The 70,583-nt window shown below is 51.9% G+C and overlaps 3 protein-coding genes across 3 annotated transcripts; 1 reads left to right on the forward strand and 2 right to left on the reverse strand.

The window, feature by feature from the left end:
• Positions 1–10,694: 10,694 nt before the first annotated feature.
• LOC136001049 (olfactory receptor 14J1-like) lies at positions 10,695–11,234 on the reverse strand (the record flags this gene model as incomplete). The annotated part of the gene is made up of 1 exon (XM_065655096.1): positions 10,695–11,234. A coding segment is annotated over one exon (540 nt), but the record flags the coding sequence as incomplete, so codon positions are not given.
• A 14,144-nt stretch (positions 11,235–25,378) lies between these two features.
• LOC136001050 (olfactory receptor 14A16-like) lies at positions 25,379–48,478 on the forward strand. The gene is made up of 3 exons (XM_065655097.1): positions 25,379–25,450; positions 39,779–39,836; positions 47,520–48,478. Exons 1-3 carry the CDS (start codon positions 25,379–25,381, stop codon positions 48,476–48,478), a joined length of 1,089 nt encoding a protein of 362 aa, XP_065511169.1.
• Positions 48,479–52,095: 3,617 nt separating this feature from the next.
• LOC136001167 (olfactory receptor 6E1-like) lies at positions 52,096–53,079 on the reverse strand. Its single transcript, XM_065655256.1, has one exon. The coding sequence runs from the start codon at positions 53,077–53,079 to the stop codon at positions 52,096–52,098; it is 984 nt and encodes a 327-aa protein (XP_065511328.1).
• Positions 53,080–70,583: the final 17,504 nt, after the last annotated feature.

Raw genomic sequence — 70,583 nt, forward strand, 5'->3', positions numbered from 1 at the left:
ACAGCACTCAACCATTGGCCATTTTGAAAAGTGCACACGATGTGTGAGAGCTGCCAGTGGTCAGGGAGTCCCCCCAGTCTCCATGAGCTTTCAAAGATGGTGGAGAGTGGCCTCACTGTGACATTGTCCTGCTGTCTCAGCTCCTGGGATGCTGCCCCTCCTGTCCCATAGACTGGTCAGGATTGTGTTAGTTCCAGTGACCCTGACTTGATCCCCATCCACTGCTGCTTGTTCTCCAGATTCCTGCCTCCAGTGACAGAGGCCTGGGAGACCTTGCTGGTGAAGATGGAGGACCAGAGACACAGAGAATATCACTTCTTTCCCTTATTGTATTCATCAGTAACTACAAGTTGTTTGTTTCTCCTTTAACTGTTCCTGCAGTAGTAATAGCTCATTATAGGGCCCTTGAATTGCCTTACAGGTCTAGACTGAGTTTTGATCTGGACTGTTGCTGTGCTTGGAGGCTTCTGTGCTTGCAGACCAGATGAACTAACTTCTGCCACCCTGCCTTGGCAGTTTATTCCATCCGTGTCACAGCTCTGTCTGCAACACTGACAGCTCCAGCTCAGCCAGTCAGGTCCCTGGCTGAGGCCATTGCCTCACATCTGGGCTGAACCACCCCAGCTGTGGCACCAGGAAACCTCTGACCTGCCCCATGGAAACCTGGTACCAACTGTCCAAGACTCCATGCGTGCAAAGGCTTTGCTTCAGAGCACTGACATGACATGGCCAAAGATTGCTGAATGTCTCTCTAGACCTAGGAGTACAAACCCAGAATATAATGCCTAAATTCATTCTGGGGAACATGTTCCTCCCCCAGCTTGGAAAAATTAGATCCTTTGCTGTAACATTCCTGGTGTCCTGCCTAATAATGGGACAAGAAAAGGTGATTCCCATACCAATTTATTTTTTAATACAAAGAACACAATGCTGGCAAGAAGTGTCACTGCTGAAGAGAGAGAATCAACATCACTGATTACTTGAGGTTGTTTCAAAGGATGTGCCCCTGGAGCCCCAGGGACAGCTGGAGGGAGCCCAGAGGGGACAGAGGAAGGGACATCGTGGGCTGCTCCTGTGCTGCTGAGCTGGGCTGGGCTCCTGGGACAGAGGGAGCTCATGGCAAGCGGCAGCGCTGCAGAGAGACAGCTCTGCCCAGGAGCAGCTCCTCTGCAAAGCGCAGCAGGGCTGAGGGCTCTGCCTGCAGCACCGAGGGCAGAGGAGCCAGGGTGACAGGGGAAACGCAGTCTGGGGTGGGAGGACAGATGAGAGCTCACTTGGAGAATAATCCTCACAGCCCTTAGCATGGTAAGTTTCTGGCTCCAGGGCAATGCAGTTGCAGTTCCTGGAAAGATCTAAAGCTGGTACCTCTTACAGTTTATGAGACTTTTCAGGAGGGCTCTCTCAGTGTCTCTAATATTGAGGAGGATGTTCCCCAGAGCAGGGCTTCCCTGCTGCACCATCGGAGGGACAGGACATGATGGCTTCTTTCTCCCAGGGATGGTTGTAGAGATGTGCATCTGCAGAGCAGGGTCCCTGCACCCCAGGGCTGTGCTGGGACAGGGACTCTGCCGCCTGCCAGGGTCAGCGCTCAGCCTGCCCGGGGAGATCCCCACAGTGCTGTGGGGAGAAGCTGTGGGGGAAGTAGTGACCCCTATCAGGGCAGGAAAGGTGCTTCTGCTGTGGAGAGGCTGCTGTGTGGGTCAAGGCTCTCACAGCTCCAGATCACCCACAGGAGTTTTCCAAGGGGATGCCCCAAGGACAAGATCAATGCAAGGATTAGCAGACAGATAAGGAGCTTTCCTGAGCCTGCCTTTCAGTTTCTTATCCCAAGGGGTGGGGTGTGCAGTAAAGGATAAAATGAAAATGAGCCCTCATGCTTAAAAAAGTCATTGAGACTCCTGAACTGCAAATTTGAGTGATGAGTATGTCTGCCAGAAGGCTGATAACATCCTTTCACCATCCCTCTGCCTATGGACAGCACTTGCATCACCTTTGCTGCACCCCTCAGCCTTTATCTGACTTGTCCTATTTCCCAACCTGCAAACAGGAAGATGCCCCCAGGCAGTGCCCTGTGAACAGGCAGGATCTGTAGGGCCAGCCTGAGGGCACAGAGCATGGGATGATCTGTGAGCACTGACAGGGAAGAGACATGGACAGGGAAACACCTCCCAGGAGGAAAATCTCCAGACAGCAGAGATGTGATAAGGGAAGAAGAAACCAAAACCAGAAATGTTGTGGGAGGGAAAATTCAGAAATCTTTGTATGATCCCCTGCAGTGCAGATCCCTCCTGTGAGCAGCCCCCTCGCCTCCTCTCCCACCCAGCAAAGCCTCTGCCCTCAGGGCCGGGGGCTCCAAGGCATGAAGCAGCTCCTGTGCCGCCAGAGCTCCAGTTCCCTCTGCAGAGCACAGGGGCTGAGAGCAGCTGCCCGGCAATGCTGGTGTGTGGGAGGTGGCTGCACAGCTGGGGAAGGGTGACGCTGTCTGAGTGCCCGGCTGCCTCTGCCCTGGCCTCTCTCACACCCACCCTCACCGCAGTTTCCTTCTTGCTCCACTGCTCTGGGTCACTGCTGTTGTGATCTAGTTCTTGTTGTCAGGCTCTCTGGCGATGGGAGTTTCAGCTGCAGAGTCACAGCCTGATCTTGTGGGTCCTTTCCTGCAGGTCCGTCCATGGGAACACGTGTCCCAGCTTTGCTCTGCCCTGTGGGGCTGTGGGCAATGCAGTGTGTGGGGCTGGGGAAAGAGCTGAGTCTCCCTGAATCAGATGCCATCATTAGGGCACTTGGACATATCCTTCAGGTGTCCTTCCGATCTGTGATCTTCCCTCCAGGATGTAAACCTGTCCTACAACTTCTTTGTGTTCTCTGAAAGCCCCATGGAGAAGCTCAGAGATGCTGTGACAGAGAAAATGCTGTTGGGTTTTTGAAATGAGCCGTGTGTATCCTGGGCAAACATGGGGTGCTGAGACATTAGGAAAGGGTGAGACATGGCATGGTTCCATCTGACAAAGCTGAACCCCAGGACTGTCCCCTGCCCCCCGTTCCATGACCCCTGCTGCAGAGCAGGGCTGACTCCTGGGCAGCCAGCGGGCACAGGCGCTGCTCCTCACGGCACCTCCAGCCAGCACCACCCAGGGCTCAGCCACGGAGCTGAAGAAAGGTCTGGAAAAGGACAAGGGGTGTGGAGCAGGGGAGGGTGTGTGAGAAAGGGCTTTGCTTTTGCTCAGAGAAGTCTCCCCTAACTTATCACTGTCTTTTGCTCCTGTGACAGTGCCCCATGCCCAGAGGCAGCAAATGTCCAACAGCAGCTCCATCACCCAGTTCCTCCTCCTGGCATTCACAGACACACGGGAGCTGCAGCTCTTGCACTTCTGGCTCTTCCTGGGCATCTACCTGGCTGCCCTCCTGGGCAACGGCCTCATCATCACCACCATAGCCTGTGACCAGCACCTCCACACCCCCATGTACTTCTTCCTGCTCAACCTCGCCCTCCTCGACCAGGGCTGCATCTCCACCATTGTCCCCAAGTCCATGGCCAATTCCCTCTGGGACACCAGGAACATCTCCTACATAGGATGTGCTGCCCAGGTCTCTCAGTTTGTCTTTTTCATTGCAGCAGAGTATTCTCTTCTCACCATCATGTCCTACGACCGCTACGTTGCCATCTGCAAACCCCTGCACTACGGGACCCTCCTGGGCAGCAGAGCTTGTGTCCACATGGCAGCAGCTGCCTGGGCCACTGGGTTTCTCAATGCTCTGCTGCACACGGCTAATACATTTTCACTGCCGCTGTGCAAGGGCAATGCCCTGGACCAGTTCTTCTGTGAAATCCCCCAGATCCTCAAGCTCTCCTGCTCAGGCACCTACTTCAGGGAAGCTGGGCTCCTCATGCTTAATGTCTGTTTAGCATTTGTATGTTTTGTGTTCATCGTGGTGTCCTATGTGCAGATCTTGAGGGCCGTGCTGAGGATCCCCTCTGAGCAGGGACGGCACAAAGCCTTTGCCACGTGCCTCCCTCACCTGGCCGTGGTCTCCCTGTTTGTCAGCACTGCCATGTTTGCCTACCTGAAGCCCCCCTCCATCTCCTCCCCATCCCTGGACCTGCTGGTGTCTGTTCTATACGCATTGGTGCCTCCAGCAGTGAACCCCCTCATCTACAGCATGAGGAACCAGCAGCTCAGGGGTGCCCTGAGGAAACTGATGGCTGGATAATTTTCAAAGGTCTCAAAGTTCCCATCTTCTGCATATCACTCCTGACATAACTCATGACAGGTCCAACCTGTCCTTTTTATATTTCGTAGTTGTAGATGATTTTTTGGAGTTAGGGGAAGGCTTGTTTGGTTTTGCTTTTTCAACTATGATAAAACTTCCCACAAAGAAATGTTATTATTCATCCCACTTCTAATTATCTGTCCACCTTTATAGTTCAAGTGAAAGACCTTGTAAATGAGAAGTTGTGCTCTCTGTGTATTTAAACAAAATAAATGACCCTGCAGTGAACAGTTTGTCTGAGATCTTTCCTCTGCAACCTTTGTGAAGGTCAATACAAGGTGTCTGTGGGCAAAGATGGAGGAAAACTGTCCCAGCAGAGCAGCTCTGCCAGGGAGCACCAGCCTTGTTCTTTCCAGAGTCCTTCTCTTTCCACTTCCCCACTCTCCTTCTCAGCCCTTGTGCTGCTGCAAGGCCTGAGGGCTCCCAGGGCTTGGTCACAGTTGAACTGTGTGTCGGTCCTGTGACCAGGACAGGCAATGGGCACTTGTGTGACAGAGCTGGCCTCAGAACAGCATCTCCAGCAGCAAGGGGATCTCCTTAGCACAGTGCCTGAAGGTTTAGATCTTCTTCCAGAGTTGTTTTAAAGAACAGGCCTAAGGAATAGACTCTCAAGGGGCTCATTGTTTGGCTTGTTTCTCTGTGGGCTCAGTGTGATGGGATCAGGGTCCCAGTGTGGCTTTCGAGGGACTTCAGGCTGGTTGTTCAGCAGTTGCTTGCTGGTGGCCAGCACCCACGCACATGGTGAATAAGGCAGGGTCCCTCTGAGCACCCTCCGTGGCCACCCAAGAGTTTGTGTGGGAGGCGGTCAGTGGCAGTGACCACCATCAGCTGGGGCTGCCTCCCAGTCTGGCCAGTACGGCCCCGCGGAGTCACCACAGCCCGGGTACCACAGCCCACTTGATCTACAGAGCAAAACCCCCAGCTCGGGGGCTGTGGGGAGCGTGGGGACAGGGTGCAGGAACGGCAGCCGGGCCAGTGCAGGTGTGCTCTCCCTAGGGAAAGGTTATGCGGAGAGGTGGGATGTCCCAGGAGAAGAGCAGGACACAGTGTGTGTGCAAGAGAGACATGGAAATAATCTGCCATGCTGCTGGGCACCAGCTTGGGGCCATTGACTCTTGCTGCCACCATTTTGATCATTGTCCTCTCAGCACAGCTGAGCGAGGTTGATTGTGCCCCTATGGAAGGACACCAAATGACTAGAACAGAAGTCCAGGTGTGCACTGAGGGGAGATGTGAGCATGCACGTCCTGTGTGGGGGCACATGTACCCTAATAAGTACAAATAATAAGTACAAATGCCATCAGCTGTTGCTATAGAGGCCATGGAGGCCTGTGGGACAGTGTATCAGGGTCAGTTCATGTTGAGAGTAACTTTCCCAAGAAACCACCTGAATGCAGCACTGGGATGTGATTCCTGGAACCGAGGCCAGTGTGACCTCCCTGGAGACCTGCTACAGCTCCAGCACCCAGACTCACTTGCTGCCCAGTTTTGTGGCTGACAACGGCACCATCTCTGCTCACAGATATGTTAGGACTATTTTCTGCAGCTCTTGCATATGCTGAGCATTTGCATTTCAGAACCATTTCTCCCCTTCCTGTTCACATGGGCATCCCATGAATGCATCACTGCTCTCTACCCCAGTGTAGACAGGCACAAGGCCTTCTCCACCAGCTCCTCTCACCAGTGCCACTGTTTTCTACAGCATCCTCATCCTTGACTGTGGGATGCCCAGAACAACCCTCCCAAGACAGTTTGATAAAGCCTTTTTTCTACACCATCCCCACATCCCTGCTCAATCCCCTCATCCACAGCTTAAGGACCAGAAAGGTTGGGCACTGAGCAAAATGCTCAGGAAAGCTTTGAGGTGCACAGAGAGCCCATCAACATATTGACGAGCTGCTCTCTTCTGAACAAGCCCAGAAGACCTGGACAGCATTTGCCGTGTCCCAGAAACTTGCCTGGAAGGTTGGGTTATGGAGAAAATTTTTGGTGTGGGAAGGGGCAGACAGGTGCTGGTGGAACTGGCTGGTGTGACTGTGAGACATCTCTCAAACACCTCAGAAAAATCATGGCTCTCAGGGAGGTTGCATGGTCCTCTGAGAAAGAAAACATCAAAAATGACTTACCATAGCATCATAGAATAATTGTGGTTGGAAGAGACCCTTAAAATCATTGAGTCCAACCATAACCTAAATCTGGCACTAAACCATGTCCCTAAGAGCCCCATCTATCTGTCTTTTAAACACCTCCAGGGATGGCGACTCGACCCCCTCTCTGGGCAGTCTGTTCTGTTGCTTCAAAACCCTTTCTGTGAAAAAATGTTTCCTAATATCCAATCTCAACCTTCCCTGGCGCAACTTGAGGCCAGCTCCTCTTGTCCTCTCACTTGGTACTTGGCAGAAGAGACCAACACCCTCCATGCTACAACCTCCTTTCAGAGAGCTGTAGAGAGTGATAAGGTCTCTCCTCAGCCTCCTTTTCTCCAGACTGAATTCCCCAAGGTCCCTCAGCTGCTCCTCATAAGACTTGTGCTCCAGCCCCTTCACCACCCTTGTCACCCTCCTCTGATCTCTCTCCAGCACCTCGATGTCTTCCTTGTCATGAGGGGCCTAAATTGACCACAGTACAAGGGGATGATCTCTTCTCTAGTCCTGCTGGCCACACTGTTCCTGATACAAGCCAGGATGCTGGTGGCCTTTTTGGCCACCTGGGCACACGCTGGCTCAGGTTCAGCTGCTGTCAATGAACACCAGCAGGTCCTTTTGTGCCAGGCAGCTTTCCAGTCACTCTTCCCCAAGCCTGTAGTGCTGCCTGGGTTGTTCTGACCCAAGTGCAGGACCCAGCACTTGGCCTTGTTAAGCCTCGTACAACTGGCCTCAGCCCAACGATCCAGCTCATCTAGATCCCTCTGTATGGCCTTCCCACCCTCCAGCAGATCAACACTCCAGAACAATTTGTCGTCATCTACGAACTTACTGAGGGTGCGCTCGATCACCTCATCGAGATCATTGATAAAGAGATTAAACACAACTGGCCCTGATACCAAGCCCTGGGGAACACCACTCATGACCGGCCACCCACTGGATTTGTCTCCATTCACCGCAACTCTTTGGGCCTGGCCAAAGCATCCTTGTATTCCTCTTAAGCCTCCCGTCACTCCTTCCAAAGGTTATAAATTCTCTTTTTATTCCTAAACTGCAGACACAATTGTCTGTTCAGCCAGGCCGGCCTACTTCCCCGCTGGTTCGCCGTCCGGCACACGGGGACAGCTGCTCCTGCACCTCTGAGATCACCTTCTTGAAGAGAGACCAGCTTCCTGGACACCTTTGTCCTTCAGAACTGCCTCCCAAGGGACTCTGCCAACCAGCCTTCTGAACAGGTCAAAGTCTGCCCTTCGGAAATCCAAAGTAGCAGTTCGGCTGACCACCCTCCTGCAGTCCAACTCCTGTCCCTGCACAGGACACCCCACAGGTCACCCCGTGTGTCTGAGGGCTTTGTCCAGTCTCTTCTTGATCACTGTCAGGTCGGGGCTGTGACACCTCCCTGGAGAGCCTGTTCAGTGTCCAGCACCTCTGGGTGAAGAACCTTTTCCTCACGTCCAACTGACCCTCCCCTGGCACATTGTCCTGCCATTCCCTTGGGTTCTGTCACTGGTCACCAGAGAGAAGAGCTCAGTACCTACCCTTCCTTCTCCCCTTGTGAGGAAGCTGTAGCCACCATGAGGCCTCCTTTTAGTGTTTTCTTCAGCTCTGATGCTCAGAAACCCCTTGGTTTGCTTTCTGCAGCAGAAAGGAGAAGCCATGACCTCCAGGCAATGGGAAGGGGGATCCTGTCCCTCACACACGGCTCAGGGCTCTTCCTGGGACCGTGGGATGTGGGTGTGCAAGGCCGAGGGAAGGACAACACTGGTACAGCACCTTCCAGCTTCCCCATGGGGCTGCAAGGAGGCAACGAGGCCCCAGTGCCGTGAGGACAACATGTCTTCTCCTGGGCCTCAGTGGCAGGGACAACTGCCATGGCCAAGGGGACAGAGACCCGGGTTCTGTTGGTCCCTTCCAGCCTCACCAGCGCCCTTTGCCATCTCCATCACAGGCTGTTCTGCACAGTCCTACACCTGCCCCTCTTTCCCTGCAGGCTGCACACACCCATCTGCTTCCCCACCTGCTCTCACCCCAGCATTTCTGTCCCTTCACTGATGTGTCTGCACCCTCACTGGCTGTTCTTTGGAACACAAACCATGGGCTGATCCAGCTCCCTCTGGGTGGCCTCTTGCACCACAGCACTGCCCTTCCAGTGACATTTCTTCCTCCTGATATCCAGTCTCCATCTTCCAAGTTGCACTTTCTGACTTTTTTTTCTCTCTTCTACTTCTTCCCGCTATCAAGGAAAGCTCGACCATCTCAGAAACTGCCCTTCAAGCTGGGAACCCAACCCATTAGGCTTCTTGTGGTGTTTCACCTCACCAGAAAGAAGTAACCTCACCATGATCTTCTAAATCCCAGGACTGCTGCTGGCCTTTCAGCTTCTCTGACAGACATGACCATGTTCCTGCTGCTGTCCCATCATGTACTCAGGTGGGATGGACATGACAACCCGTCTCCAAGGCCTGTTCCTGGGTAGTGCCTGTGGGTACTTTGGCAGAGGTTCTTTCCCAGCCACGTTCCTGCTGCTGGGCTGTCACCTCCAGAGACAGAACTGACCCCACAGTCCCCTTCACAGCCACACGCTGCTTACTGGATTATGAGTTTCTGAGACACAACTGACCTCATAATACCACACCCATCCATTCCCCTCCTTAGCACCCAGGACCTGACCAAGACTGAAGTGTGCTCTACACAGTCCTACACCTGCCTCTCTTTCTCACAGGCTATAGGCACCCATCTCACTTCCTCACCTTGTTCAAATTTGTCAAACATATTTCCTACTAACAATCTGAGTGAAAAGCATTCTGGTTTCTCTAGCACTTTTGAGAGCACAATCTGGAATCACGGGCAAGGTTGATGTACCAGACCGCAGCACTTGCAATGATCCTATCCAGGGAAGCTGAGATGAATCTCACTGGGCCAATGGGGTTTGTTCCTGGAGTCACACACAGAAATGTCAGGTTCTGTCAGGTGTCCACATCTGAGCTGGCATCATGGACTCCTTCTGCACCCAGGGATGCTCAGAGACAGGGTCTGTCCATTTTACAAAGAGAGGCACGAGTCACAGTGTCTCTCTGGCCTCCTGTTGCCACTCCCAAGGGATGGGAGGCACCTCAGCCCTGTGGTGTGTCACCCTGCTCTGCACTCATCTGAGATGTCCCATGTCATGAGGAATGGACATAGGGACCTCAGTTCAAGGATGCACATCCCAGTGCTGCATGCAGGTGATTTCCCATGGGGTGTTCCTCCCAACATGAGGTGACCTCAAGACCTTGTCTGTGCCATGGGCCTTCATGGAACCCCCTGGAATAACTGATGGAGTTTTTGCTCGCTTGGGTTCATGTCACCTCACGTACATGATGTGCGTGCTCACATCTCATCTGTACAATACAAACTCGGGCTGGTGAACTACTCATAGAGTGTCCCTCCATGGAGGGACAAAGAACCACTCTGAGCTGGGATTTGAGGCCAGGGTTGGAAAAGGTGTTTGTGAGGGGCCAGTCCATGACGATGCCCTGGGGCAGCTTCCACAGGGTGTCCAGTGCACAGGGGCACAGCCCAGCCCCTGCTCTGCTGGTCCTGCAGGTCTCTGGCAGGAGGCCTGGCTGTGAGAGGACACTGCTGTGTGCCCAGCCCTGCACACACACGCTGTGCAGCTGTGCCCTGGTGTTTTGATCTTCAGGCCACATTCTCGGAAGGTTCTTGAGAAAAAGTTTGAATGAAGACCTAAGCCTTTCACCTTTCTTTCTGGAAAGGCTGTTGTGAGGCCAGCTCTGTCACAGCAGTGCCCATGGCCTGTCCCTGCCTGCGCTCACAGGACTGACACACAGCAGGACGGTGACCAGGCTGCCAGAGCACTCAGGCCTTGCACCAACACAAGGGATGAGAAGGAGAGTGTGGGAGTGGAACGAGAACAGCTCTGGAAGGCCAAGCGCTGGTGCTCCCTGGCAGTGCTGCCAGGCTGGACTGTTTTCCCCTCCTCCCATGTACAAAGGAGCTGTCCCTGCAGCTCCAAACAGGTCTTGCAGGAAGGATATAATGAAAAACAAGTCACTACAGACACATTTATTTTGTTTAAAGGCAAAGAGAGCATGGCTCCTGATTTACACTAGTGGTTATGAAAGAAAAGCGGACAGAGAATTAGAAAGGGGATGACAACGTTATCACAACAGAAAAACAGCCAATAACAACATAAAATCCAGATGACAGGCTGGACCTTTAATTAGTTACATTAAAACTCCTATGCAGAAGCAGATGGGCAGTTTCTTGCTTCATAAAACACTAAGACATGAGTTTCCACAGGGCATCCTTGAGCTCCTGGTTCCTCATGCTGTAGATGAGGGGGTTCACTGCTGGAGGCACCAATGCGTATAGAACAGACACCACCAGGTCCAGGGATGGGGAGGAGATGGAGGGGGGCTTCAGGTAGGCAAACATGGCAGTGCTGACAAACAGGGAGACCACGGCCAGGTGAGGGAGGCACGTGGCAAAGGCTTTGTGCCGTCCCTGCTCAGAGGGGATCCTCAGCACGGCCCTGAAGATCTGCACATACGAGAAAAGAATGAAAATAAAACACCCAAATATTACTGAGAGACTAACCACAAGAAGCCCAAGTTCCCTGAGGTAGGAGTTTGAGCAGGACAGCTTGAGGATCTGGGGGATTTCACAGAAGAACTGCTCCAGGGCATTGCCCTTGCACAGCGGCAGTGAAAATGTATTGGCCATGTGCAGCAGAGCATTGAGAAACCCAGTGGCCCAGGCAGCTGCTGCCATGTGGACACAAGCTCTGCTGCCCAGGAGGGTCCCGTAGTGCAGGGGTTTGCAGATGGCAACGTAGCGGTCGTAGGACATGATGGTGAGAAGAGAATATTCTGCACCAAACAAGAAACATACAAAGAAGACCTGGGCAGCACATCCTGCAAAGGAAATGACCCTGGTATCCCACAGAGAGTTGACCATGGATTTGGGGACAGTGATGGAGATGGAGCCCAGGTCCAGGAGGGCGAGGTTGAGGAGGAAGAAGTACATGGGGGTGTGGAGGTGCTGGTCACAGGCTATGGTGGTGATGATGAGGCCGTTGCCCAGGAGGGCAGCCAGGTAGATGCCCAGGAAGAGCCAGAAGTGCAAGAGCTGCAGCTCCCGTGTGTCTGTGAATGCCAGGAGGAGGAACTGGGTGATGGAGCTGTGGTTGGACATTTGCTGTATCTAAGCATGGGCACTGTCATAGGAGGAAAAGATAGTGACAGTTTAGGGGAGACTTCTCTGAGCAAAACCAAAGTCATTTCCCACAGACCCTTCCACAAAGAGACTCTTTTCATTTTCCAGGAGAACGTCCTGGCTGGAGCCCTCGTCGGTGCTTGATGAGTGTGCAATGAAGAGCAGGGTCTCTGCCCAGGGGCTCTTGAGGGGTCAGCCTGACCCTGTGTGATGGGGTGGGGCAGGGGCCAGTCCTGGGGTTCAGCTTTGTCAGATGGAACCGCTCCTGCTGCAGAAGGGACTGTCAGCATCTCTACCCACAGGGCTGAGAAACTGAGTTTGAGAGGTTTGGCGTTTCTACAGCTCCTTCTCCTCTCACAGCCTGGGGAGTGTTGTTGGGTGCCAGAAACCCTCAGCATTTCTGCTGCACTCAGGGAGAACAGAGCGAGTCCTGCGAGACCAGAGGATGCCTGTGGGTCAGTGCAGAGTGAGGGCAGCTGCTCTGTCCCTCTGTCTTGCTCCAGCTGCCCTGGGCTGGCACCTTTCTGAGATGGTGATCACACTGCCATGTTACCATGAAAAGCCACCAGGCATTGCTGAGAGCAGAGGGATCCACCTCAGACCATGACATGTCTCACGCTTTCGTCAGGTCTCAGCACCCCACTTCTATCCCAGGACACACACGGCTCATTTCACAAGCCAAACAGCATTTCTTCCATCATAGCATCTCTGCACTTCTGCATGACTAATTCAGATAATGCTAACGTGCTATAGGACAGGTTTGCATCCTGGAGGGAAGCTCACAGCTTGGAAGAAAAACTCAAGGAGACAGCCAAGTGTCCTAATGATGGCTTTTGATTCAGGGAGACTCAGCTCATTCCCCAGCCCCACACACTGCATTGCCCACAGCCCCACAGGGCAGAGCAAAGCTGGGACACGTGTTCCCATGGACACAGCTGCAGGAAAGGACCCACAAGATCAGGCTGTGACTCTGCAGCTGAAACTCCCATCCCCAGAGAGCCTGACAGCAAGAACCAGATCACACCAACAGTGACCCAGAGCAGTGGAGCAAGAAGGAAACTGCAGTGAGGGTGGGTGTGAGAGAGGCCAGGGCAGAGGCAGCCGGGCACTCAGACAGCGTCACCCTTCCCCAGCTGTGCAGCCACCTCCCACACACCAGCATTGCTGGGCAGCTGCTCTCAGCCCCTGTGCTCTGCAGAGGGAACTGCAGCTCTGGCTGCACAGGAGCTGCTTCATGCCTTGGAGCCCCCGGCCCTGAGGGCAGAGGCTTTGCTGGGTGGGAGAGGAGGCGAGGGGGCTGCTCACAGGAGGGATCTGCACTGCGGGGGATCATACGGAGTTTTCTGTGTTCTCCCTCCATAACAATTCCAGGTTTAGTTTCCTCTCATTTCTGATCATTTCCCTGCTGCCTGGAGATTCTCCCCCTGGGAGGTGTTTCCCTGTCCATGTCTCTTCCCTGTCAGCACTCACAGACCATCCCGCCCTCTGTGCCCTCACCCTGGCCCTACAGATCCTGCCTGTTCACAGGGCACTGCCTGGGGGCATCTTCCTGTTTGCAGGTTGGAAAACAGGACAGGTCAGACTAAGGCTGACAGGTTCAGCAGATGTGATGCTGGTGCTGTGCACAGGCAGAGCAGCGGCTGAAGGGATGTTATGAGGCTTCTGGCAGACATACCGATCACTTAAAGTTGCAGTTCAGGAGTCTCAGTGACTTTTTTAAGCAGGAGGGCTCATTTTCCTTCTTTCTTTTCCTGTACCCCTCACCGCTTCGGATAGGAAACTGAAAAGAAAGGCTCAGGAAAGCTCCCTATCTGTCTGGTAATCCTTGCATTGATCTTCTGCTTGAGGCATCCACTTGGAAAAATCCTGGGGGTGATCTGGAGCTGTGAGCAGCTCTGATCCACAGAGCACCCCCTTAACAGCAGAAGCACCTTTCCTGCCCTGATAGGGGTCGCTCCTTCCCCCCACAGCTTCTCCCCACAGCACCGTTGGGATCTCCCCAGGCAGGCTGAGCGCTGACCCTGGCAGGCGGCAGAGTCCCTGTCCCGGCACAGCCCTGGGGTGCAGGGACCCTGCTCTGCAGGACAGCCCTGGGCACACCTGGGTGCTCACCCAGCTACACAGCTGTTCAAAATTGCCTGACAAGAGCCCCCTCCTTACAGATCCCTCAAGCTGTGCCTGTGCTAACTTTAGGAGATGCCTCCAGGAGCTACAGCTGCATTGCCCTGCACCCAGAGACTTACCATGGCAAGGGCTGCAAAGATTTCTTCTCCAGTGAGCTCTCAGTCATCCTCCCCATCCTGACCACCTTTCATCTCTCTCTGCCTTGCTCGTCTCCCTGAGATCCCCAGGCAGAGCCCTCAGCCCTGCTGCGCTTTGCAGAGGAGCTGCTCCTGGGCAGAGCTGTCTCTCTGCAGCGCTGCCGCTTGCCATGAGCTCCCTGTGTCCCAGGAGCCCAGCCCAGCTCAGCAGCACAGGAGCAGCCCAAGGCACTTTAATGACCCCTCTGGTGGGTTTGGTGCTGAGTCCATGAACTTCAGACCCTGGAGGAAGCTGAAGAAACCTCTCAAGAAGTCCAAGTCAGATTCAAACAGCAAAGTTTCTTGTAATGTTAATGGGTCCCACTGAGGAACACTACTGAGGAACTGACCCCAGGGTCTGGTTAGAGAAGAAAACTGGAGGCAGAGATGACAGGTCAGGACAAGCAAGGTGAAGTTCTCTCTGATGATCCGAAAACCTGGATGTGTTTCATTAATCAAAGGGCCAAGCCCTGACCCCCAACCCTGGGAAGGCAGATCCTGTCCCTCCCACGTTGCCCAGGGCCCTTCCTGGGACAGTGTGATGTGGGGCTGTGCAAGGCCAAGGGCAGGACTATGGTCCCACACCTCCCAGGTTCCTGGCTGGGGACAAGGAGGCCATGAGGCCCCTGTGCTGTAAGGACAAGGTGTCTCCTCACAGGCATCAGAGCTGGAGACAACAGCCATAGCCAAGGGGAGAAGGGGCTCATGTCTGTTGGGGGCTTTAAACCTCTTTACATCCCTTTATCCTCTCCACGACAGCCTGTCCTATGCTGTGGCATCCCCTGCACCTCTTGCCCTGCAGGCTGGAGACATCCCCCCTGCTGCCCACCTTGCTCTTGTCTGAGCATCTTCCTTCCTTTGCTGATCTCTCTCCATCCTCCCCAGCTGTTCCTTGAAGCACAAAGCCTTGGGCTGATGCAGACTCCCTCTGGGTGACCTGCTCCACCACAGCACTGCCCTTCCACTCACATTCCTTCCTGCTCATGTCCGGCCTGGACCTCCCCAGCTGCACTGTGTGCCATTATTCCTTTCTCATGCTCTTTCCCACTATGAAGAAAACCTCCACCATCTCTGAAACCACCCTTCCAGCACTCTCAGGCTACTCCTACACTGCTGCAGCCTCCCCAGCGCTGCTGGGCCAGAGCAGCCCAGGTCCCTCAGCATCCCACACCATGTGCACAAGGTCCTGACCCCTGCCTTGGCACAGCCCTGCACTCTCCAGTTCCTCCCTGCTTCTCCAAACTGGGAGCCGCACACTGGCACACACCCGTGTGTGTGGGGTCCCACCAGTGCTGAACCGAATGGGATGAGAACTCCAGGTGTCTGGGTCCCCACGCTCCTCCTCATGCAGCCCCGTGTGCAGCTGCCTTGGTCATGGTGAGCGTGCGGCACGGGCTTGTGTGGCGGCCCTTGTAGTGCCCAGGCCCTTCTCCTCAGGGTCCCTGCTCAGCGTGTCAGGTCCTGCTCTGTCCTGATGGATGGGGTTATTCTCCTGCCCCGATACAGGACTGGCCATTTCTCCTTGTACAACTTCAGAGCTCTTTGATGGGTGAATTCCAAAGTTTCTCAAGCACAATTAGCTCAGCTGTTAATCTCTGCATGCAGATGGTTTAACCTGATAAAGGTGTCTCTCCCAAGTAAACAGCAGGAGGAGGTACAGGACACTACAAACAGCCCCTCCTGGAGAAACTGTGGCATCTTGGGGGTCTGGTACTCATAATGCCAGAGCTCTGGACTTAGAGGGGAAGTTTCCCTTCATGTGGGAGAACATCAGGAATGCGTGGAGCTCTGCCTGGGGACAGACAATGTCAGCTGAAGGCTGAGGAGTCAGCGTGAGAGGGCAGAACAACATGGACAATGTTGTGGTGACTGGACATCAGCTACTGACCCACTGATGAGGAAGAGGAATTAGATGAGGCCTCCTTCAGACAAAGGAAAGAAGCCTCGTGTTTCCAGGGCCGTGTCCTCATGGCAAACCTAAGATATCCCAATATCTGCAAGGTACCAGCCATCCAGGAGGGTTTTGGAGCTCATGGACAACATCTTCCTGACACGGGTGGCTGAGGAGTCAGTGAGGTGAGGTGCCTCTGGGACTTCACACTTACAAAGCAGAAAGAGTTGGTCAGGGATGGAACAGTCAGGGCTGGGAAAGTAGAGTTGAGGTTCCTGGGAGATGATAACAAGGCAAAGAGCAGGATTTCAGGAGAGCAGGCTTTGGCCTGCTGAAGGACCTCCTTGGGTCCTATGGGATATGACCTTGGTGTCTGCAGTGTTTTTTCTCTCACATTTCCTCCCTCCTCTCTCCCACCTGCTTTTGTGCAGCGTTTTTTACCCTTTCTCAAATACAATATCACAGAGGTGCTGCCAGCATCCCTGAGTGGCTCAGATTTGGCAAGGAGTGGGTCCATCTTGGAGCCAGCTCATATCGGCTCTGTCTGACATCAAACTCCTGTTGTCTTCTCAGAGAGGTGACAACTGTAGCACACCCACACTCACTCCATTTCCAAGACTTTGCCATGTAAACCCGGTACAGGGTGATAACGTGTTGGGTGTTACAAACTACTTGATCATGGGGAAGAAATGGAAAAGATCTTCTGTCAGCAACCTGAAGAAGTTTCCAGTCAATGAGCAGGTTCCTATGGGGAACTGTCATTGCCCTGACATTCACTGGCCAGGCAAAGCGGCAGGTGCCAACAGTCCAGAGGATCTTGGGCCAACTTCTTTACGTGGCTGCCTGGTGGGCCAACAAGGGTGATGCTCACATTGATCTGGAACTGGGAGACAAAGAAGAGCTGGTGAGGGATGTGCACATCAGTGTCCACCTTGACTGTGGTGACCAGGCAACAGTGGGATTCCAGGCACCAGAGGGGAGGGAGGAAGGCCAGCAGCAGAGCACAGGCTGGTGGGCTCCAGAGGAGAAGACTTTGACATGCTGGGAGACGGCGGCCAATAAAGGTGGTGACATGGAAGTAGGTCTGAAGGGTGAAGGAACTCAGGAAATCTGAGAAGCCTTACAGGACAGCCTGCTCCAAGCACAAGAATGATCTCTCCAAGTACCCATGATAAGAAGACTTTATGTCATGAGGCTGCTTGTCTGACCAGACGGAGCTCCAGGGCAAAAAGGCAGCACATGGGAGGTGGAAGCAGGTCAAGCTGTAAAGGAGGAATTTAGAATCCTTGTCCATGGATGTGGGGATGATGCCAAAGCTGCCCTGGACTTGATACCTGCAGGGGAGGCTGAGGGAAGCAAGATGAGCTGACATTGCTTCCTTACAGTAAAATTATAGACAGGGTGAACGTGGGCCTGCTGCTGAACTTCATAAGAGTAGAATCAGACAGGACCGATGTACTTCATGGCTTCTTTGCCTCCATCTTCACCAGCAAGGTCTCCTGGGACTTTGTTCCTGAAGGCAGGAGTCTGGAGAACAGCCAGGAGTGGATGGGGCTCAAGTCAGGGGTTACCTGAGCAAACTCAGACATCATTACAGAAAAGGAGATGGGTCACTTGACCAGCTCCCTGAACACAAGTATCGCTGTGCTGTGGCACCTGAGATTCCCAGGAACTCCCACCTCTTGGTCCAGAGTTGTGTGATTCCTCCTGAGGAGTCCTATCCTGTCTCCTCACTCAAGTGGTGCTTTAGGCACCCACTTTTCTGACACATACAGTCTTTATCAGGAGATTCTCTAGATTAATATTTATTGGAGACTGTTGATATCAGCTGTTCTGGCAATGAGGGCATTGGGAGGGGGACAGAAATATAAGAAATTTGGCTTAATTGGTATTTGTTATGGAAATGCTCTCTGTTTGGCTACAGTACTGAAATATCTCTAATCATCCACACCAGACTTGAAGCCTTTAGCAAAGTGCTGCAGAGAGCCTTGGCTTGTAAGTGCATTTTGGCTGTTAATGAGCCCTCTGCTGCCATGGTCCTGAACTGCAGCTACTGAAAGAATTAACAAACCCCTAATGAAGTGAAAGGCAGAAACAAACCCCAAGTTTCTGAGGGTGTTTGGGACCCCACGAGGGGCCATCACTGACACAAGCAGTCCCTGTCCCTGGAGGCTGCTGAAGGAAAAGCCTGGAGACAATGGTCAGAGGTGGTAAAGGCGATGTGGAGGTGGCTCTGGTGCCCTGTCAGCCCTTCATGGTTGTTTAGCATCAGAATGGCCAAGCCCTGACCCCCAGGGCCTGGCAAAGGAGACCCTTTCAGTCAAATGTTTCTCAAGGCTCTGCCTGTGGTCACTGGGAGGGTATTTATGTTTTGGGTGTGGCTTTGGTGCCAAGTGCTGTTGCTTTAACCACAGGGCTCTAGTTTTCTGAGGGTTTGGCAATGCCTATGAGGTTCCCCAAGCCCACGCAGCTTTTTTCATAGACCTGCAATGGTCACCAATCACCTGAGCTGTCCCGGTCCCAAACTTGGTTGAATCCTCAGTTTGGATCCATGCCCCAGCACTAAAAGCACACGTTCCTTCTTCTGCTGCCCTAAAATAAAAAAGAAAAATCAATCTATTCCACATTAGCACGATCAGCCAATGGTCTTTAGGTCTTCTTCTTTAACACGTTTACTACTACGCATAGACCCGTCTCTTCCTGCACTCCCATGTGTCTCACAAACCTTTCACTCTTGTCCTCCAGTAATGGGCCAACACTCCAGGAGGCTGGTGCTTCCTCCAGGCTCATGGATGATTCCTGAGGACCATCCAAGCATGGGGAGTGTAAGAGAGGAGCAGAGCAAGGTCAGCTCATGGGCCATGCCTGAGCACAGCCCCCCCAGCAGCAGCCGTTCCCCGTCTCCCAGGCACAGCCATGCCCACAGCATGCAAATGTCACTGCCATATATGACTAGTCCAAGAGAAGGCTGCCTTCTTTCCAGGATCCCCCAAAGTCTTTCTCCTATTCCTCCTCCACCCGCAGACATCAGCCACATCCCACTTGCAGGCTCAGACATGGTTGTAAGGATTTGCTGAAGTCATCAGCCATCACCCTTCTCTACCTCACATCCCCTGACCCTCCCACAGCACACGTGGCCGCTCACTGCTGCTCAGGGCCTCTCACTCTTCAGAAGAGGCCTTGAGCTTCTTGGTTCTTCCTGGTGCTTGTTATAAACTTCCTCACTCCCTCCAGAGCTCATGGTGAGGTTTCTTGTCCATCACAGCACCTTTATGACCATGTTTTACTAAATGGGTGTGTTTTTGTGAGCATTTGTGCAGAAAGAGTAGTCTCAGGAAAAAAACAAATATATAAAAACTGATGCTGAGTGAAATGCCATGAAGACCTGAGGAGTTACTCCCATTGCTGTGTCTCTCCTGGAAGGAGTCTGTCCCAAGATGGGGATCCAGCTTCTGCCACTCTCTCGAGAGGCACATGAGCAGTGTCCGTGCACCTGGGGAGGAACAGGGTGATTTTTGCCAGACCACCCTTCATCTGAACCACTTAGATGTGTACTTATGGATGGGGTGTCGTGCCTTATACTGCAAATACCTATTGGATTGGCCCTGCCAGTGGGGCTACCACAGATGCAGACTGCTGTGTTACAGATATTTACTATTTTTAATACTGACACTCTTAGAGAAATTACACAAAGACTTGAATGATTATTGATGCATTTTAACATGATTATCCACAGAAGCCCCAGCAGCTTTGCATCTCAAGAAATGGGATGCCAGAGGGCAAGGGCAGGATGGCTTGGGCTCTGTCCTGGCATCTGGAAACTGAAGTGTGCGCCCATCTCCCAACACCTGCCCTGCCCAGTGAAGGGTGTGAGAAACTCTGAAGTCACAGCCATGACAGGTATCTTATGTGTAACTGCAGACAGTGTTGTCCTGCCAGCTCAGGATTGGAGCTTCCATCCCTGAAGGTATTGAAAAGATGTGTAGACGTGGCGCTTAGGCATATGGTGTAATGGGTGGACTTGGCAGTGTCGTATTTACGATTGGACTTTATGACCTTAAGGGTCTTTTCCAACCTAAATTATGACTTGAGTCAAAACCATTTCAATTCCCATCACCTCCAGCTTCCCCCGAGGTCGGCTGTCGTGTGGCACAACTGGCCTGGCTCTCCAGGCAGGTTGGACACTGGTTTGGTGCCTGTGTTGGGAGTTTTCCCTTTTCTGAGGTAAAAGATCTTCGATGAGAGACAGTTGTAGAGATCTGAGTTGCAGAGATTTCAAGCAGTCCTTTCAAAATCTGAGCAGGCTCAGTTTTGGAGCCAGCGAAAAATAGAGACAATCTCAAGGATATTTTTGAAAAGTGGTACAATCACTAATAAGAATAACAGGGAGTTCCTTATTCCTGATGATGATGATGATGATGAACTAAAGTTTTTTAATTTCATTCCTATCAGTCATTCTTGCTTCTCAAAACAGCTGCTACATCTCGGTAGCTAACCTCTTGCATGGAGTTCTTTTTAAGAGCTTTTTCTCTCACTTCTACCAGATTTATAATTTAAAAAGTACTTCCTAGGACAGAATTGCTCTTAAATCACCCCTCTTTCATAATTTTTCCCCCTTTTTTCTGGTGTGAGAGGAGGTGACATAGGGCAGTTTTATTTCTTTTTTAGCCAAAGAAGGCCAAGGAACAGATCTCAGGTCAGTGCAAAAGCAAAAAGGAATCCAGAATGTTTATGTGGTGTGCACTGACACACACCGTCACCTGCATTTCCAGTCTCTGAAGTCCCAACAGTGCAGCAGAGTCTGGAGTTCTGAGCTCCCTTCATCTGCCCTGTGTGACACATGTAAAAAGAAACTACCCCAGCCAAAAGTTGGTTTTGATTCTCTTCACAACCTGAAGCCCCACATGGGTCAGGAGACGAGCCAGGATACCCAACGAGGACTCGCATGCTCTGCACTTAAAGTTCAGGTGTTCCCGAGAATCTCAGCAGACAAGAAATGCCGATACCTGGGTGCAAGGAGCTGGTCAAGAGCCTCATCTCCATTTCTGTAACGATGGCTTTGCTGCCTGGCTGGTGTGCAGACTCTGTACACGGATGCTGACACCTGTTGAGCAACCTGCTCTGAAAGGATCAACAAGGTGGGCATGAGGACAGCAAAACAGAAGAACCTGGGTGGGGGCAAATGAAAAGGGATGCACAAGATGTGGTCAGGGCTGTTTGGGGGCACTTGTAAGGCAGCCCTGCACCTCATGTGAATTATTCCTGTGGTCAGAGAGAACCTGAGAGCTGTCCCTAAATTGAAAACATGAAGGGAATGAAAGGACAGCATCATTCAGGCTGGATGGGACCTTGGGAGGTGTCTTGACCAACCTCCTGCTCAAAGCAGGGTCAGACCAGATTACTCAGGGCTTTATCCAAACACATCTTGGTCACTTTCTGGGGTAGAGTGGATGTGCACTCCTGGGAAACAGCTTCCAGGGCTTGACTGTCCTCAGGATTGGAAAGATTCTCCCTTTCTATAGCACCTTTCCAAGCCCAACCATCCAGAATGGTTTTTACCCATCTACTTGCACACTGACACAGACCATAATATCCTTCCTTGAACACAAGAATATTGTGGGGGATGATGCTGAATGCCTTGCTGACTTCCAGGTAACAGACCACCACCGCTGGCCCCACGTCCAGCAACCCTGTCCTTTCCTCACAGAAAGCAAAGAGGATGGACAGGCACAACCTGCCCTGGGTAAACCCCGTCACCTTCTCTTCCAGACACCCAGAAATGAGGTCCCAGTGGCCATGCTCTGGGGCACAGCCCTTAGTTCCCCTGCTCACCCATTGGCCATTTTTGAAAGGTGCACACAATGTGTGAGAGCTGCCAGTGGTCAGGGAGTCCCCCCAGTCTCCATGAGCTTTCCAAGGTAGTGGAGAGTGGCCTCACTGTGACATGGTCCTGCTGTCTCAGCTCCTGGGATGCTGCCCCTCCTGTCCCATAGACTGGAAAGGATTGTGTTAGTTCCAGGGACCCCTGACTTGATCCCCATCCACTGCTGGTTGTTCTGCCTCCAGTGACAGAGGCCTGGGAGAGCTTGCTGGTGAAGATGGAGGACCAGAGACACAGAGAATATCACTTTTTTCCCTTATTAAATTAATCAGTACCCACACGGTGTCTTTGTTTCTCCTTTAACTGTTCCTGCAGTAGTAACAGCTCATTAGGGTGCCCTTGAATTGCCTTACAGGTCTAGACTTGAGTTTTGCTCTGGCCTGTTGCTGTGCTTGGAGGCTGCTGTCCTTGCAGACCAGATGAACTAACTTCTGCCACCCTGCCTTGGCAGTTTATTCCATCCGTGTCACAGCTCTGTCTGCAACACTGACAGCTCCAGCTCACCCAGTCAGGTCCCTGGCTGAGGACATTGCCTCACATCTGGGCTGAACCACCCCAGCTCTGGCACCAGGAAACCTCTGACCTGCCCCATGGAAACCTGGTACCAAGTGTCCAAGAGCCCATGTTGCAAAGGCTTTGCTTCAGAGCACAGACGTGACGTGGCCAAAAGATTGCTGGATATCTCTCTAGACCTATGAGTATAAAACCAAAATATAATGCCTAAATTCATTCAGGTGAACATATTCCTCCTCCAGTTTTTAGAAATTAGATCCTTTCCTGTAATGTTCTTTTTGTCCTGCCTAATGATGAGAGAAGAAAAGATGACCCTCATACCAATTTACTTTTTAATACAAAGAACACAATGCTGGCAAGAAGTGTCACTGCTGAAGAGAGAGAATCAACATCACTGATTACTTGAGGTTGTTTCAAAGGATGTGACCCTGGAGCCCCAGGGACAGCTGGAGGGAGCCCAGAGGGGACAGAGGAAGGGACATCATGGGCTGCTCCTGTGCTGCTGAGCTGGGCTGGGCTCCTGGGACACAGGGAGCTCATGGCAAGCGGTAGCGCTGCAGAGAGACAGCTCTGCCCAGGAGCAGCTCCTCTGCAAAGCGCAGCAGGGCTGAGGGCTCTGCCTGGGGATGTCAGGGAGACGAGCAAGGCAGAGAGAGATGAAAGGTGGTCAGGATGGGGAGGATGACTGAGAGCTCACTGGAGGAGAAATCTTTGCAGCCCTTGCCATGGTAAGTCTCTGGGTGCAGGGCAATGCAGCTGTAGCTCCTGGAGGCATCTCCTAAAGTTAGCACAGGCACAGCTTGAGGGATCTGTGAGGAGGAGGCTCTTGGCAGGCAATTTTGAACAGCTGTGAAGGTGGGTGAGCACCCAGGGGTGCCCAGGGCTGTCCTGCAGAGCAGGGTCCCTGCACCCCAGGGCTGTGCCGGGACAGGGACTCTGCCGCCTGTCAGGGTCAGCGCTCAGCCTGCCCGGGGAGATCCCCATGGTGCTGTGGGGGGAAGCTGTGCGGGGAAGGAGGGACCCCTATCAGGGCAGGAAAGGTGCTTCTGCTGTGGAGAGGGTGCTGTGTGGGTCAGGGCTCCTCACAGCTCCAGATCACCCCCAGGATTTTTTCCAAGTGGATGCCTCAAGCAGAAGATCAATGCAAGGATTACCAGACAGATAGGGAGCTTTCCTGAGCCTGCCTTTTCAGTTTCCTATCCCAAGGGTTGGGGGGTGCAGGAAAGGAGAAAATGAAGATGAGCTCTCATGCTTAAACAAGTCACTGAGACTCCTGAACTGCAACTCCAATTAATCATCACATCTGCCAGAAGCCTCATAACATCCCTTCAGCTGCTGCTCTGCCTGTGCACAGCACCAGCATCACATTGGCTATACCTGTCAGTCTTACTCTGACCTGTCCTTTTCCCCAGTCTGCAAACAGGAAGATGCCCCCAGGCAGTGCCCTGTGAACAGGCAAGATCTGTAGGGCCAGGGTGAGGGCACAGAGGGTGGGATGGGGTCTGTGAGCATTGGCAGGGAAAAGACATGGACAGGGAAACACCTCCCAGGAGGAGAATCTCCAGGCAATAGGGAAATGATCAGAAATGAGAGGTAACTAAACTCAGAATTGTTATGGGAGGGAGAACACAGAAAACTCCGTATGATCCCCGCAGTGCAGATCCCTCCTGTGAGCAGCCCCCTCGCCTCCTCTCCCACCCAGCAAAGCCTCTGCCCTCAGGGCCGGGGGCTCCAAGGCATGAAGCAGCTCCTGTGCAGCCAGAGCTCCAGTTCCCTCTGCAGAGCACAGGGGCTGAGAGCAGCTGCCCGGCAATGCTGGTGTGTGGGAGGTGGCTGCACAGCTGGGGAAGGGTGACGCTGTCTGAGTGCCCGGCTGCCTCTGCCCTGGCCTCTCTCACACCCACCCTCACCGCAGTTTCCTTCTTGCTCCACTGCTCTGGGTCACTGTTGGTGTGATCTGGTTCTTGCTGTCAGGCTCTCTGGGGATGGGAGTTTCAGCTGCAGAGTCACAGCCTGATCTTGTGGGTCCTTTCCTGCAGCTGTGTCCATGGGAACAGGTGTCCCAGCTTTGCTCTGCCCTGTGGGGCTGTGGGCAATGCACTGTGTGGGGCTGGGGAAAGAGCTGAGTCTCCCTGAATCAAATGTCATCATTAGGACCCTTGGCTGTCTCCTTGAGTGTTTTTTTTCCAAGTTGTGGGCTTCCCTCCAGGATGCAAACCTGTCCTATAGCACGTTAGCATTATCTGAATTACTCATGCAGAAGTGCAGAGATGTTATGATGGAAGAAATGCTGTTTGGTTTGTGAAATGAGCCGTGTGTGTCCTGGGATAGAAGTGGGGTGCTGAGACCTTAGGAAAGGGTGAGACATGTCATGGTCTGAGGTTGATCCCTCTGCTCTCAGCAGTCCTGGTGGCTTTTCAGGGTAACATGGCAGTGTGATCACCATCTCAGAAAGGTGCCAGCCCAGGGCAGCTGGAGCAAGACAGAGGGACAGAGCAGCTGCCCTCACTCTGCACTGACTCACAGGCAGCCTGTGGTCTCGCAGGACTCGCTCTGTTCTCCCTGAGTGCAGCAGAAATGCTGAGGGTTTCTGACACCCACAACACTCTTCAGGGTTGGAGGGCAGAAGTAGGTGTAGAAACGCCAAACTTCTCAAACTCAGTTTCTCAGCCCTGCGGGTACAGATGCTGACAGTCCCTTCTGCAGCAGGAGCGGTTCCATGTGACAAAGCTGAACTCCAGGACTGGCCCCGGCCCCAGCCATCACATAGGGTCAGGCTGACTCCTCAAGAGCCCCTGGGCAGAGACCCTGCTCTTCATTGCACACTCATCAAGCACCGACGAGGGCTCCAGCCAGGACGTTCTCCTGGAAAAAGAAAAGGGTCTCTTTGTGGGAGGGTCTGTGGGAAATGGCTTTGGTTTTTCCCAGAGAAGTCTCATCTAAACCGTCACTGTTTTTTCCTCCTTGCACAGGTCCTCATGCCCACAGGCAGCAAATGTGCAACAGCAGCTCCATCACCCAGTTCCTCCTCCTGGCGTTCACAGACACACGGGAGCTGCAGCTCTTGCACTTCTGGCTCTTCCTGGGCATCTACCTGGCTGCCCTCCTGGGCAACGGCCTCATCATCACCACCATAGACTGTGACCAGCACCTCCACACCCCCATGTACTTCTTCCTGCTCAACCTCGCCCTCCTCGACCTGGGCTCCATCTCCATCACTGTCCCCAAATCCATGGTGAACTCACTGTGGGATACCAGGGTCATTTCCTTTGCAGGATGTGCTGCCCAGGTCTTCTTTGTATGTTTCTTGTTTGGTGCAGCGTATTCTCTTCTCACCGTCATGTCCTACGACCGCTACGTTGCCATCTGCAAACCCCTGCACTACGGGACCCTCCTGGGCAGCAGAGCTTGTGTCCACATGGCAGCAGCTGCCTGGGCCACTGAGTTTCTTAATGCTCTGCTGCACACGGCCAATACATTTTCACTGCCGCTCTGAAAGGGCAATGCCCTGGACCAGTTCTTCTGTGAAATCCCCCAGATCCTCAAGCTCTCCTGCTCAGATGCCTACCTCAGGGAAGTTTGGCTTTCTGTGGTTAGTGTCTTAGTAGTATTTGGGTGTTTTGTGTTCATCGTGCTGTCCTATGTGCAGATCTTGAGGGCTGTGCTGAGGATCCCCTCTGAGCAGGGACGGCACAAAGCCTTTGCCACGTGCCTCCCTCACCTGGCCGTGGTCTTCCTGTTCCTCAGCACTGCCATATTTTTCTACCTGAAGCCCCCCTCCATCTCCTCTCCATCCCTGGACCTGGTGGTGTCTGTTCTGTACTCGGTGGTGCCTCCAGCAGTGAACCCCCTCATCTACAGCATGAGGAACCAGGAGCTCAAGGATGCCCTGTGGAAACTCATATCTTAGTGTTTTCTGAAGCAATAAACTGCCCATCTGCTTCTACATAAGAGTTTCAATGTAGCTAATTGCAGGACCAGCCTGTCATCTGGATTTTCTGTTACTGCTTGGTTTTTTATTGTTTTAATGTTGTCATGCCCTTTCTAATTCTCTCTCTGCTTTTCTTTTATAACCACTGGCTGTGTAAATGAGGAGCCGTGCTCTCCTTTTCTCTTAAACAAAATAAACATTCCTGTAGTAACTTGTTTTTCACTATATCCTTCCTCCAAGGCCTTTTTGGATGTTCAGGGAAAATTCCTGTGTGGGTGAGAGGAGGGGAAAAGAGTCCACCCTGGCAGCACTGCCAGGGAGCTGCAGCGCTTGGCCTTCCAGAGCTGTTCTCGTTCCACTCCCACACTCTCCTTCTCATCCCTTGTGTTGGTGCAAGGCCTGAGTGCTCTGGCAGCCTGGTCACCGTCCTGCTGTGTGTCAGTCCTGTGAGCGCAGGCAGGGACAGGCAATGGGCACTTGTGGGGCAGAGCTGGCCTCAGAACGGCCTTTCCAGAAAGAAAGGTGAAAGGCTTAGGTCTTCATTCAAACTTTTTCTCAAGAACCTTCTGAGAATGTGGCCTGAAGATCAAAACACCAGGGCACAGCTGCACAGTGTGTGTGTGCAGGGCTGGGCACTCAGCAGTGTCCTCTCACAGCCAGGCCTCCTGCCAGAGACCTGCAGGACCAGCAGAGCAGGGGCTGGGCTGTGCCCCTGTGCACTGGACACCCCTTGAGAAGAAGTCTCAGGACAATCATCATGGACTGGCCCCTCACAACCTTCCTTTCCAGCCCTGGCCTCTCTCCCCAGCTCACAGGGGTTGCTCTTCCCTCCTTGGTGGGACACTGAATGAGTTGTTCACCAGTCCATGTTGGCTTTGTACAGATGAGATGTAGGCACACACATCATGTACGTGAGGTGACATGCACGCGAGTGATCACAAACACCATCAAATATTCCTTGTTTTTCCATTAAGGTCTGTGGCACAGACAAGGTCTTGAGGTCACTTGATGTTGGGAGGAACACGCCATGGGAAATCACCTGAATGCAGCACTGCGAACTTCTTCCTTGAACTGAGGTCCCTGTGTCCATTCCTCATGACGTGGGACATCTCAGATGAGTGCAGAGCAGGGTGACACACCACAGGGCTGAGGTGTCTCCCGTCCCTTTGGGAGTGGCAACAGGAGGCCAGAGGGACACTGTGACTCCTGCCTCTGTGTGTAAAAGGGACAGACTCTGTCTCTGAACATCCCTGGGTGCATAAGCAGTCCTGAGATCAGCTCAGACACGGATGTCTGATGGAACCCTGGCATTTCTGTGTGTGACTCCAGGAACAAACCTCAGTGGCCCAGAGAGATTCATCTCAGCTGCTGGGACAGGCTCATTGCAAGTGCTCCTGTCTGCTACATCACCCTTGCCCATGATTCTGGATTGTGCTTTCAAAAGTGACAGCAGAATCAGAGAAGTTCTGAGGTCCTTGGGAAAGGAAGATGTAAAACCCATCTTCAAGAAGGAGAATTTGAATAATTACAGGCTGGTCAGCCTACCTCCATCCCTGGGAACGGGATAGGCCGCATCTTCCTGCACCAGTCTCCAGGCACCTGAAGGACAAGGAAGGGATTGCTGAACCGAAATGAGCAGAAAACCCAATGAGTCCCAAGAAATGCTCTGAACCCATTCCAGAGCTTTAGACCCCCGGGAAAGAGCTCAGTGACAGTGCAGCCCATGCAGTTGCATCTGTGTCCCTCACTGAGCAGCACAACCAGTGTGGAGTCACCCCATGGTCCTGCAGCCAACCTGCTCTGTAGAGCATCAGTGCCAGGTTGGGGCCCTGTGGGGAGCACAGGGAAGGGGCCAGGAGCACCAGACCAGATCAGAGGAGGGATGGGGGGAGATCAGACAGGAGCTGACTGGGGCTGGAAATTGCCTTGGAGAGAAAAACGCTGGTGTTCAGCTGCCCCAAGATAATACCCAGAGTTCAGGGTGCAGGGCCAGAAGTCCTTGCTGTCCTGGTGCTTCACCAGGCCCGGGAAGTAGCTGGAGAAGGATTGGTGTCCCCCACTTGCCATCTCTTAGTGCATCATCCCTCGTGAAGGGTGGCATGGAAAGCAAGTCTGGGACCCTGTGTCAGGACTTGCACCGAAGAAAGTATTCGCCCAGAAGCCACATCATTTTGCTCTTGTCCTTCAGTCCTGGTGCTCATCACATGTCCTTAAGACAAACTTTTGCACCCCTCTTGTCAACCTTACCCCAAAAGTCACCCCTAGACAAGGCTCCTGAGCTGGGGCCGAGCTAGAGAACTGGGGTCCAGCTGTGACCAGGGGAAGGACAAGGCCTGTCCTGGGTCCTCTAAAGGGCCAGCAGCCTCTGTGATCTCCACCAGAAAAGGCAGCATGCAGGAAACTGTAGGCCATCCCCAAGCCCATTGGAGGCCCTTAGGAAGAGTTCCTCTCTCCAGATATCCAGCCCAGCTTGTTGCTGCACGAACAACCAGGAGAAACTGCCCCAGGACCCTCATTCCAGACCCCATCTCCTCCACCCCATACAGGCAGTGCTCTCCCCCTTGTCACTGAGGTGGTTCCAGGGACCCAAGAGACACCTGTGGGGAGGAGATGTTGGGTAGGGACATGGTGTCCTTCAGTGCTCCTCATGGTACCTCCTGCTGGGCTTTGTGCCGCTGGTCACAACCCTCTGAGCCTGGATGTTCAGTCAGTTCTCAGTGGTGCTAAACAGGAATATGCCCATGAGCACGTTGGGCTGCACTGGGAGGAGCGTGGCCACCCAGCCAAGGGCAGTTATTGTCCATCTTGACTCCGCACTGGTGTGGTCACATCTGGAGCGGGGTGTCCCAGTGGGAGGTTCCCCATTCTGGAGGAACGGGGAGGAGCTGTCGTGTGGCCAGAGAGAGTCTGGGTCATGTGTGGAGATGTTGAGAGACCCAAACTTCTTTAGCCTGGTGAAGTGGAAGCTGAGGAAACATGCTGTTTTTACTGAAATTGAGTTAATTTTCTTCATGCATTTTGAATCTCTCTCCTTCATAGCTACTACAGTCTTTTGTTTAGATTTGCTATGAGAATAATAACACTGTTTCTTCCCTGGGATAGATTTAATTTTTTCTTTTAGCAGCTTTACAGTGTTTCCCATTTGGTATGAAAGGAATGTCAGAACTCACTGATATCTTGGCTGTTGTCAGGGAAACCAAGGACTTCTTTGGCCATCCAGCTGCAGATGCAAATTGGCAGGAGGGGACACAGACAGGACAGCACCTGGGTTGACATGCAGGCTGATCAATGAAATATTCCCTATGATTAGCGTCATGCTCAGTCTAAAGCTGGAGCTGGCTTTTAGGGCTTGTTACATCCGTTACTTTGGGTTTTCCAGCTGGTTTGGTTAGTTCCATTCAGAAGTTTCATTCTGTCAGGAGTTCGATGTTAGTTCGGCCTTTTGCCGTTCTGCCATTTTGCAGTTGGCCTTTGGGTCTTTCTGCCTGTTGCCCTTTTGCTCTCTCTTGCTGGGATCAGCTGTTCAGCAGCACAGGTGGGGACACACCGGGGTGAGAACAAGCTGGGGAAGCGCATGGGGTGTCTGCAGCCTGTGAGGAAACAGCCACAGGCCTGGGACAGTGTAGGATGGATCGTGGTGGAGATGGCCAAGGGCGCTGGCAAGGCTGGATGTCCCTGAAAGACCCAAGGTCTTTGTCCCCTTGGCTATGGCCGATGTCCCTGATAGCGAGGCCCAAGAGGAGACACATGGTTGTCATGGCCATGGCACCCCATTGCCTCCTTGCACCCCCCAGGGAGTGTCACACCATTGTCCTGCACTGGGCATCATCCCCACATCCCCAGGAAGAGCCCTGAGACACACATGTGAGTGGCAGGATCTCCCTTCCTAGGGGCAGGGGCTCAAGGCTTGGCCATTCTCCTTCATCAAACAAATCAAGGGTTTTCTCAGCATCAGAGCTGCTGCACTTTGCCTTTGCCTGATGCAATCACTGCCTCCAATTGTCTGCTCTAACGAGTCCCTGGGGAGGCTTTGTCAGTAACAGCCCTCAGTGGGGCCCATTAATGCTTCAAGGAACTTTGGGCTTTGCTTCTGACTTGGGCTTCTTGAAGAGATTCTTCAGTCTGTCCTTGGTATCTGAGGTTCATGGACTCAGCACCAAATACGCCAAGGGGCTCATTAAAACACAGAAAGCCCTAACAAGCCATGTTTCTTTCCTAATTTTCTTCCAATCTTCAAGACTTGTAGAACTAACTGGAGAGGTTTCAATGGGACACTTACTGATGAAGATTTCAAAGAAGATTTCATAAAGGAGGGTTTTTTCTTTCAAGGGTATTTTCTGTCATTTTTCAGTGTGTAGAAGAAGTGACAGCAGCATTCTGCAATGGACATTGATCCAGAGGGTCTCCTGAAGCCATCTGGACAGGCAGGAGAACAGTCCCTTGAGGCTGGACACTGTATGGACACCCTTGCTGCTCACCCCCCACCCCCAGTCTGCCCGTTCCCTCCTTGGCCACCTGGGACTGCCATCACTTTTCCTCACATCAGACTTCTGCACTGAGCTCTGCAGGTGGATGCTGCAGCTCCTGCACACCAGCTCCCACCTGCTCTCCTGTGTAAACACTACACAATTTCATAAACACTAAACCACTTTCCTCAACTGTGTGTGTAAGCTGGGTCTAATGAGGTCCACCATCCACACGGGACATCCACACAAGAACTGTTTTAGATAGAGAGATAGGAAAGGATATATATAAAGACAATTAACACGTTAACTACCATGTTAATTAGACTTCTGAAGAATGAGGCAAGTTTGTAACTCCCTGAAGCTCAAAGCAGAAACCAGAGAGTTGAGAGGCAACTGAATGACCAAACAGCAAGCGGAGGAGGAAACCTGAGAGCACTGGGAAGGGCAAACGTCCAGACAGTCTGCTGGAAAGTTGTCCTTTGACATGAGCATTTAATCAGGAGAGGTGGAAACTCCTGAATGACGAGGGTGTTGAAATAATAGAGTGTTGGTAATAGAAGTACAAGGGAAGACCAATATTTGTTTTCGTACACTTCCCAGTAATTCACTTTTTAACATTTTTTTGTGTTTCTGGTGGGGGTTTTTTTTGTTTGTTTTGGATTTTTGTTTTAATATGTTAAAAATAAGCCAACAAAAAAGCCCAGAAACAAGCAAACAAAACAAATAAAAAACAAAAACAAAACCCCAAACCAAACCACAAAACAACAACAACAACAAAGTGCACCTTTCCAGGCAGACATCAGTCATCAGTTGTCTCACCATAAACAGCCAGGGCCATTTGAGGGGCCCCAGTGCACCTGAGGTGCTGGCCTGGGATTGGCCTCTATCACAGAGGACCTGGGGGAGACCAGAGCACCTTGCGATGCAGGGGGAGCCTGGGCAGGGGTTCCCGGGGCATCTACACTGGCACCAGGTGTCTGTGTCCCTGGAGCTGAAGACATTTGTGTCCTAAATCCATTCCCAGGTCTGGAAAACTCTTTGCTTTTCAAAGAAAATAAACCCTCCCAAAGAAAAAAAGAAAAATAAAGACAAGTATGTTGACACCTTCCTTTGCTTTGGATCTTTGTCTTCAGTTCTTCTTATTTTAATTTTCATTGACATTAACTGACATCTGATGGGCCTGCAGGCATTAAGCCAAGATCATTTTGTGTCTTGCATAGCACCCCATGCCCTCTAAACCTTCCCTGCCCAGGACTCCTCACACTTTGCCCAGAGCGAGTCACACTGAGCTGTTGACTGGTTCACTGGTTGAGATGTTGGTTTAGATGGTCACCTCCAGCACAGGTGGACTCATGGCCCATAATCGTCTGCTCTGCCCAGTTAGAAACAGAGCCCAACATCACAATGGGATCATATGGGAAGTGAGGTTGAAGGGACCTCAGGAGTCTGCAGTCCAACCTGTCACAAACTGGGTCAGACCAAGGTGTTCAAGCCTTGATGCAATCAGAGATTGAAAACCTGCAAGGACAGAGACTGTGCAGCCTCTCTGGGTGACCTGAGACAGCACTTGGCTGAGCTCAAGGGGAAAAAGCTTTTCCTTATGTCCGGGCTGAACCTCTCTCACCTTCCACCCATTCTCTTCTGTTCTTCTACCACACACCATGGTGAAGAGCCTGGCTGCGTGTTCTCCATGGCCTCCTATAAGAGTTGGTTCGAAGAACAGTATTTGCCTGAACATCACCATCAGGGACTTGGAGAACAGATGCCCTGATAGAAAGAACTGTACAAGGACTTGGAGAGAGTCCTGAGGAAAAGAACTGTGTTGTACAGGTCTCTCTGACCTGGGGCTACAGGTAACAATAGCTGCTGTCCAGAAGATGATTTCACCTGCTGCCTCAGCCAAACTTGCCCCCACCTCCTCCCTGCTACTAAGGCCAGCGAAGCAGAGCATGTGCAGAGGCTTGACGAAGGTCTTGAGGTCACCCAGCGGACCAGTAAGAGACCCCTGAACCGAGGTGACGCAGGCGCAGACGGGTTCTGGCAAGCGAAGTGGGGACTCTTCGGGCCTGCGCAGTTCAGCCTGGATTGCGAAACAAAGGCGGTGATTGGCCTCAATCAACGGGAGAGAGGAGGGGTGAAGAAGCGTAAAAGATGATTCCCAACTGGACATCATTGAGATGTCCCCACCAAAGGATCATGGATCATGACGGAGGACTGGCAGGATGCTGCTTTTGGGACCTGAGACCATAGGGACGCCTGTGGAGTCGCGGTGGTAGCTAATCCTCTTTCCCCCTTTTTTTTCTCTTTCCCTTTTCTCCACTTTCTCTATCACGTGCCGCTTTACGGGCAAAATAATAAAGTTAACACTGTTTGACTGAATTGTAACCCCTTGGCATTTTGGTCGCCTTAATTTTGCGCTTCGAGATCAAGGTAAATGAACCATCACGAGTCCATCATTGAATGGACCGTGACATTAAATTGGTGTCACGACAGGATTCTGAGAATACAGAGGAGTGCAGGTGCTGTGTGGTCTGTAATAGGGGAAGAAAGTTTCGCTCCAGCCACACCTGGCCCTACACCCGATAAGGTGAGAGGTGTCCAGAAAGTAAGGGGGGCGATTCAGTTTTTTTGCACACCACACATGCCTTGGTGTTGAGCACTCCAAACTTGAGTTGAGGGCTCTGTCTCTGGGATCTCAAAGTGCAAAAATGGGTGTTGTTCTCATGTTGATGAGAATTGTCCGCTAGGGAGAGTGAAGGGGCAATCCTGTGTGTTTGCGTAACTAAGTTGAGCCTTCCCGTAGCAGATTTTTGTCCCCTCCAACCACTCGGGAAAGAGAAGGGTGACACAGCAGTTGCTGTGCTTTTGTATAACTAACTTGTGCCTTCCCGACGTGGATTTGGTCCCTTCATAGTAAGAATGACTGAAAAGGTTGATAATCAAGATTTTTGGTTAGGGAAAGATCGAGACTCATTCTACACACTTTTAGCAAAGTACGGGGCTCGACCCTCCATACCCAGAGAGGACTGGGCTTGTGATAATTGGGCTAACTTACAGAGTGTAGTTGTGGATAACTTGTTAGGAGACATAACATGTATGTGTGGTAAGCAATCCAGGGCTCCACATGGCCGCGGTTTAGGTTTAGGCTGCCACTTGCCGTCCTCTACCAGCAGAGACATGGAACGTCACGGCGCGTGGACAGTGGCTGATCACCAATAGCAAATGGGGATGGGACGCGTGATCAGCGCATTGTAGCCAATCATTACCGTTTCTTTAGAGCGTGCTCAGGGAAAAAGTTCTATATAGTCTTTGTTGTTATGTTGAATAAAGGAGAACGATTTAACCCACATTGGGATGCTGTCGTTATTCTGGCCAACTCTTTCCGTCCAACGAGGCTCATCCTAAGGATCCACTCCGACATGTAGTGGACCGAGTGATTTCTCTACAGACTAAGTCTAAGTTCAGATCAGATAAGAACAAAGCTATGGTCTGTGCTGTCCTAGGCCAGCCTAGTAGCAGCGATTGAAGATCACCTCAGGCAACGTAGTAATGAAAGCAAAATTATAGAATCCCTTGAAAATCTGGTGCAGATTTTGCAAAAAACGATCTCCAATTTAGAACAATTAGAAAATTCTTCACAACGATTCGAAAAAGAGAGGGAAGAAAACCGCTCATTAAAAGCTACTCTAAAGGAGGAATGTTTAAAAAGCACAAGAGTGCTGAGGGAGCGGCATCTAGAGGAGAAAAGTATCTGAGAAATAAATGAAATTTACCCTCAGAAAGAATTGGAGGAGATGAGAAAACGTGATGAGGAATACCCACACGTGAGACCCTTAGTGAAAACAGAATATTTTTATGCAAATGAAGAGGATACTGACCCTCACATTACAACTAAGCAAACACCTTACACTGCCACCGAGCTGGCCAAGCTAAAGAGAGAGTATGGGCGCCTCCCTAAAGAATCTGAAACGGAGCACATGTGGCGCATATCCCTAACTGGGGGAGACCAAATTTAGTTAAGTGAACAGGAAGCTCATGGTTACTGGGGGCATGAAGTTTTCTTAACAACTGGTGACAGACGTGCCCCGTGGTCCCTAACCCAGCGAGCTGCTTATTGGGCTGGAGGGCTAAACCCTTTAGACAGGGGAGAGTCCCTGGCCATCACTGGCACACCTGATCTATTGCTAGGAAGTGTACACAAAGCAGCCTGCTTGCAAATGATACATGAAAGAAAATTGATTCCCAAATGTGAATCCTCAATGATGCTGGCAGTGAGTCCTGACATGATGACTCCCATGATAAGGGGACTCCCAGAGTCACTTAAACCTTCAAAGGACAATCGCATTGATGAGCCCAGTAGAAAGATTGGAAGGTTTGATCAGAAGCCAGGGTACCAGAAGCGGGAGCCAGAAGGATGGACCTGACACTAGCATTGATTCACTGTTCACCCCTGCCCCGACTTCCCCCAACCAACCAAATACTAAAAAGGTGTGGACGTGGGGGGAAGTAGCACAAGAATTGATACATTATATAATAGGAAATATGGCCCTGTAAAAATCCTAGAAGAAAGGTCGAGAGGAATCTGTCATGTTGAAGGCAAGAATGTGCCCCTTTCTACGGGTACTGCTGCTGCTACCAGTGCTCCAAGAAAGAAGCATCCGCATATTAGAAGAGGAAAGGGGGAACAACCTAAGATCCAACAACAATGGTGGGTTTTGGGAATTAAAAAGGGAGTTCCCGGAGATATAATGGAAGGCGTACTTACCCCTTGATAACCTGAGTAAACTGGTATCAAGGTGGCATAATCCAAAAGAACATTCACAGAGCATGAAAGAAGTCCTACCCGTTATACCTTCAGCTCCCTCCTCCACTGAGCATGAAAGTCTCTCCCAGAAACAGGAAAACTAGAACCTCCATTCCCTCCATTCCGCACTCATACCTGAGGGCAGGACGTGACAGGCTGTGGATATTACAACATAGTCCAGAAGCTTCTCGGTCTCTCTGGGCACCTCCTTTGCTGAGGACCCTGTCAATTGACTGAGGGTCCCACCCCTCCTGCCCCCTCAGCTGGTGGAGGTGAAGTCACCCTGCCCGGGGCAGGGGAGGATGTGACTGTCAGCACCTTGGTACCACCCTGGTGTGTACGTGGGGGCAGGCACAGTGGGGCACAAAAGGTGCGAAGGAGCCATCGACTGCCCTATTGAAGCCTCTGGATCTCAGGGGGATATGCAACTGCCACAGTGGGGCATTGTGATGTCACTGGTGATGTCACAAAGGGCCCCACCCAGGCACCCCTTTAAAAGCGGGGCAGGGGCAGCAGAGCTGCATCCTCTGGCAGGACAGGGACGTGGCCACCCCACTGTGGCCCGGTCCTGGTGAAAGAGGAGACGTGGTGGCAGCCAGACACGCTGCCATGGCCGGCACTGCTACCGGAGCCGCTCTCGTTGCTGCTATGTCCCATCCCTGGAAACTGTGAGGCCACTAAGAGCCAAAATCTCCCATCCCTGGACACCTTGGGCCACTCAGGGTAAAATTTCCTGTCCCTGGACCCATTAGGTCACCAAGACCTAAAATGTCACATCCCTGGACCGCTTGGGTCACCGAGAGCCAGAATGTCCCATGCCAGACACCGGATATCCCATCCATGGAGACTCTGGGACCAAGACCTAAAATGTCCCATCCCTGGATCCAAGATGTCCCATCTCTAGACACTTTAGGCCACCCAGGCCCAGGTATCTCATCTCTGGACCCCATGAAGCCACCAAGACCCAGGATGACCCATCCTTGGAAACTCTGGGGACACCAAGTCCTAAGATGTCCCATCTCCAGCCACCTTGGGCCACCAAGATCAAGATGTCCCATTCCTGGACACTTTGGGCCACCAAGACCTAAAATATCACATCCCTGGATCAAAGATGTCTCATGCCTGGAGACTTTGGGCCACCAAGATGCAGGATGTCCCATCCCTAGACCCAAGACGTCCCATCCCTAGACCCAAGACGTCCCATCCCCAGCCCCCTTGGGCTACCCAGGCCAAGATGTCCCATCCCTGGAAACTTTGGGCCACCAAGACCCAGGATGTCCCATCTCTGGATCCCTTAGGCCACGAAGAACTAAAATGTCCCATCTCTGGACACTTTGGGCCACCAAGATGAAGATGCCTCATCTCTGGACACTTTGGAACACTAAGACCAAGATGTCCCATCTCTGGACCCAAGATGTCCCGTCTCCAGCCCTCTTGGGCCAACCAGACCCCTGATGTCCAATCCCTGGACCCCTTAGGCCAACAAGATGTCCCATGCGTGGACTCTGTGAGGCCATCAGGTGCCAAAATGCCCCATCCTTGGATCCTTTAGGTGACCAAGACCAAGATGTCTCATCCCTGAAAACTGTGAGGTCACCAAGACAGAGGATGTCCCATGTCTGGACACATTTGGTGACCAAGACCTAAAATATCCTATGCTTGGGCCCCTCGGGCTACCAAGACCTAAAATGTCTCATTCCTGGACACTTTGGGCCACCAAGACCCAGGATGTCTCATCCCTGGACTAAAAATGTCCCATTTGCCGCCATCTTGGGCCACCAAGACCTAAAATGTCCCAACCCTTGCACCCGTTGGACCACCCAGGCCAAGATGTCCCATCCCTGGACACTGTGAGGCCACGAAGACCCGGGATGTCCCATCCCTGCACGCTTTGGGGACACCAAGTCCTAAGATGTCCCATCTCCAGCCCCCTTGAGCCAGCCAGGCCAAGATGTCCCATCTTTGGACCCCTTAGGCCACCAAAAGACCTAAAATGTTCCTTTCCTGGACCCACTGAGCCACCAAAACCTAGGATGTGCCATCCCAGGCTCCAGATGTCCCATCCCTGGACACTTTGGGCCAATCAGACCCAAAATGTCCCATCCTTGGAACACCCAGGCCAAGATGTCCCATCCCTGGACACGTTGGGCCACCAAGACCCAGGTTGTTCCATCTCAGGACCCAAGATGTCTCATCTGCAGCCATCTTGGGCCACCAAGACCTTAAATGTCCCAACCTTTGGACCCCTTGGAGCACCCAGGCCAAGGTGTCCCATCCCTGAACACTGTGAGGACACCAAGACCCTGGATGTCTCATCCCTAGACCCTTTGGGGACACCAAGTCCTAAGATGTCCCATCTCCAGCCCCCTTGGGCCACCCAGGCCAAGATTTCCCATCTCTGGACAACTTTGGCCACAAAGACATAAAATGTCCAATCCCAGACCCTGAATGTACCATCCCTGGAGACATTGGGTGATCAAGACCTAAAATGTCCCATCCCTGGACCCCTTGGGCCACAGAGAGCAAGGGTGTCTCATCCAAGATCCCAGATGTCCCATCCCTGGACATTTGGGCCAACCAGAGCAAAGAGGTCCCATCCCTGGACCCCTTAGGCCAAAGAGACCAAGATGTCTCATCCCTGGACACTTTGGGCCAACAAGACCAAGGATGTCCCATCTCTGGACACAATATGTCCCATCTCCAGCCCCTTTGAGCCACCAATACCTAAAATGCCCCAATCTATGGACCACCCAGGCCAAGATGTCAATTCCCTGGACACTTTGAACCACCAAGACCCAGGATGTCCCTTTTCTGGACCCCTTAGGCCACCAAGATATAAAATGTCCAATCCCAGACCCCAGATGTCCCACCCCTGGACACATTTGGCCACCAAGACCTAAAATGTCCCATCCCTGGACACTTTGGGACACCCAGGCATAGATGTCCCATCCCTGGACACTGTGAGGCCACCAAGACCCAGGATGTCGTATCTCCAGACCCCTTCGGCTACCAAGACCAGGATGTCCCATGTTCAGCCACCTTGGGAAACCAAGACCAAGATGTCCCATCTTTGGACTCCTTGGACAACTGTGAACCAAAATGACCCATCTCAGAGCTCCGATGTCCCATCACTGGAAACTTTGGGCCACTGAGACCAAGATGTCCCATCCCTAGATCCAAGATGTCCCATCTCTGAACACAAAATGTCCCATCCCTGGACACTTTGGGCCACCAAGGTGCAGGATGTCCCATCTCTGGAACTTTTAAGCCACCAAGACCCAAAATGTCCCATCTCCAGGCATCTTGGTCCACCAAGACCAAGATGTCGCATCACTGGACCCCTTGGGCCACTGAGACCAAGATGTCCCATTCCTGGAGCAAAGATGTCCCATCCCTGGACTCTCTGGGCCACCAAGACCCAGGATGTCCCACCCCTTGGACCCCTGGAGCTCCCAGGCCAAGATGTCCTATCCTTGCACTGAAGATCTCCCATCGCTGGACACTTTGGGCCACCAAGATGCAGAATGTCCAATCTCCAGCCCCCTTGCTCCACCAAGACCAAGGTTGTGCCATCTCTGGACCCAAAATGTCCCATCTCCAGCGCCCTTGGGCCATCAAGAGCCAAAATTTCCCATCCCTGGATACCTTGGGCCACTCAGCGCAAGATGTGCCATCCCTGAAACCCTTAGGCCACCAGGACATAAAATGTCCCATATCTGAACACTTTGGGCCATCAATACCGAAAATGTTCTAAACCGGGACCCCTTAGACCACCAAGACCCAAGATGTCCCATCCTTGGACACTTTGGGGACAATAAGACCAAGGACTTCCCTTCTCTGGACTCAAGATGTCCCATTTGCAGCCACCTTGAGCCATCAAGATGTTAAATGCCCCAACCCATGGACCACCCAGGCCAGGATGTCCCATCCCTGGACACTGTGAGGCCACAAGACCCAGGATGTCCCATCTCTGGACCCCTTTGACTACCAAGATCAGGATGTCCCATCCCTGGACCACCTGGGCCACCCAGACCCAGGGTATCTCATCCCTGGACTCAAATTGTCCCATCTCCAGCCCCCTTGGGCCATCAAGAGCCAAAATTTCCCATCCCTGTATCCCCTGGGCTACACAGAGCAGGATGTCCATCCCTGGACCCCTTAGGCCAACAAGACCTAGAATGTCCCATCCCCGGACACTTTGGGCCACCCAGGCCAAGATGTCACATCCCTGGACCCTGTGAAGCCATTAAGACTCAGGATGTCCTATTCCTGGATACATTGGGGACACCAAGTCTTATAATGTCCCATCTCCAGCTCCATTGTGCCACCCAGGCCCCGATGTCCCATGTCTGGACCCCTTAGGCCAACCAGAACCAAGACCTCAACATCTCCCCCAACTTCGTCCCACCTTATGTGGAGAGTATGGAACTCCAAGACCTCAAAACTTCTCCCCAAACTTACCCCCTGCTCACCTGGGGATGTTGAACCCCAACCATCTCCCTAAATTCACCGCACCTCATCTAGAGGATGTTGGACCCCCAGACCAAACATCTCCCCCAACTTCACCCCACCTCACCTGGAGGAGGTTGAACTCCAGCTGAGACCAAACATCTCCTCCAATGTTGTCCCATCTGGGGAATAGTGAACCCAAGACCCCAAACACCTCTCCAACTTTGTCCCACCTCATCTAGAGGGTGGAGAACCCCAAGACACCAAACATCTCCCGCAGTGTTGTCCCACGTCATCCAGAGGATGTTGAACCCCAACATCTCACCCAATTTTGTCCCATCTGGAGGATATTGAACCCCAAGACCCCAAACACCTCCCCAACTTCATGCCTTCTTCACCTGGAGGATGTTGAACCCCAACCAAGACTCCAAACATCTTTGCCAATTTTGTCCTACCTCATCTGGAATGTGGAGAACCCAGGACTCCAAAACATCTCCCGCAGTGTTGTCCCACCTGAGGGATGGAGTACCCAAGACCCAACCATCTCCCCCAACTTCATCTCTCCTCATCTAGCCGGTGGAGAACTCCAAGACCCCCAACATCTCCCTCAGTGTTGTCCCACCCGGAGGATGTTGAACCCCAACCAACACCCACAAACATCTCCCCAACTTCATCCCTCTTCCCCTGGGAGGATGGAGAACCCAAGACATGAACCATCTCCTCCAATGTTGTCCCACCTCACGCTGACAACGTTGAACTCCAAGACTCCAAGATCTCCCCAACTTTGTCCCACTTGGAGGATGTTGAACCCCAACTGAGACCCCCAAACATCTTCCCAACTTCATCCAGCCTCATCTGGAGGATGGAAAACACAAGACCCTAACATCTCCCACGAACTCCTCCTGATTGGTGAGTGGAGGGGGTGGGGCCTGTGGGTGGGGTCTGTGGGCGGGGCCTGCCAGGGGCAGTGGCCACTGCTGTTCTCCCAGGGAAGTTCATCTGGATCCATTTTGGGGCCACCAGGAAGTTGGTGTCACCCAACAAGACGTGTGAGTGGGCGGAGGGCCCAGCAGGGGGCATCTAGTTGGACGGTGTCTACTTGTCCATGAACATCGCCATCAGGGACTTGGAGAACAGATGTCCTGATAGAAAGAATTGGAAAATGACTTGGAGAGAGGCCTGACGAAACAAGTTGTGTTATACAGGTCTCTCTGACCCGGGGGCTACAGGTAACAATGGCTGCTGTACGGATTCCACCTGCTGCCGCAGCCAGACTTGCCCCCACCTCCTAAAAGGAATTGTGTTCTACAGGTCTCTCCCACCTGGGGACTACAGCTGCTGTGCAGAAGATGGATTTTCACCTGCTGCCTCAGCCAAACTTGCCCCCACCCCCTCCCTGCTACTAAGGCCAACAAAGAAGAGCATGCGCAGAGGCTCTCCAAAGGTCTTGAGGTCACCCAATGGACCAGTAAGAGACCCCTGAACCGAGGCGATGCAGGCACAGACGGGTTCTGGCAAGCGAAGCGGGGACTCTTCGGGCCTGCGCAGTTCAGCCTGGATTGCGAAACAAAGGCAGAGATTGGCCTCAATCCATGGGAGCGAAGCGGGGTGAAGAAGCATGAAAGACGATTCCCGACAGGACATCGTTGAGCTCTCCCCACTAAAGGATCACGGATCACAACGGAGAACCGGCAGGACTCTTCTCATGGCACCTGAGACCATAGGGACGCCTTTGGATCTTGTAGTGGTAGCCAACCCTTTTTTTTCCCCCTTTCTTACCTTTCCTTTTTCTCCACTCTCTCTATCACGTCCCGCTTTACAGGCAAAATAAATAAACAAACATTGATGATTGAATTACAACCCCTTGGCATTTTGATTGCCTTAATTTTGCGCTTCAAGATCAAGGTAAATGAAGCATCACGAGTCCATCACCGAATGGACCGTGACAGGCCTGGATCACAAGTCTTATGAGGAGCAGCTGAGGGACATGAGGCCTTTTAGCCTGGAAAAAAAGAGACTGAGGGGAGACCTTATCGGTCTCTACAACTACCTGACAGGAGGTTGTAGCGTGGTGGGTGTTGGTCTCTTCTCCCAAGCAGCAAGTGATAGGACGAGAGGAAATGTTCTCTAGTTGTGCCAGGGAAGGTTCAAACTGGATATTAGGAGGCATTTCTTCGTGGAAAAAGTTGTGAAGCAGTGGAAGAGGCTGCCCAGGGAAGTGCTGGAGTCACCATTCCTGGAGGTGTTTAGAAGACATTTAATTGGGTTTCTTAGGGACATGGTTTAGTGCTAGAGTTAGGTTAGGTTGTGATTAGACTCGATGATCCTGAGGGTCTCTTCCAGCTGAAATTTTTCTATAATTCTATTGACAAATCAAATTCAGGGCAGTTATTCCCTTTAATGCCAGTTACACACCTGCAGTGTTACGTGAGGTGCCAAGGCTCTCACACACCCCTACATGCATTGGGCAGGGACAGCGATGGTCCTGTCCAGGGCAGCCATCCCCATCCACAGCGAGTGTGGGACAGACACCCCAGACAGCACTGCAGACAGATTCGGTGCCTTTGTGCAAGAAACTCATTCCCACCTCTGAAGCATCGCAAGATCTGTCCCTTCTCTATCCAGTAGATGTAGGGCAGCCCATGAATAGGAAGCGCTTCACACCGCGGTGTCCATGCATATAGCAACACTGCCAAATCTCCTTTTTTTCTTTTCACAAACCAGTTCTCACCCCCTTGATAACACAATCAAGGAACAGACAAACCATTGTCACATTGGGCCTGTCAGCAGCACCTTGTCATTCCTAGAGATCAGTGACACGTCTGCCCAAGTACCTCAGGGGCAGCAGAGACGCCACTGACAAAACACACGTTTCCTTCCAGGTCTGTCATTGCCAGCCCTGTTTCTCTCTGGCCTTGGGGACAGCAGGGCTTGCTCACTCTCCTGTTGCCCAGTTTCAGCCCTAACTTTCCATCTGCCCACCACTGTGACATTGCTCTGCTCTGAAGTCAAACCTTTGCACACATGGGGACCTGGATTCTTGAGACCAACCAGATTTCCCTAAGCCTCTCAGAGCTTGGCCGGGTGCTACAGCTGAGGTGCCACAGCCCAACTGTGCACTGATGCCCTCAGCCAAGGGCACAGCCAGGACAAGCTGCAGCCTGTGCTGTTTGACACCCATGGAGTCACCGCCAGGCGTGGTGGGACAAGTCACACAGCTTGGGGTGCTGCACTGGCTGGGTACAGGCTTTTCAGGAGAGACGGGCTGGAAGGATCAGCAGTGGGATTCCCTCAGAGTGAAGAAGTTGCTGGGATGTATGGAGCTCCTTTATGTGGGGAGTGACAAGATGGGTTTTCCCTTGTGAGTGAGGGCACCAATGACAAAGCCCTGGGGCTGTGGGGGTACATGACCAGTCCCCAACAATCTGGTGCCACCAAAAGTGGGGCACAGCAGTCAGGGAGAGGCACCAGCATAAGGAGGAGAAAGCAGCACTGAAAGCCTGTGCTAGGGAAATTGGAAATTATTTCTTTTTGCTTGAATAAACTCTGGATGGAACCCTGCTACTGCTGCCATTTTAGTGGTGTCTTCCTGGGCTCAGGAGAGTCCTGGGGGCTGAAGCCCCTTTTCTTTAGGGGGCACCGGGGGCTCCCTGGGCAAGTAGACCCTGCCCTCGCTGGAATTGGAGGGACCGTGGCTGCAGCAGTCCAGGGAGAGTCCAGACCTGGAGAAACTTTGGGGTTCCACCATCAGGAATCTCTGGAGTTTTAAAATCAGAAGCGGCCAGTCCTGTATCGGGTCAGGAGAATAACCCCATCCATCAGGACAGAGCAGGACCTGACACGCTGAGCAGGGACCCTGAGGAGAAGGGCCTGGGCACTACAAGGGCCGCCACACAAGCCCGTGCTGCACGCTCACCATGAACACGGCAGCTGCACACGGGGCTGCATGAGGAGGAGCGTGGGCACCCAGACACCTGGAGTTCTCATCCCATTCGGTTCAGCACTGGTGTGACCCCACACACACGGGTGTGTGCCAGTGTGCGGCTCCCAGTTTGGAGAAGCAGGGAGGAACTGGAGAGTGCAGGGCTCTGCCAAGGCAGGGGTCAGGACCTTGTGCACGTGGTCTGGGATGCTGAGGGACCTGGGCTGCTCTGGCCCAGCAGCGCTGGGGAGGCTGCAGCAGTGTAGGAGTAGCCTGAGAGTGCTGGAAGGGTGGTTTCAGAGATGGTGGAGGTTTTCTTCATAGTGGGAAAGAGCATGAGAAAGAAATAATGGCACACAGTGCAGCTGGGGAGGTCCAGGCTGGACATGAGCAGCAAGGAATGTGAGTGGAAGGGCAGTGCTATGGTGGAGCAGGTCACCCAGAGGGAGTCTGCATCAGCCCAAGGCTTTGTGCTTCAAGGAACAGCTGGGGAGGATGGAGAGAGATCAGCAAAGGAAGGAAGATGCTCAGACAAGAGCAAGGTGGGCAGCAGGGGGGATGTGTCCAGCCTGCAGGGAAAGAGGTGCAGGGGATGCCACAGCATAGGACACGCTGTCGTGGAGATGATCAAGGGACGTAAAGAGGCTGAAAGCCCCCAACAGACATGAGCTCCTTCTCCCCTTGGCTGTGGCTGTTGTCTCCAGCTCTGATGCCTGTGAGGAGACACCTTGTCCTTACAGCACAGGGGCCTCATGGCCTCCTTGTCCCCAGCCAGGAACCTGGGAGGTGTGGGACCATAGTCCTGCCCTTGGCCTTGCACAGCCCCACATCACACTGTCCCAGGAACAGCCCTGGGCAACGTGGGAGGGACAGGATCTGCCTTCCCAGGGCTGGGGGTCAGGGCTTGGCCCTTTGATTAATGAAACACATCCAGGTTTATTCAGCATCAGAGAGACCTTCACCTTGCTTGTCCTGACCTGTCATCTCAACCTCCAGTTTTCTTCTCTATCCAGACCCTGGGGTCAGTTCATCAGTAGTGTTCCTCAGTGGGACCCATTAACATTACAAGAAACTTTGCAGTGTGATTCTGACTTGGACTTCTTGAGAGGTTTCTTCTACTGCGTCTCAGAGACTGAGGTTCATGGACTCAGCACCAAACCCACCAGACAGGTCATTAAAGCGCCTTGGGCTGCTCCTGTGCTGCTGAGCTGGGCTGGGCTCCTGGGACACAGGGAGCTCATGGCAAGCGGCAGCGCTGCAGAGAGACAGCTCTGCCCAGGAGCAGCTCCTCTGCAAAGCGCAGCAGGGCTGAGGGCTCTGCCTGCAGCACCGAGGGGAGAGGAGCCAGGCAGAGAGGGGAAACGCAGTCTGAGGTGGGAGGATGCTGAGAATTCAAAGGAGGAATCTTCACTGTCCTTGACATAGCAAATCTCTGGCTACAGGGGAATGAAGCTGCAGTTCCTGGAGGGATCTCCTGAAGCTGGCACGTCATGCAGCAGATAAGATCTGGCAGGATGGCACTGTCCTTTTCTTAGTTGTGAAGGAATATGGGCTCCTCCTAGGGAGAGATTCATTCTACACCATCAGAGACCCAGGACAAGACAGCTCCTTTCTCCTGAATCAGTTGCAGCTGCGTGAAGGTGGGTGAGCAGCCAGAGTTGCCCAGAGCTGTCCTGCAGAGCAGGGTCCCTGCACCCCAGGGCTGTGCCGGGGCAGGGACTCTGCCGCCTGCCAGGGTCAGCGCTCAGCCTCCCGAGGACATCCCCACGGTGCTGTGGGGAGAAGCTGTGGGGGGAAGAAGTGACCCGTATCAAGGCAGGAAAGGTGCTTTTGCTGTTGAGGGGGTGCTGTGTGGGTCAGTGCTGGACACAGCTCTTGATCACCCCCAGGATTTTTCCAGGTGGATGCCTCAAGCAGAAGATCAATGCAAGGATTACCAGACAGATAGGGAGCTTTCCTGAGCCTGCCTTTTCAGTTTCCTATCCCGAGGGTTGGGGGGTGCAGGAAAGGAAAAAAATGAAGATGAGCTCTCATGCTTAAACAAGTCACTGAGACTCCTGAACTGCAACTCAGAGTCATCAGTACATCTGCCAGAAGCCTCATAACATCCCTTCAGCTGCTGCTCTGCCTGTGCACAGCACCAGCATCACATTGGCTATACCCGTCAGTCTTACTCCGACCTGTCCTTTTCCCCAGTCTGCAAACAGGAAGATGCCCCCAGGCAGTGCCCTGTGAACAGGCAGGATCTGTAGGGCCAGGGTGAGGGCACAGAGGGTGGGATGGTCTGTGAGCACTGACAGGGAAGAGACATGGGCAGGGAAACACCTCCCAGGAGGAGAATCTCCAGGCAGCAGGGAAATGATCAGAAATGAGAGGAAACTAAACTCAGAATTGTTATCAGAGAGAGAACACAGAAAACTCCGTATGACTCCTGCAGTGCAGATCCCTCCTGTGAGCAGCCCCCTCGCCTCCTCTCCCACCCAGCAAAGCCTCTGCCCTCAGGGCCGGGGGCTCCAAGGCATGAAGCAGCTCCTGTGCAGCCAGAGCTCCAGTTCCCTCTGCAGAGCACAGGGGCTGAGAGCAGCTGCCCGGCAATGCTGGTGTGTGGGAGGTGGCTGCACAGCTGGGGAAGGGTGATGCTGTCGGAGTGCCCGGCTGCCTCTGCCCTGGCCTCTCTCACACCCACCCTCACCGCAGTTTCCTTCTTGCTCCACTGCTCTGGGTCACTGTTGGTGTGATCTGGTTCTTGCTGTCAGGCTCTCTGGGGATGGGAGTTTCAGCTGCAGAGTCACAGCCTGATCTTGTGGGTCCTTTCCTGCAGCTGTGTCCATGGGAACACGTGTCCCAGCTTTGCTCTGCCCTGTGGGGCTGTGGGCAATGCAGTCTGTGCGGCTGGGGAATGAGCTGAGTCTCCTTTAATCAAATGCCATCATTAGGACACTTGGATATCTCCTGGGGGTTTCCTTAGAAGCTCTGAACTACCCTCCAGGATGCAAACCTGTCCTACAGCATCCTTGTGTTATCTGAAAGCCCCACGGAGAAATGCGGAGCTGCTGTGACAGAGAAAATGCTGTTGGGTTTGTGAGATGAGCGGTTTCCGGGCTAAATGTGGAGAGGGTGAGACATGTCATGGTCTGAGGTGGGTGCCTCTGCTCTCAGCAGTGCCCAGTGGCTTTTCAGGGTAACACGGCAGTGTGATCAGCCTCCATCTCAGAAAGGTGCCAGCCCAGGGCAGCTGGAGCAAGACAGAGGGACAGAGCAGCTGCCCTCACTCTGCACTGACCCACAGGCATCCTCTGGTCTCGCAGGACTCGCTCTGCTCTCCCTGAGTGCAGCAGAAATGCTGAGGGTTTCTGAAACCCAAGAACACTCCCCGGGGTAGGAGGGGAGAAGGAGCTATAGAAACGCCAAACCTCTCAAAATCAAACTCAGTTTCTCAGGTCTGGGGGTACAGATGCTGACAGTCCCTTCTGCAGCAGGAGCGGTTCCATCTGACAAAGCTGAACCCCAGGACTGGCCCCTGCCCCACCCCATCACACAGGGTCAGGCTGACTCCTCAAGAGCCCCTGGGCAGAGACCCTGCTCTTCATTGCACACTCATCAAGCACCGACGAGGGCTCCAGCCAGGATGTTCTCCTGGAAAAAGAAAAGGGTCTCTTTGTGAGAGGGTCTGTGGGAAACGGTTTTGGTTTTTCTTATCTAAACCGTCACTGTCTTTACCTCCTTGCGCAGGTCCTCATGCCCACAGGCAGCAAATGTCCAACAGCAGCTCCATCACGCAGTTCCTCCTCCTGGCGTTCGCAGACACACGGGAGCTGCAGCTCTTGCACTTCTGGCTCTTCCTGGGCATGTACCTGGCTGCCCTCCTGGGCAACGGCCTCATCATCACCACCATAGCCTGTGACCAGCACCTCCACACCCCCATGTACTTCTTCCTGCTCAACCTCGCCCTCCTCGACCTGGGCTCCATCTCCACCACTGTCCCCAAATCCATGGCCAACTCTCTGTGGGATACCAGGGTCATTTCCTTTGCAGGATGTGCTGCCCAGGTCTTCTGTGTATTTTTCTTGTTTGGTGCAGAGTATTTTCTTCTCACGGTCATGTCCTACGACCGCTACGTTGCCATCTGCAAACCCCTGCACTACGGGACCCTCCTGGGCAGCAGAGCTTGTGTCCACATGGCAGCAGCTGCCTGGGCCACTGGGTTTCTCTATGCTCTGCTGCACACGGCCAATACATTTTCACTGCCACTGTGCAAGGGCAATGCCCTGGACCAGTTCTTCTGTGAAATCCCCCAGATCCTCAAGCTCTCCTGCTCACACACCTACTTCAGGGAAGCTGGGCTTATTTGGGTTAGTGTCTGTCTAGGATTTGCATGTTTTGTGTTCATCGTGCTGTCCTATGTGCAGATCTTGAGGGCCGTGCTGAGGATCCCCTCCGAGCAGGGACGGCGCAAAGCCTTTGCCACGTGCCTCCCTCACCTGGCTGTGGTCTCCCTGTTTGTCAGCACTGTTATGATTGCCCACCTGAAGTCCCCTTCCATCTCCTCCCCAAGCCTGGACCTGGTGGTGTCTGTTCTGTACTCAGTGGTGCCTCCAGCAGTGAACCCCCTCATCTACAGCATGAGGAACCAGGAGCTGAAAGTGGCACTGAAGACGCTGATTCAATCATTTTTCTGTCATCAGCAATAAGTTACCCATGTCTCTTCAGAAGTGACTTCCAGCTCATCTCAGGAACCTCCTGGGCATTGAGCATTTTATCTGTGATAACCATGTTTGTCAAGGAATTTCCTCACCCATGGCACTTCTGCAGAGCCATGACTCAGAGGCCTGTCTACCTGTTTCTGGGACCCTGGTACAGCTGGTGTCCTGTGTCACATCTCTGTAATACAGGGTGCTTCAAAAGGATGGACCCATTTTGAAATCACTGTATCTCTGAAATTGGGACCATCGTTTTGAAATACCCCATAAAAGGGGATTTCCTCAGTTTCAGTATTTGGAGCTTGGGCTTTTCTTCCAAAGCTGTGGTCAGCCTGAATACATTTCCCCCACAAGGCCATGCTGCTGTGCTTGGGTTTTTCATGGGCTCAGGGGAGGACACGAGGCAACATGTTACGTCATGGTGCTGCTTTGAGTGTTCATCTGTGGGTGCCCAGTGTTCCTGGAGATGGTGAAGGACCTTCAGTGATCTGCCTTGGACTGTCTCGCTGTGGTTTTCTGGCACCACAGCCTGCTCCCAGTGCTCTGTGCTTCAACAGGGGAATAAATGACCCACAGAAACGTATTTCTGCATTCCCCAGCTCAGGGCAGGCTGCTCTGTCACTGCGGTAGCAGGAGCAGCATGAAGAGCTCCTGGGCCAGGAGTCTTGTGCTGGTGAGAGGGGCTGGCACAGGAGGGCTGCCAGCAATGGGTGTAAAGGATCTCTTGAAAACAAGAGCAGGGGACAAAGGGGGACTGGCCTTGCTTCCATCATGCCATGGCTGGCTGATAAGGAGGCTGCTCCTTCACGCGGTCCCAATCCATCCAGCCATCCATCCATCCATCTCAGTATTCCATCTGGGTGAGCTGCCCAACCATGTTTCTCATCCCAATGAGATCATAGAATCATTTAGGTTGGAAGAGACCCTCAAGATCACCGAGTCCAACCATGAACCCAACTCTGGCACTAAACCATGTCCCTAAGAACCTCATCTATATGTCTTTTAATAACCTCCAGCGATGGTGACTCAACCACTCCTTGGGCAGCCTGTTCCAATGCCTCACAAACTCTTCCACAAAGAAATCTTTCCTAATATCCAAACTGAATCTTCCCGGGTGCCACTTCAGGCTGTTTCTTCTCCTTCTACCACTTGCCACATGGGAGAATAGACCAACATCCTCCATGTGACAACCTCGTTTCAGGTAGTTGTAGACAGCGAAAAGGTCTCCCCTCAGCCTTCTTTTCTCCAGGTTAAACAGCCCCAGCTCCCTCAACTGCTCCCCATCTGACTTCTTTTCCAGACCCCTCACCAGCCTTGTTGCCCTTCTCTGAACTCACTCCAGCACCTCAAGGTCTTTCTTGTAGGGAGGGGCCCAAAACTCAACACAGGGTTTGAGATGTGGCTTCACCAGTGCCAAGAACAGAGGGATGATCACTTGCCTGGTCCTGCTGGCCACACTATTCTTGATGCATGCCAGGATGCTGGTGGCCTTCTTGGCCACCTAGGCACATGCTGGCTCATGTTCAGTCACTGTCCATCAACACCCCCAGGTCCTTTTCTGTTTGGCAGATTTCCAGCTGCTCTTCCCTGAGCCTGTAGTGTTGCATGGGGCTGTTGTGACCCAACTGCAGGAGCCGGCACTTGGCATGAAATTGAACAAGTCCAAGTGCTGGATTGTTCACCTGGGATAGAGTAACACTGAGTGCAAGTGTAGATTGGGAGAGAGTGGCTGGAGAGCAGCCCTGCAGAAAGGGATCTGGTGTGATGGTTGGCCACAGGGTCAACAGGAGGCAACACTGTCCCCCAGCAGCCAAGACGGTAAACCGCATCCTGGGGTGCATCAAACGCAGCACGGCCATGTGGTCAAAAGAGGTGACTATGCTGCTGTATTCAGCATTGGTGCGGCCTCGCCTTGAGTGCTGTGTGCAGTTCTGGGCCCCACATATTATTACAACAAGGATGTGAAGGTCCTTGAATTCATCCAGAGGAGAGCAACAAACGTGGTGAAAGGGTTGGAGGGATTGTCCTCTGAGGAGCTGCTGAGGACTTTGGGCTTCTCTAGTTTGGAGAAAAGGAGGCTGAGGGGCGACCTCATTGCTCTCTACAGCTTCCTGAGGAGGGGACATGGACAGGGAGGTGCTGAGATCTTCTCCCTGGTGTCCAGCGATAGGACATGTGGGAATGGTTCAAAGCTTGGCCAGGGGAGGTTTAGACTGGATATTAGGAAACATCTCTTTATCAAGGCTGGTCAAACACTGGAACAGGCTTCCTAGAGAGGTGGTCAATGCCCCAAGCCTGTCCGTGTTTAAGAGGCCTTTGGACAATGCCCTTGATAACATGATTTATTTTTTGGTCAGCCCTGAATGTGTCAGGTATTTGAACTAGGTGATCATTGTAGGTCCCTTCCAACTGAACTCTTCTAGTCTAGCCCAGTCTATTTTATGTATATACCTGTTCAGGGTGGATTCTTCCAGCAGCTGGGCTCAAACACTCAGTCTGCTCAGTCGCCTCTCCAGGACACCGGCCTTGCCAGTTGCAGACACCAGGACACATGAGCCCCCGGGGCCACAGCCCCATTCCAGATACTGGTACAGACAACCCCCACTCAGTCACACACATGCGCACACACTTATGTCCAGTCACTCTGGTCTCTCAGTTGCTGGCACCAATGACATACAGGCTGTCTGACCCCCTGGTCCTGCTCCAGTTGCTACAGTCACACCCCCACGCTCACACATTCACACAGAGAAGAGATTCGCTCACATAGCAAAGACTTAGAAGTTAAGTTTAATGAGAAGACAGGACAGACTGCACTTGTTGGGGTCCTTCTCCAAACTTCCCATGGTAAGTCCTGTGTAATCCAAAGATGCTCTTCCCCTGCATCCCACCATGTGTCCTGCACCCCTAGGCAACAATCCCGTTAGTCTAAATGGTGATCCAGAGAGCTGCTCTCAGTGGCTCCTCTTGATGGGCTTCACACCTGGACAATGAGGCTGAGGGCTCTCCCAGGGTAGCCTTGGGACAAGATGTTCATTCCCCAGAGCCTGTAATTTGGGTTCCCACTTGCCAATGAGCCTCTGTGCTCTTCTTGGTTTTGGAGATGGGCTCCTGATGAGCTGGTGGCTCCCCAGTGATGGGGCTGAGAGCAGCTGGGGCAGGGTATTAACTGACTTACTCCTCCTGCCATTGTTTGTGCCTTCTTTGTGTGTGCAGAGGAGCTTTTTATCACTTAACACAATGCAACGAGATAGGACAAGAGGAAATGGCCTCAAGTTGCACCAGGGGAGGTTTAGATTGGATATTAGGAAAAAATTCTTCCTGGAAAGGGTTGTTGGGCATTGGAACAGGCTGCCCAGGGCAGTGGGGGAGTCACCATCCCTGAAGGTGTTTAAAAGGTGTTTAGACGAGGTTCTCAGGGAGACGATTAAGTGCTAGAATTGGGTTGTGGTTGGACTCGATGAACCTGAGGGTCTCTTCCAACTGAAAGGATTCTATGATTCTATCAATCTCCTGAGGTATCTCTGTCTGGAGGTTACATACCTATGCATTGGTATTATTTAACATATGATAGCAGATCACTGGAATTGCTGTCCAGAAATGCCTCATGATTAGGGGAAAAGCTGTGTTCTTGTACGGGCAACGGCTTCATTCAGGGCCAGTATCACAGCCTTGTTTCTGAGACTGTAGATGAATGGATTTAAGAAGGGGTACAGAACGGTGTTCAGCAACGCTACAAATCTGCTGTTCTCCAAGGAAACACCTACTGAAGGACACAGGTAGAGAGCAATGCAGCTCCTGTATGCAATTGCCAAGGTGGTGAGATGGGAAGAACATACGGAAAAAGCTTTTTTCCTCCCAGAGGCTGCTGGAAGATGTAGAATACAGAAAAGGATGCACAGGTAAAATGTCAGAGTTAAACATAAGGAACCCAGAATGACAAATGATAAGAAAACAGAGTCTATTTTCCAAAGCAGGCTGGTGTCAGAGCAGGACAGTTTGAATAAGGGGGAGTTGTCACAGAAAAAGTGGTGGATCTCATTTGAGCCACAGAAAGTCAGCTGGGAGAGGATGACCAGGCGGTAACTCAAGAGTGTGAAGCCTGTGACCCAAGTAGCAACAACCAGGTGGATGCAGAGCTGAGGCTTCATGATGGCAGCATAATGCAAAGGTTGGCAGATGGCAACATAGCGGTCAAAGGACATGACAACAAGTAGAACAAACTCTGTACAGCCCAGGGCAAAATAGAAATAGGATTGGGCAAAGCAGCTGCTTAGTGAGATTGTTCTCCTCCCAGAAGCCAGGATCACAACCAACTTGATGCTTGTGGAGGATGTAAACCAGATTTCCAGGAAGGCCAGATTGCCAATGAAAAAGTACATGGGGGTTTGAAGGCGGTGATCCGCATACACGAGGAAAATGATGGTGGCGTTCCCCATCACTGTTGTCAGGTAAATGAGCAGAAACACCAGAGAGAGTAAGAGCTGCAGTCTTTGATCAAGCCCTGAGAAACCCTCTAGGATGAACTCAGTAACTGCAGTTTCATTTTCTGGTCCCATGTTGAATTTCGGTTCATCATGCCGAGACAGGAACATGGCAAAAAACAAGTGTGATAATTCCACAGTCTGGGTGAAGGGCTCTCCAAAACTCTCTGCTTCTTTCCTTTCTTGCAGTCTTCCTATAGTACACAGATAGAGGACTTCAACCACTTCTCATACCCTGGTATTTCTGCATCAAATTTCATTTGGAGTTCTGAGAATTTGTTGTCTTCTTTCTATATTTTTCAAACACTCAGAAAGAATTTTTCCTTCAAAACAGAGAATTTTGAAGTCTGTTAGCTATTTTATCCCATTCCTGGCAAATTCCAAATGCACACAGGTCTTTTCCAAACATCTGTCACACCTATGTGCCTAAGTCATCTCTTCTATTGCACAAATGCCAAACTATTACATCAAGTCAAATCAAATCAAATCAAATCAAATCAAATCAAATCAAATCAAATCAAATCTAATCTAATGTATGCTGAAAGCTTTTCTTTCTACTTTTCAGTACTTGCCTTTTTGGACTAGGAATCCCTGAGTATCTACTGATTTCAGAATAAGCAGTATCAAGCATCTCTTTTGTAATCCCGTGCTTTCTTCCACAGCTTTGTGCTCTCTGTTTCTTCAGGAAAGGGGAGGGGAGGGCAGAATAGGGACCAAATATAACTCATCTTCTTTAGTTATGGTTCCACCCGGTCTCATCTGACATCCATCTGCACTGAAATGCAGTTACTTCCAAACAGTTGCTCATTGCTATTACTATCAAATATGCTGACCTAAACGCAGACCAGGAGAATAGTGACTGGAAGAGATTTGTAACTTTTATTTTGTGTGCCAGCTATAGGTTGGGAGGACCCAGCCTTGAGAGTTTTCTCCTCTCTCCATTGATTATACAGGGAGCCTTGGGAAAACAAATTCTCACAGGCACCTGTTGTGAAGCAGGTGAAACTCACTATTCAAGTCTCAAATCTCTGATTCCTTAAGTTATTTTGTTTTTTAAATCAAACTACACATGTAGGAGAAAGAAGGACAAAAAAATCCCACATATACAATAAAGACTGGTGTTTTCCCCTTCATCTTTCCATTTGTTTTCAGACATAGAAAGGAGTAGAGTGGACGGCTCTTGAAACAGAATAATTCAAAATGCAAGGGGAGAAGAGGGAGAAGAGGAGATGGTGGGTTTGAGGCGGTGAAACAAAGTTGTGTGGGTGTGCAAGCAGAGCTCTTCAGTCATTAGTCACCTGGGTGGTCCAAGGACTTTCCCATCTCATTGTCCACAGACACAACAGCAGAAACTGGTCTGAGACAATGGATCAACTTGAAACCAAGTGATCGAGTTCAGTCAACCTCCTCCAATACCATCCACCTCCAAAATAAGCAAAAATTAGTCACCTTCAAATTAAATGTTGGCCTGACTTGTGTGGGATTTCTCCAGGTGGGATTCCAGACAGTGCTGGAGACGGGCAGATCCTGCTGTGCCTGGGCCTGTTTCCTGTGCATACAGGTAGTTATTAACATCCTGGGTGAAGAACCTGACTGTTTCAGAGATCTCTGTAGCAGTTTCTCATGCGAAGCTGAATAAAATTGAGTAACGGTAATTACTTAACTTGCTTGCACATGCCAGAGAGGATGTGCAGGACAACAGGCTGGCCAATTATAAGAACTCAGCAGAACTGTTGTACAGGGAGCCTCACTTGATCCAGTTGAAGACACTCTTGCAAAGATCCTTGCACAGGAGTCTCTCCCAATCTATGGGATTCCATAATTCAATTAATCTTTTCCTCAGAGAGCTCTTCAAAGAATAGGCAAGGAAGTAAAAGAGACAGAGGGAAAGAAGTAGAGATACAAAATGTGCCAATACAAATTGAGAAGATCCTCTGAACAGTGTTTCCCAACTCAAACCATTGGTAGGCAATGTATTTTGGGAAATGGCTGCATAAAAACATTCATATAGAGATACAGTGTTTAATTAGCTTGCTGACACTTGCCCATGGTAGTCTCAAAACAAACAAACAAACTGACTATGAAGACTTTCACAGAAATTAGTTTAAAAATACTAGCAGTTGTGGAAAGAAAGACTTTTTCAGCTATTACACTGAAGTCTTTTCTGCAGAGGGATCAACTATTCCCTAAAGTCTCCGTTCAGGGGTTGATTCAGTTGTTTGCACAGAGGTGGCCACTACCACCAACATACCCTGGGGCAGCTGAAGCACCATGTGGGACTGGGAAAAGTCTCCCCGGACCTATGGGAGCTGTTCTGCAGCACAAGCTGGTAGGCGTGAGCTGAGGTAGGGGACCTTAGGGGTGGTGCAGGGCTGCTGGGTGGGCTGAGCAGGGACCTCAGCAGCACAGCAGCCCATTGTGTCCCGTTGGATGCTGCTGTGAGGTCACTTCTGTCACAGGAACTGGCTGGCCAGCAGCGGGAAGGCAAATACTCAGAGGTCATGAAGGCCATCAGAAAGCTGCTCCCAAGATGATGACAGATTTGGGAAGGTCAAGGGGAACTGGGACAAGAGAGACTGGAGATGTGGGGGAGGAAAGAATGGCTTGGCCAACAGAGACGAAAGATTTGGAGGGTTTCAGGTAATGGTGATGCTGCCGTGACATTGACTGTGAAAACACTCATGTTAGGTCCCTACCTGTGTCCTAAGCAGTAATCTTAAACTCTAACCTTACCCCTAAATGCTAGTCCTCACCCTGACAGTAATGCACTACTTTAAACCCAAACCTCAAAATTTACCTCTAAGCCAAATCCCAAGCCCATAACCCCTCATTCTTAGTCTTATGCTTTTACTCACTTTAATCCCTACCCTGTATCCCTAACCTTAAATTACCAGCCTTAACATTAGGCCTCACCACAACCCTAAAAAAAAAATGTGCCTCACAAAGCTAGCGCATACATTTGACACTGACAACGCACCTAAGCAGATTGCCAGATGCCTAAATCCTAACCCAGAACAGCGAGCTCTAACCCCTAATCCCTAAACTGAAAACCTCATCCCAAAAGCTCTCATTGCCATGCTCACCCCCATCACCTCCAACCCCTCTCTCTACCCAACTTCAGCAGTTTGGCCCCTTGGGGCAAGCCAGGGTTATCCTGGAGCAGCCACGGGGCATCTGAAGAGGGATGTGAGGTTACAGGTACCTGACCAGCTGTCAGGCCCAAGGAGGAGATGGGCAGGATTGCTGGGACCAGGTCTATGGTGCCTCAGGGACTCATGGGCCAGCAAGGGGCACACGGCTGTGAGGTCACTTCCACCTGAGTACCTGGTAGGCCAGCTTCAGGCACATGACTGGTCTATGTGCGTGTCCTTGAAGCTGTGCCTAAGGAACTGATAAACCACCAACATGCACGTACCTTGAATGTTGTTTGTAAGGTCTCTGCTGCCGTAGCGCCTTGCAGGACTGGCATGGAGATGCACCTGGCAGTCAGAGAAAGACCACCAGCAGGTGCATGGGCTTGGCGGGTGACAATCATGTTACTTTTATCTGCAGCAGGCACATGTCTTTAGTCTCGTCCAGCAAGCTGAAAGGCCAACAGCAGGCGTGTGGCTTGGAAGATCATGGTGAGGATACTTCTTTCTGGTCAGCTGAGAGACCACGAGCAGGCTGACGGGCTGGGTCAAAGACTTTAAGGGTGGATTCTGAGATCATGGAACTTTGCTTGATAATGGGAAAGAGCAGAAGAAAGAGAAAATCTGCTGCAAAGCGCGGCTTAGAATGTGGAGACAGGGCATGAGGAGATAAAAATGTCACTTGAGGGCTGCACTGTGGTGCAAGAGGTCACCCAGAGGGAGTCTGCGATCAGCCCATGGCTTTGTGTTTCACGGAACAGCCAGGGAGGGTGGAAAGACATCAGTGAAGTATGGAAATGCCATGGCGAGAGCAAGGTGGGGAAGAGATGGGTGTCTACAGCCATGGGGAGAGAGGGGCAGGTGTGGGACAGTGGTGGTGGAGATGGCCAAGGGCTCTGGTAGGGCTGGAAGGCACCCACAGAACAGAGATCTCTGTCCACTTGGCCATGGCAGTTGTCTCTGCCACAGACCTGCGAGGAGACACGTCCTCATGGCACATGGGCCTCATTGCAGCCCCACAGGGAGGTGTCAGGCTGTTGTTCTTCACTCAGCATCACACCCACATCCCACTGCCCCAGGAAGAGCCACGCAGGAGGGACAGGATCTGCCTTGCCAGGGGCTGGGCTGAGGGCTTGGCCTTTCTGCCTCATAAATCGAACCAAAGGTTTTCTCAGCATCAGAACCATCTGTACGTGAGCTTTGCCTATCTGCCATCGTGGCCTCCAAGTATCTGCTCTAACGACTCCATCAGGAGAGTTTGTTGGTAATTGACGTCAGCTGGGCCAAGTAACGCTCCCAGACACTTTGGCATTTGCTTCTGACTTTACGTCCTTGAGAGGTTTTTTCAGTCTCCTCTCAGTATCTGAGGTTCATGGACTCAGCACCAAATGCACCATGGGGCTCATAAAAGTGGAGAAAGCCCTAAGGATCCGTGTGTCTACCATGATTTTTGAAAAGTCTTCAAGACTTGTACAGCAGAGAGGTTTTAGAAGTCCAGCTGAAGATTTCTATAAGCATTTAATAATTTTTATTTTCATATTTAAGGATTTTTTCATTACTTTTCAGTTTATGGAAGAGGTGATACCAGCATTTTCTAATTGATATTGATCCAGATTGTCTCCTAAGGAGGTCTGGACAGATTGGAAAAGTAGTCCCTTGAGGTCTGACACTGTGTGGACAACCTTGCTCCTCACCTCCCAGCACCACTATTTCTGTCATCACACGTCTGGGACTTACATCACTTTTCCTTCCATCAGACTTCTCCACTGGAACTGGCTGTTAAAGCCCCTTTCCGTGAATTTCCACCTGCTCTCATTAGAGGACTGGCTGCAAACAGGCACAAAAAGGTTTTGCTTGGTTTTGAACACACAAATTCAAATGTGATTAGATCATCAAAAAGATAAAACACAGGCCTCAGCTCTATGCCAAGTCCAAGCTGGCTCCAATGGGTTCCACCTTCCAGAAGGGAGAATCATGCAATAAATATTTTTGAGAGATAGATAGGAAATTATAAATATAAACACAATTAAAAGACATGGTGAATTTCTTCAGGCCAGGAGGAAATAACTGGAATGTGAGGGAGATGAAACACACGGAGTAAGAGATACAGTACTGGTGATGCAAAGACAAGGAAAAATCAATATTTCTTCTCCTGCTGTTAATACACATCCTGAAAAATTCTCAGTTAGAAATCATGGGAAAAGCTCAGACATTTTACTGAATGTACTCAATCATTTAAGTTGATTTAAAGGTTCTCATAAGATTTGAAATTTCTCAGGATTGCAGTCACTGTCCAGCCATGAGCACAGAACCTGCAGGAGACCAGAGGCCCTTGGGAGCTGCAGGCGGAGTTCCATCTGAACTGGGGGAGCCACCAGTGATGCCACTGAAGTCCCAGAGGACCTGGACAATGGCATCCAAACTATCAAACTTGAGTACAAACGGAGAAAACCTGAGACCATTGGGAGAAAAGTAACTGATGATAGTTGTGAACTGGGGAAGAGACTCGGGCAGAGAAAGGGAGGGATCAAGGTGGACTGTGGAAGAAGCAGCCTGTGGAAGAGTGGGGAGGAGAGGGATTCGAGGGACCAGCTGCCCGTGGGGAGGTGGCTGGTCAGTGCTGGTCTGGCCAAACCCCCTGCCTCATCACCATGGTCTGTCCTGCTTATTAGGCTGGTTTCAGTTGGGGTAGAGTTACTTATCTTCATAGTCACTTGTACGGGGCTGTGTGTTAAATCTGTGATGGAAACAGTGTTGATCACAGCCCAATATTTCAGTCATTGCTGAGCAGTGCTTGCACAGTATCAAGGTCTTTTAAGCTCGTCATGCTGAGAAGTGAGAGGAGGCAGGGGGTGTCCAAGAAATTGAGAGGAGACGCAGCTGGGACAGCTGACCCCAACTGACCAAAGGGGTCTTCCATACCATATGTAGTCATGCTCAGCAATAAAATCTGGGAGGAGAAGGGAGGGGAGAACACTCAGAGTGATGGCGTTTGTCTTCCCAAGTAACTGCTATGTGTGATGGAGCCCTGATTTTCTGGAGATGGCTGAACACCCACCTGCGAACGCAAAGCAGCGGGTGAATTCCTCATTTTTCTTTGATTGCACACACAGCTTTTGGTTTACCTATTAAACTCTCTCCTGGGTACCGCTGGCTGCTGCTCCCTCATTTTCCTCCTCTTATCACTTTCCTCCTCTTTATCTCAATCCACGAGTTTTCTTTTACTTTTCTTATCCTTCCCCCCATCCTGCTGTGGGGGAGTGAGCGACTGACTGTGTGGTGCTGAGCAGATGACCAGGGTTAAACTACGACATTTCGTAAAGTCCCCTCCTGGCTATTTGCTGTGTGAGTGGGTTCACTGTTGCGTGTGGTTTTGGTCAATTCTAAGTGAGGGTAGCAAGGAGGAGGAGGACACCAGGATATGAAGACACCCAGGGTGGAATGGCCAAACGGGTAGTATCTCTGAGTCTGGGCAAACACAAAGCCCAGGTCCACAGCTGGGGGAACACAGGAGCGTGTGAGACAGTGCATAAGTTCTGCCCAGGATGTACGGACCACTTGTGCAACCTTCACACCAGAGCAGTCTGAGAGGGGCAACAGGACAGGGTCAGTTCTGTTGCTCATGGCTGTGTAAGTGCTGCTGTTGGTGTGGTGGCTGTGAAGGTGCTGTTGCCTGTTGGAGCTGGTCTGTATCAGACTGTCTGTGTCCATCTTTGTTTCCCTGCAGACACCTGCATTTAGTGCTTTCCCTTTGATGACTCCACCTTGGGCCATGTCTCACTCTGTGGGGTCCTGTCACTGCCCACCTCAGGCACAGCCGGTCCGTGTGTATCTCATGGGCTCTCGGGCAGCTCCAGATTCCTCTCCGGGAGGATTGTCCTCTGCCCCATCATGCACTGGGACGGTGCATATCTCCGTGACCATTCTCCATCTCCACTGTCAACAGACAACAAGGGATGTGTCCTGCTGCATCCTGCTGTTGCCCTTGCCTATGGATCCAGCGAAGCAGCAGCCCGAATTCGCAGGTGTCAGAGAGGGAGCGACCACTGAGTTGCCCATGGGCAGCCCCAAGGCCACCAGGGCTGCTCCTCCATGGGGCAGCATTTGCCTCCTGGACCCTCCTGCATCCTGGGGCTGCTCCCCCAGCTCCAGAGGATTGTGAAGAGATGGGACCTGAGACAAATTGTTTTCTGCTGCTTCATTTATTGAGTTTATCAAAAACTAAGGAGCGCATATACATATGTAGATGAGGTCTTTGGTTCAAGAAAAGACACGCAGGAGGCCAAGAATTATATTATTACAGACATGAGGCAAAAAACAAAGCCCAGCAAAAGCACTATGGAAAAATATAGACACATAAGAAGAAAAGTTAGTCCTGGCTATTTCTCTTGCAGCACTAGTGACATAGTGTGAACCTTAGTAACCTGAAGTAGTGAGTATTGAAATAGTTTCCTCAGGGCATCCTTGAGCTCCTGGTTCCTCATGCTGTAGATGAGGGGGTTCACTGCTGGAGGCACCACCGAGTACAGAACAGACACCACCAGGTCCAGGATGGGGGAGGAGATGGAGCGGGGCTTCAGGTGGGCAAACATGGCAGTGCTGACAAACAGGGAGACCACGACCAGGTGAGGGAGGCACGTGGCAAAGGCTTTGTGCTGTCCCTGCTCAGAGGGGATCCTTAGCACGGCCCTGAAGATCTGCACATAGGACAGCATGATGAAAATAAAACATCCCAAAACCAGAAAACCAATGAGAGCAAGAAGCCAAATTTCCCTGAGGTAGGAGTGTGAGCAGGAGAGCTTGAGGATCTGGGGGATTTCACAGAAGAACTGGTCCACAGCGTTGCCTTTGCAGAGTGGCAGTGAAAATGTATTGGCCGTGTGCAGCAGAGCATTGAGAAACCCAGTGGCCCAGGCAGCTGCTGCCATGTGGACACAGGCTCTGCTGCCCAGGAGGGTCCCGTAGTGCAGGGGTTTGCAGATGGCAACGTAGCGGTCGTACGACATGATGGTGAGAAGAGAATACTCTGCTGAAATGAAAAAGAGAAACAAAAATATCTGTGCAGCACATCCAATATAAGAAATGGCCCTGGTGTCCCAGAGGGAGTTGGCTATGGATTTGAGAACAATGGTGGAGATGGAGCCCAGGTCAAGGAGGGCGAGGTTGAGCAGGAAGAAGTACATGGGGGTGTGGAGGTGCTGGTCACAGGCTATGGTGGTGATGATGAGGCCGTTGCCCAGGAGGGCAGCCAGGTAGATGCCCAGGAAGAGCCAGAAGTGCAAGAGCTGCAGCTCCCGTGTGTCTGTGAACGCCAGGAGGAGGAACTGGGTGATGGAGCTGCTGTTGGACATTTGCTGCCTGTGGGCATGAGGACCTGTGCAAGGAGGAAAAGACAGTGACAAGTTAAGGGAGACTTCTCAGAGCAAAGCGAAAGTCATTTCCCACAGACCCTCCCACAAAGAGACCCTTGTCTTTTTCCAGGAGAACGTCCCAGCTGCAGCCCTCGTCGGTGCTTGATGAGTGTGCAATGAAGAGCAGGGTCTCTGCCCAGGGGCTCTTGAGGAGTCAGCCTGACCCTGTGTGATGGGGTGGGGCAGGGGCCAGTCCTGGGGTTCAGCTTTGTCAGATGGAACCGCTCCTGCTGCAGAAGGGACTGCCAGCATCTGTACCCGCAGGGCTGAGAAACTGAGTTTGAGAGGTTTAGCGTTTCTACAGCTCTGTGTCCCCTCCCACCCTGGGGAGTGTTCTTGGGTGTCAGAAACCCTCAGCATTTCTGCTGCACTCAGGGAGAACAGAGCGAGTCCTGTGAGACCAGAGGATGCCTGTGAGTCAGTGCAGAGTGAGGGCAGCTGCTCTGTCCCTCTGTCTTGCTCCAGCTGCCCTGGGCTGGCACCTTTCTGAGATGGAGCCTGATCACACTGCTTTCATGTTACCCTGAAAAGCCACTGGGCACTGCTGAGAGCAGAGGGACCCACCTCAGACCATGACATGTCTCACTCTCTCCACATTTAGCCCGGAAACTGCTCATCTCAGAAACCCAACAGCATTTTCTCTGTCACAGCAGCTCCGCATTTCTCCGTGGGGCTTTCAGATAACACAAGGATGCTGTAGGACAGGTTTGCATCCTGGAGGGTAGTTCAGAGCATCTGTGGAAACCCCCAGGAGATATCCAAGTGTTCTAATGATGGCATTTGATTAAAGGAGGCTCAGCTCATTCCCCAGCCCCACACACTGCATTGCCCACAGCCCCACAGGGCAGAGCAAAGCTGGGACATGTGTTCCCATGGACACAGCTGCAGGAAAGGACCCACAAGATCAGGCTGTGACTCTGCAGCTGAAACTCCCATCCCCAGAGAGCCTGACAGCAAGAACCAGATCACACCAACAGTGACCCAGAGCAGTGGAGCAAGAAGGAAACTGCGGTGAGGGTGGGTGTGAGAGAGGCCAGGGCAGAGGCAGCCGGGCACTCAGACAGCGTCACCCTTCCCCAGCTGTGCAGCCACCTCCCACACACCAGCATTGCCGGGCAGCTGCTCTCAGCCCCTGTGCTCTGCAGAGGGAACTGGAGCTCTGGCTGCACAGGAGCTGCTTCATGCCTTGGAGCCCCCGGCCCTGAGGGCAGAGGCTTTGCTGGGTGGGAGAGGAGGCGAGGGGGCTGCTCACAGGAGGGATCTGCACTGTGGGGATCATACGGAGTTTTCTCTGTTATCCCTCCCATAACAATCCCGGGTTTATTTTCCTCTCATTCCTGGTCGTATCCTTGCTGCCTGGAGATTCTCCTCCTGGGAAGTGTTCTCCTGTCCACGTCTCTTCCCTGTCAGCACTCAGACCCCATCCCACCCTCTGTGCCCTCACCCTGGCCCTACAGATCCTGCCTGTTCACAGGGCACTGCCTGGGGGCATCTTCCTCTTTGCAGGTTGGAAAACTGGACAGGTCAGACTAAGACTGACGGGTTCAGCAGATGTGATGCTGGTGCTGTGCACAGGCAGAGCAGCGGCTGAAGGGATGTTCTGAGGCTTCTGGCAGACATACTGATCACCTAAATTTGCAGTTCAGGAGTCTCAGTGTCTTGTTCAAGCAGGAGGGCTCATTTTCCTTTTCTCCTTTCCTGTACAACTCACCTCTTCGGATAGGAAACTGAAAAGAAAGACTCAGAAAAGCTCCCTATCTGTCTGGTAATCCTTGCATTGATCTTCTCTTTGAGGCATCCCCTTGGAAAAGTCCTGGGGGTGATCTGAAGCTTGTGAGCAGCACCCCCTCAACAGTAGAAGCACCTTTCCTGCCCTGACAGGGGTTGCTCCTTCCCCCCACAGCTTCTCCCCACAGCACCGTGGGGATCTCCCCGGGCAGGCTGAGCGCTGACCCTGGCAGGTGGCAGAGTCCCTGCCCCGGCACAGCCCTGGGGTGCAGGGACCCTGCTCTGCAGGACAGCCCTGGGCACCCCTGGGTGGTCAGCAATATTCACAGCTGTTCAAAAGTGCCTGACAAGAGCCCCCTCCTTACACATCCCACAAGCTGTGGCTGTTCCAGCTTTAGGACATGCCTCCAGGAGCTGCAGCTGCATTGCCCTGCACCCAGAGACTTACCATGGCAAGGGCTGCAAAGATTTCTCCTCCAGTGAGCTCTCAGTCATCCTCCCCATCCTGACCACCTTTCATCTCTCTCTGCCTTGCTCGTCTCCCTGAGATCCCCAGGCAGAGCCCTCAGCCCTGCTGCGCTTTGCAGAGGAGCTGCTCCTGGGCAGAGCTGTCTCTCTGCAGCGCTGCCGCTTGCCATGAGCTCCCTCTGTCCCAGGAGCCCAGCCCAGCTCAGCAGCACAGGAGCAGCCCAAGGCGCTTTAATGACCCCTCTGGTGGGTTTGCTGCTGAGGCCATGAACCTCAGTCTCTGAGACGCAGTAGAAGAAACCTCTCAAGAAGTCAAAAGTCAGATTCAAACTCCAAAGATTCTTGTTATGTTAAAGGGTCCCACCGAGGAACACTACTGAGGAACTGACCCCAGGGTCTGGTTAGAGAAGAAAACTGGAGGCAGAGATGACAGGTCAGGACAAGCAAGGTGAAGGTCTCTCTGATGCTGAGTAAACCTGGATGTGTTTCACTAATCCAAGGGCCAAGCCCTGACCCCCAGCCCTGGGAAGGCAGATCCTGTCCCTCCCACGTTGCCCAGGGCCCTTCCTGGGACAGTGTGATGTGGGGCTGTGCAAGGCCAAGGGCAGGACTATGGTCCCACACCTCCCAGGTTCCTGGCTGGGGACAAGGAGGCCATGAGGCCCCCGTGCTGTAAGGACAAGGTGTCTCCTCACGGGCATCAGAGCTGGAGACAACAGCCACAGCCAAGGGGAGAAGAAGCTCGAGCTGTTAGTGTTTACATGCAGACGGTTTATCCTGATGAGGGTGTCTATCCCAAGATAACATCATGAGGAGTTACAGGACACTACGAATATCACCTGCAGGAGAAACTTTGCGGTCTTGGGGGGCTAGTGCTCGTAATGCCAGAGGTCTGGACTTAGAGGGGAAGTTTCCCTTCATGTGGGAGAACATCAGGAATGTGTGGAGCTCTGCCTGGGGACAGAGAATATCAGCTGAAAGTTGAGGACTCAGCGTGAGAGGGCAGAACAACATGGGCAATGTTGTGGTGACTGGACATCAGCTACTGACTCACTGATGAGGAAGAGGAATTAGATGAGGCCTCCTTCAGACAAAGGAAAGAAGCCTCGTGTTTCCAGGGCCGTGTCCTCATGGCAAACCTAAGATATCCCAATATCTGCAAGGTACCAGGCATGCAGGAGGGTTTTGGAGCTCATGGACAACATCTTCCTGACACGGGTGGCTGAGGAGTCAGTGAGGTGAGGTGCCCTGTGGGACTTCACACTTACAAACCAGAAAGGGTTGGTCAGGGATGGAACAGTCAGGGATGGGAAAGTGGAGTTGAGGCTCCTGGAAGATGCTAACAAGGCAAAGAGCAGGATTTCAGGAGAGCAGGCTTTGGCCTGCTGAGGGACCTGCTTGGGTCCCATGGGATATGACCTTGGTGTTTGCAGTGTTTTTTCTCTCACATTTCCTCCCTCCTCTCTCCCACCTGCTGTTGTGCAGCGTTTTTTACCCTTTCTCAAATACAATATCACAGAGGTGCTGCCAGCATCCCTGAGTGGCTCAGATTTGTCAAGGAGTGGGTCCATCTTGGAGCCAGCTCATATCGGCTCTGTCTGACATCAAACTCCTGTTGTCTTCTCAGAGAGGTGACAACTGTAGCACACCCACACTCACCCCCAGTTCCAAGACTTTGCCATGTAAACCCAATACAGGGTGATAACGTGTTGGGTGTTACAAACTTCTTGATCATGGAGAAGAAATGGAAAAGTTCTTCTCTTAGTAACCTGAGGAAGTCACAAGTCAATGAGTAGGTTCCTATGGGGAACTGTAATTGCCCTGGCAATTAATTGCACTGGCCAGGCAAAGCAGCAGGTGCCAACAGTCCAGAGGATCTTGGGCCAACTTCTTAACGTGACTGCCTGCTGGGACAACAAGGGTGATGCTCACCTGGATCTGGAACTGGGAGACAAAGAAGAGCTGGTGAGGGATGTGAACATCAGTGTCCACCTTGGCTGTGGTGACCAGGGAACAGTGGGATTCCAGGCACCAGAGGGGAGGGAGGAAGGCCAGCAGCAGAGCGCAGGCTGGTGGGCTCCAGAGGAGAAGACATGGACATACTGGGAGATGGTGGCCAATAAAGGTGGTGACGTGGAAGTAGGTCTGAAGGGTGAAGGAGCTCAGGAAATCTGAGAAGCCTTACAGGACAGCCTGCTCCAAGCACAAGAATGATCTCTCCAAGTACCTATGAAAAGAAGACTTTATGTCATGAGGCTGCTTGTCTGAACTGACAGAGCTCCAGGGCAAAAAGGCAGCACATGGGAGGTGGAAGCAGGTCAAGCTGTAAAGGAGGAATTTAGAATCCTTGTCCATGGATGTGGGGATGATGCCAAAGCTGCCCTGGACTTGATACCTGCAGGGGAGGCTGAGGGCAGCAAGATGAGCTGACATTGCTTCCTTACAGTAAAAGAATAGACAAGGCTAACGTGGGCCTGCTGCTGAACTTCGTAAGAGTAGAATCAGACAGGACTGAGGTACTTCACAGCTTCTTTGCCTCCATCTTCACCAGCAAGGTCTCCTGGGACTTTGTTCCTGAAGGCAGGAGTCTGGAGAACAGCCAGGAGTGGATGGGGCTCAAGTCAGGGGTTACCTGAGCAAACTCAGACACCATTACAGAAAAGGAGATGGGTCACTTGACCGGCTCCCTGAACACAAGTATCGCTGTGCTGTGGCACCTGAGATTCCCAGGAACACCCACCTCTGGGTCCAGAGGAGGGTGATTCCTCTGGAGGTGCTCTGGTGATTTAGGCACCCACATTTCTGTTATATCCAGTCTTTATCAGGAGATGCTCCACATCAATATGAACAGGAGACTGCTGATACCACCTGTTGTGGAAAGGGAGGGAAGGGTGAACAGGAAAGGAAATAGAAGAAATACTGTTTTATTGCTCTTTATTATGGAAATGCTCTCTGTTTGGCTATTCCTGAAATCTCTCTAATCAACCACACCAGACTTGAAGCCTTTAGGAAAATGATGCACAAAGCCTGGCCATGTAAGGGCATTTTAGCTGTTAATGAGCCCTCTGCTGCCGTGATCCTGAACTGCAGCTACTGAAAGAATTAACAAACCTCTAATAAGTGAAAGGCAGAAGCAAACCCCAAGTTTCTGAGGGTGTTTGGGACCCCACGAGGGGCCATCGCTGACACAAGCAGTCCCTGTCCCTGGAGGCTGCTGAAGGAAAAGCCTGGAGACGATGGTCAGAGGTGGTAAAGGCGATGTGGAGGTGGCTCTGGTGCCCTGTCAGCCCTTCATGGTTGTTTAGCATCAGAATGGCCAAGCCCTGACCCCCAGGGCCTGGCAAAGGAGACCCTTGCAGTCAAATGTTTCTCAGGGCTCTGCCTGTGGTCACTGGGAGGGTATTTGTGGTTTGGGGGTGGCTTTGGTGCCAAGTGCTGTTGCTTTAACCACAGGGCTCTGGTTTTCTGAGGGTTTGGCAATGCCTGTGAGGTTCCCCAAGCCCATGCAGCTTCTTTCATAGACCTGCAATGGTCACCAATCACCTGAGCTCTCCTAGTCCCAAACTTGGTTGAATCCTCAATTTCGATCCATGTCCCAGCACTGAAATGCACACGTTCCTTCTTCTGCTGCCCGAAAATAAAAAAGAAAAATCAATCTATTCCACATTAGCATGACCAGACCATGCTCTTCAGGTCTTCTTCTTTAACATGTTAACTGCTACGCATAGACCCGTGTCTTCCTGCACTCCCATGTGTCTCACAAACCTTTCACTCTTGTCCTCCAGTAATGGGCCAACACTCCAGGAGGTTGGTGCTTCCTCCGGGCTCATGGATGATTCCTGAGGACCATCCAAGCATGGGGAGTGCAAGAGAGGAGCAGAGCAAGGTCAGCTCATGGGCCATGCCTGAGCACAGCCCCCCCAGCAGCAGCCGTTCCCATCTCCCAGGCACAGCCATGGCCACAGCATGCAAATGTCACTGCCATGTATGACTAGTCCAAGAGAAGCCTGCCTTCTTTCCAGGATCCCCCAAAGTCTTTCTCCTATTCCTCCTCCACCTGCAGACATCAGCCACATCCCACTTGCAGGCTCAGACATGGTTGTAAGGATTTGCTGAAGTCATCAGCCACCACCCTTCTCTACCTCACATCCCCTGACCCTCCCACACCACACATGGCCGCTCACTGCTGCTCAGGGCCTCTCACTCTTCAGAAGAGGCCTTGAGCTTCTTGCTTCTTCCTGGTGCTTATTATCATCTTCCTCCCTCCCTCCAGAGCTCATGGTGAGGTTTCTTGTCCATCACAGCACCTTTATGACCATGTTTTACTAAATGGGTGTCTTTTTGTGAGCATTTGTGCAGAAAGAGTAGTCTCAGGAAAAAAACAAATATATAAAAATTGATGCCGAGTGAAATGCCATGAAGACCTGAGGAGTTACTCCCATTGCTGTGTCTCTCCTGGAAGGAGTCTGTCCCAAGAAGGGGATCCAGCTTCTGCCACTCCCTGGAGAGGCACATGAGCAGTGTCCGTGCACCTGGGGAGGAACAGGGTGATTTTTGCCAGACCACCCTTCATCTGAACCACTTAGATATGTACTTATGGATGGGGTGTCGTGCCTTATACTGCAAATACCTATTGGATTGGCCCTGCCAGTGGGGCTACCACAGATGCAGACTGCTGTGTTGCAGGTATTTATATGTAGGCAGATGAACCCTTTTCTATTTTTTTAATTATTATTATGTTTAATACTGACACTATTAGAGAAATTACACAAAGACTCAAATGATTCTTGATGCATTTTAACATGATTATCCACAGAAGCCCCAGCAGCTTTGCATCTCAAGAAATGGGATGCCAGAGGCCAAGGGCAGGATGGCTTGGGCTCTGTCCTGGCATCTGGAAACTGAAGTGTGCGCCCATCTCCCAACACCTGCCCTGCCCAGTGAAGGGTGTGAGAAACTCTGAAGTCACAGCCATGACAGGTATCTTATGTGTAACTGCAGACAGTGTTGTCCTGCCAGCTCAGGATTGGAGCTTCCATCCCTGAAGGTATTGAAAAGATGTGTAGACATGGCGCTTAGGGATATGGTGTAATGGGTGGACTTGGCAGTGTCGTATTTACGATTCGACTTTATGACCTTAAGGGTCTTTTCCAATCTAAATTATTATTTGAGTTAAAATCGTTTCAATTCCCATCACCTCCAGCTGCCCCCGAGGTCGGCTGTCGTGTGGCACACTGGCCTGGCTCTCCAGGCAGGTTGGGCACTGGTTTGGTGCCTGCACTGGGAGTTTTCCCCTTTCTGGGGTAAAAGATCTTCGATGAGAGACAGTTGTAGAGATCTGAGTTGCAGAGATTTCAAGCAGTCCTTTCAAAATCTGAGCAGGCTCAGTTTTGGAGCCAGCGCAAAATAGAGACAATCTCAAGGATGTTTTTGAAAAGTGGTACAATCACTAATAAGAATAACAGGGAGTTCCTTATTCCTGATGATGATGATGATGAACTAAAGTTTTTTAATTTCATTCCTATCAGTCATTCTTGCTTCTCAAAAGAGCTGCTATGTCTCAGAGGATAACCTCTTGCATGGAGTTTTTTTAAGAGCTTTTTCTCTCACTTCTACCAGATTTATGATTTAAAAAGTACTTCCTAGGACAGAATTGCTCTTAAATCACCCCTCTTTCATAATTTTTCCCCCTTTTTTTCTGCTGTGAGGGGAGGTGACATAGGGCAGTTTTATTTCTTTTTTAGCCAAAGAAGGCCAAGGAACAGATCTCAGGTCAGTGCAAAGGCAGAAAGGCATCCAGAATGTTTATGTGGTGTGCACTGACACACACCGTCACCTGCATTTCCAGTCTCTGAAGTTCCAACGGTGCAGCAGAGACTGGAGTTCTGAGCTCCCTTCATCTGCCCTGTGTGACACATGTAAAATGAAACTACCCCAGCCAAAGAGTTGGTTTTGATTCTCTTCACAGCCTGAAGCACCACATGGGTCAGGACACAAGCCAGGATACCCAACGAGGACTCACATGCTCGGCACTTAAAGTTCAGGTGTTCCCGAGAATCTCAGCAGACAAGTTGCACCTGGGTGCACGGAGCTCGTCAAGAGCCTCGTCTCCATTTCTGTAACAATGGCTTTGCTGCCTGGCTGGTGTGCAGACTCTGTACATGGATGCTGACACCTGTTGAGCAACCTGCTCTGAAAGGATCAACAAGGTGGGCATGAGGACAGCAGAACAGAAGAGCCTGGGTGGGGGCAAATGAAAAGGGATGCACAAGATGTGGTCAGGGCTGTTTGGGGGCACTTGTAAAGCAGCCCTGCACCTCATGTGAATTATTCCTGTGGCCAGGGAGAACTTGAAAGCCGTCCCTAAATTGAAAACATGAAGGGTATGAAAGGACAGCATCATTCAGGCTGGATGGGACCTCGGGAGGTGTCTTGACAAACCTCCTGCTCAAAGCAGTTGGACCAGATTACTCAGGGCTCTATCCAAACACATCTCGGACACTTTCTGGGGTAGAGTGGATGCGCACCCCTGGGAAACAGCTTCCAGTGCTTGACTGTCCTCAAGATTGGAAAGTTTCTCCCTTTCTATAGCAGCTTTCCAAGCACAACCATCCAGATTATTTTTTACACGTCTACTTACATACTGACACAAACCATAATATCCTACCTTGGACACAAGAATATTGTGGGGGATGATGCTGAATGCCTTGCTGACTTCCAGGTAACAGACCACCACTGCTCTCCCCACATCCAGCAACCCTGTCCTTTCCTCACAGAAAGCAAAGAGGATGGACAGGCACAACCTGCCCTGGGTAAACCCTGTCACCTTCAGACACCCAGAAATGGGGTCCCAGTGAACATGTTCTGGGGCACAGCC

This window comes from Caloenas nicobarica, chromosome 37, assembly GCF_036013445.1.
Source record: "Caloenas nicobarica isolate bCalNic1 chromosome 37, bCalNic1.hap1, whole genome shotgun sequence".
NCBI classification, from domain to species: domain Eukaryota; kingdom Metazoa; phylum Chordata; class Aves; order Columbiformes; family Columbidae; genus Caloenas; species Caloenas nicobarica.

Excerpts from the sequence above, each read along its gene's own strand:
- LOC136001167 (XM_065655256.1), bottom strand. The coding sequence starts at position 53,079 with ATGTTCCTGTCTCGGCATGATGAACCGAAATTCAACATGGGACCAGAA.
- LOC136001050 (XM_065655097.1), top strand. The coding sequence starts at position 25,379 with ATGTACTTCTTCCTGCTCAACCTCGCCCTCCTCGACCTGGGCTCCATC. Across the intron at positions 25,451-39,778 it reads TCACTGTCCCCAAATCCATG|GCCAACCAGAACCAAGACCT; the intron begins GTGAACTCACTG and ends TGGACCCCTTAG. Across the intron at positions 39,837-47,519 it reads CGTCCCACCTTATGTGGAGA|GTCCTCATGCCCACAGGCAG; the intron begins GTATGGAACTCC and ends CTCCTTGCGCAG.